General features: G+C 37.1%; 1 protein-coding gene and 2 long non-coding RNA genes across 24 annotated transcripts; 2 read left to right on the forward strand and 1 right to left on the reverse strand.

The window, feature by feature from the left end:
- Positions 1-725: 725 nt before the first annotated feature.
- SLC35B3 (solute carrier family 35 member B3) lies at positions 726-25,231 on the reverse strand. Of its 2 annotated transcripts, XM_080380731.1 has the most exons (10): positions 25,078-25,231; positions 20,284-20,562; positions 18,421-18,548; positions 16,771-16,925; positions 15,117-15,224; positions 10,348-10,445; positions 7,401-7,493; positions 6,882-6,993; positions 2,494-2,563; positions 726-1,381 (listed from the first exon to the last, which is right to left on the reverse strand). In XM_080380731.1, exons 2-10 carry the CDS (start codon positions 20,482-20,484, stop codon positions 1,231-1,233), a joined length of 1,116 nt encoding a protein of 371 aa, XP_080236857.1. In that variant the 5' UTR covers positions 20,485-20,562; positions 25,078-25,231; the 3' UTR covers positions 726-1,230. The 2 variants fall into 2 exon arrangements, with proteins under 2 accessions (XP_080236857.1, XP_080236856.1); XM_080380730.1 differs by lacking the exons at positions 18,421-18,548; positions 25,078-25,231 and adding an exon at positions 18,859-18,980.
- A 145-nt stretch (positions 25,232-25,376) lies between these two features.
- On the forward strand, positions 25,377-45,896 carry LOC308061172. Of its 21 annotated transcripts, none has more exons than XR_013927097.1 (5): positions 25,377-27,504; positions 28,597-28,738; positions 29,495-29,614; positions 30,119-30,235; positions 30,948-45,896. It is a non-coding gene; the product is annotated as an uncharacterized lncRNA (long non-coding RNA). The 21 variants fall into 21 exon arrangements; XR_013927107.1 differs by having other exon boundaries at positions 25,377-25,734; positions 26,493-26,603; positions 27,396-27,504; positions 29,495-45,896; XR_013927090.1 differs by having other exon boundaries at positions 29,495-35,572; positions 38,796-45,896.
- A 1,765-nt stretch (positions 45,897-47,661) lies between these two features.
- On the forward strand, positions 47,662-52,180 carry LOC308061174. Its single transcript, XR_013927111.1, has 2 exons — positions 47,662-47,786; positions 48,022-52,180. It is a non-coding gene; the product is annotated as an uncharacterized lncRNA (long non-coding RNA).
- The last annotated feature ends 19,909 nt before the right edge of the window (positions 52,181-72,089 follow it).

The raw sequence follows: 72,089 nt of genomic DNA on the forward strand, positions 1-72,089 counted from the left end.
CATGAGCACATGAGAATGAACTGTAAGGTGATTAGTATTTTTTTTAGTGTTCTTAAAGTGCTATTGTTAATTACATAAAACGAAAGAGATGGCAAGTGATTCAAAACTAACTTCAATATGAAAGTAAAAGAGATAAACGGACTTAGTATGAAAGTAAAAGAGATAAACGGACTTAGTCTTCCTAAATTCATGATGAAAAAGACAGACTGCTAGTACATTGTCTCCTCCTGTCATTAAATAAAGAAAATTGTAATCTGTACTCTAATCCTCTTCAGTTCATCACAGGACCACACAAAGACTGACACAATACATATACCAAATACATCAGCAGATGCTGTCATTCTTTACTCCAATATTGAAAAGATTGAAGAGCTTTGATTTTATGATATGAATTTAGAGGACTTCCATGTCTCTTTACACCACTATGATACGGAGGACCACAGGCCACTAAAAATTCTGTGTTTCACCACAGAATAAGCAAATAACAGTGTGTATTACACCACTGTTTCAGTCATGACTTTTTCATTTTGTGTTCTCACCCTGTTCAGGCCTCAAAGCCCATTCCTCCTTTGTAAAATGGGTGTTGACTGCAAAAACTCAAATCACTTTTTTGTTACTTGCAAGCACAAATCAAAAAGAGTAACACTGTGAGATTTCCATAAAAAAAACCCCAAAACAATTATCACAATAAATACCAAGTTCTGTGATGATCTAATCAATAAATTAAAAAAAAACCCAACACTTTTATTTAAAAAGAGTGACAACATACCATATTCTAAACCCTCCACCTTTAAAAGCACAATTTGGTCAACCAGTTGCTGATTAGGTTCCATTAAATGTTAATACAGTATTACATTTAAATTACCCCGCCTAAACAATTAACAAAGAACCACTATTCTCAGATCAGCCATATGGGCCATATTATTAAAATGCCCAAATTAGTCTTCTAGTGTGTCCCACTTGGAGTGCAGCTTCTCAGCAGTTTGCCAGGAGCTGCTGTCCTTCATTGCCTGGTAGGGCCATCTGACAGTGGCCTGCAACACCGTTCACGACGACTTCAAGTGCTCTGAAGAGAGGGCTCAAAAAAACTTGCATTTGTAGCAAACTGCAAGCAGACAATATGCCTTCAGCTCCTTTGGTTTTAATAACGTTTCCTTTGGAAAGTGAATCAGTTGAAGACTGTTCCAATAAAATAGTAAGTCATGGTCCAGACAAGGCATAAACCACTGTCTATACAGTTTGTGACAACGTCCTTGTTTTTCTTTCTTCCACACTTTTTTTCCAAAGACCATGCAGTGAAGGCAGTTTGATTTTATCCATATTCTTACTGTAAACATTAAGAAATATACCAAGGACAACCAGTAAGCCTGACCACACATACCTAAAGAGGAAGGAGAGGAGGGGGGGAAAAAAAAATATCATTAGCCTTTTATCTGTAGTGATTACATACCGGTATTTGTGGATTAAAAAAAATAAAGCCCCTATATTAAGGAAAGAAGAGTTTTAAGAAAAAATTCCCCAACATAAATTAGCGACTCAGAAAGAATTTGCATGAATCTTTATCTTTACTAGCCTTCCACCATTCCTTTTCTCATCCTGGCTGGAGAGCTTATTAAGGTGCATTTATAGTTGAATAATAACAGAACAGTAGCTGCTCTTTCTCACATGAATAAAGCAGTCCTGAGGGGTTTTACTGTTTTTCCTTCCTAAGGTTATGAGAGCTATACTCTCAATTACTGCTCCAAAATGTGTTCTCACTCAGTGCCTTACATCCACACTTCCCAATGTAAGCTCCTTTTCGTTTCAGCTCTCCATTAACTTAAGCCTCAAGATTTTTAGCTGGAATAAAATCCATTTGGGCATTTGCCTGTAAGTTTTATTCTTAAATCTCAGATAAATGTATACATAGCAATTTAACTGAACGTTATTTTGTTTCAAACTAGCAGCAATTAGGATCTATGTAGCTACTCAGCTGCATTTATCAATGTAAGCTCTTCCTTGAAATTAATAAAAGGGAAGAAAATCAAACTAAAAAATCTTGCAGTTGAATGTATCAGGATAATAGAAGCTTGCAGTTATTTAAAAGGGCTAGCTAAAAACTTAAACCTGAGCTCATAAAAGGGGAAACAATACCGTTGTGGAGAAAATGCCTTCCGTTAGCCAAATCTTCCACAGAGAAAGTACCCAAACAATTTATTATCACACACACTAGATATTATGTAAGATTTTCATTAAAAACACCCCAAAACCCACCAACACACAGAACAGCCTGTCTTCCAGACCTTTAGAAAAATGGAAACTATTTTCTCTGGCATGATTAGCATCAACAAGCCTGCAATATTTACAACAGATTGCCAGCATTTGTAGAAGATATGAAATGAAAAGCATTAAAGCCTGAATATGATTAATTATTGTTACTATATTTCCATGATCAGGAATATGACCTTTTTTTTAGAAAAGATATAAAAAAAATTTAAAACTATAAATACTTACTGTAATGTGAATGGCTTTGCAAAGAACAAAAAGGAAAGCACAATGGTCATTGCTTTTCTTCCTGTTGTTACTGCAGAGGAAAACAAATATTTACTTCTTTAAGAATTCAGTTACAGCAAAAGATTGTAATACAGGCTTCAATATTAGTAGATAACCTCATTCCATGATTAATTATCTGGCTAAACCAATGACCATCCTTGGTGCAAACACAGCCCGCAGATGCACTATCAGTCCAGTGCAAAATTGTGCTAGAAACAAACATTGTTTGAAACAAGTACACTGTGTCAGTACTATCAGCTCCAGTCAAAATATCTGCAGCAGAGAAACTTCCAGACTTGCTATTTAATAACTCCATGCTAATCAGTTCACAATATCTGAGAGCAACAAACAATTGCTGCATGTAGCTGATGGCATAAACTAATCTGTTAAAGCAGAAAAAAGTGGTATCACTGTTTGGATACACCAAATCTCTTGCCATTTCCACCTCATGTTGTTACACACAGTTCAGTGGTGTTTTGGGCTTTAAAGTGGAATGGGACCATCACCTTTGTCATTCTTTTGAAGTTACTGAAAATTTACCTAACAGTGCAGAGAAATACAATTTTGGTCAGAAACCGAAGAGACCAAGAACATCTGACTTCAACGACTGCATTAGGAAGTTTCCATCAAAACCATTAAGAGACCTTCTTCTGTATGTGATATCACTAGGAGGAATCAAGGTAGTAAGAAGAGGTGAGAACACAATCCTGTTACCAAAATGGAAGTAAACAATCTGTTTGGGTTACTCTCAAATTAACTGTAGCTCCAACAGTTATTTGAGCAATTTCAATGCTATCTGCTATGAACAAGAACACGGGGTTGCTAGCAAATTGTGTATTGGGAAATCTATAAAGTTTATCACTAAACCAAAAATCAATAAATGAGTAAAAGTTATAGAAAATTAAAAAATAAAAATAAAAATAACAATGTAGCCAGGCACACAAGTTTAGCTATGGAGGTTAAGGGTCTGAGAAGGTGTTATTCTACACAATAGTGCAGGCTTCTCACTTAATTGTACAATTGTCTGTACCTAAATAACCCTACGTTTTTATAGCAACAAAAATTATTTTGCTTACCACAAAGTATTTTTTACTATACAATACTGGAAAGCCTTACTTGTATAACTACATCCACATTAGTTTTCCTGTAACATACTGACAACAGGAACCAAGGACCACTGATGTATTTTCATGCTGTTACGGCTCCTAAAGCAAGTTTCATTCTCCCCAACCCTCCCCCCCCCAACAAATTTTTACTTAAAAGCATGTTTTTCAGTGGAAGAAACAGCCTCCACCATTGCTTTACCTGCCCCATCCTCAACTTTTTGGTAACAATTTTCTTTACATTTTAAGAAATTTATGTGTATCAAATAAAATGATTTTCTATTACATGAAAAATTAAATGAGAATGAAAAAGAAAATTGAGTTTTAATTAGAAAACAGTTTACAGATGAATAATTTAAAAAATGGTTAAATTACTTCAGTTTTTCTAATTACAATTATTTCTGTCCTTTCAAATCAGTTATTAATTAAAATATTTATGTAACCATTTCCTTCTAAATTAAGTGCCTTTTCTTCTTTTTCCCCAATTAAGTCTGACAATTTCTCATTCTGCTAATAGAAATACAATTTTCATTAAACTCATTCACCCCGGTCCCCCCCAAGAAGGGGGAGGGTGGATGGGGGGTGGGAGGGACAGTAATGAATGTAGCGTTCTTCCAAAGCACAATAAACATTTTCACATTGCTACAGGCAAGACAGAAAGGGCTCAAGTGTTAGGACTGTCAAGGTCAGGCATAAGAAAATCTGGGAAGGGTTTGCCATTCCACAGCATTTTTAAACATTTTTTAGCACAGCAAGACTTCTTTTTTCTTTCTAAAGAGCTATTTTAATGCATGAACCAACCCTCTCGTCTGGGCCAATTTCCAGTCAGGGGGCATACTGAATTTTGTTAAAAACAAACATGAAACAGAAGCACTATAGAGGAAATAATTAATAGGAAAGCAGAGCAAGCAATCCAATCCTCAGGTCGGAAAACGACCGTCTATATCCTCCTCTCCACTGCTGGAGATGAAGTGAGCAGCTTTTAAGGGTAGAGGGAAGAGAGGAAAGTTGCATCTAGCTACACCTTCCCCCTCTGGTCCTTGTGACTAATATTTGTAGTTTAAAAAAGGTAACCTCAGGAAGGAATGAGCCTGCTGTAACTGTTCTCGATAGGCTACTGTAAAGACTATAGAAATTATAGAAGCAGCTAAACAGGCAATGACTGATTCTTGAAAATACACTCAAGTTACATTTTAAGTTTAGAAGCAGCAATTTTCTACAAACAATTTTACGTTCTATAGCAGCTGCATATAGTGAACAATAATAATTTTAGGGAGAGCCTGAAAACAGGTGTACAGGAAGATGATGAAAAATGACCAAGTGTCAGACTTCTCCTTTAGTGTTGTTAGATACATAAAAAATGTTAAACATTAAATTAACTGCTGTTAAAATGAATGGCAGGGTCATTTCCTCTTATTCCTGCAGTTGAGGATATTGTGATATGTATACAGTTGAGTTACTTGACTGTTTTACAAACTCATAATAATACAGGTGAAAAGCATTCAGCTGTAACACAGTTCTGTCAATTGGCTGTAGCCAGCTTTGCCACACTCGGGTAATGCCGCATGCTAAAATAGGCCACGGTCTAACAAATACAGAGGCAAGCCAAAATAATTTCTGAGTTGCAATTTCTGTTGCATCTGTCTTACTATTGATACCTTTGATTTAATCAGATTCTATACCGCTTCTTCCGTTAAGGATCTTAGGCAGGTAAAGTATCTATAGGCTCTGAACACACTTCCTTCTCTGAAGCCATACGGTTCTCCTTCCACACAGAATATATTTTGTTTTAGTATTTTTCTTTGTTTCTAAGGCACACATCGGCCAATGCACTACTAAAGACCAAGCACCACTGCTCAGTGCAGTGTTGAGACTCACTGTGCTCAGTGGCTTCCTCATTCATGGAGAGCCAACCTCAGCTATTAGGATTTCAGTCTCTCCATGTGATTTTCCCAGACCGCTGAGTACTCAACATAAAGGGTATGTCCAGTTGTATATGTGATAAGAGTCAAGTCTGAATATCTATAGAGGTTAAAAATCTATAATGGTTGTGACTGCTTCTTGCTTCACATCCTCCTTTTTCCTCATCCATCTGGACACACACCTGGAACATGTCAGTGCAGATAGGTCTGACTTGCATTTATTGCTAGGTAATTATTGTATTATTAGGGGAGAACACCTTATCACCCAAACTTTCATTTGTGCGTGAACTATCACAGAAACAGACTCTTTCTTAGCCTGGAGAGGATTCCAGTAACTTCTGACATACTTTAGGGACTTACATTGTTCCACAGTCACATGTGGCTAGCAGACACACCAATGAGCAGCCCAAATCTTTTCAACCTATTACTGATCAGTGTTCTTTACATTTGTTTCTTCTGATTTTCATATGCTGTACTCTAAGCATTTAACAGAAAATACAAATGCTTCCATTTTTTGTGGGACAATTACATTAGAAGCCTAGAAGAAGATCTGAAAGCCTTGACAGTCTACTTCTGTTCTTAAGAATAGGCTTGTGTCTGTCCTGTGAATACACAAGTTGCAATTTAGAGATAATACAGCAGCTGTTACACAGCTCACCAGAAGCTTGTTTAGTTCAAACCATGACTTCCAAAACTAATACACACCCTTTACTCCCTTCAGTTTAGTAAAAAGAACTGATGAGACTATCACAGTGTCAGAATTTGTTTCACTTGAGTTCTTTCTGAACTGAGTCTGGAGTGTACATTTAACACGGCTAGAGCAGCATTCCACTGAAAGTGTATGGACATTCAGGAGCTTCGGGGGAGTTCTTTATAGTTTTTCTAGCAATACCAATTGTAGGATCTCTGGAAATTCTGTGCTTAGAGACTATGACACTGCCTACTATGCCTTACTGGAATACCCTTACTTTTTCTTCCATGCTTCAAATAATAGCTGTCTTTTCATTACACCTTGCTATACATTTCCATTGCACTCCTCTGTTTTGAACGGTGTTCTTTCTGCACTAAAATATAGCACAGGCTATATGCACAAGATTACTTAACAGGCTCTTCAAGGTTGAAACAGTGGAAAAGAAAGAACCAGGAAGCTCTCAGACACATAGTAGTAGTGAAGATTCATGCTACACAAACCATAATGAGTCAGCACAAAGAACAGAAAAAAAGCCAGAGTAAGAACAATTCTCAAAAGCTCTATCTTAAATAATAGAATATGACTACTTTGTGTTTTTAAACCAAAAGCAGTAAAGATATAATTTGTTCATACCTGTCACAGCCAGAAGGGCACCAAAGATTTTAATCAAAGCTAGAACAAAGGATATGCCAAAATACCCAGTCAGGGAGAAAAGGAATGCATAACCGTAAGTCTGAACTGGATGCTGCAACGACAACAACAAAAAAAGCCTGTTAGGAAAATGTAAAACAAACCCTGAGGTATTGCAAAATGACATAAACTACAGACTTTAATCAACTGCTTGAGCAATAATAAGCTGTTCAACAATGCATTCATGCAAAGATCTTTATTTAATTTTAGTTAAATAATGGAAAAATAATAATGCAATTATAAGCTCATAAGACTGGTCCTGTGATTTTGTTGTTTTTTAAAACATTACCGTATCTTATACATCAAGGACTGTAACAACTTGCTTAATGTATGAATTATACAAGTTAACCAGTTTACATGATGAAAACATAACTTTAGAGAAGTAGTGAGATTTTCTAAACCATACAGAGCAAAGTTTTCCAATGAGGTTCTTCATAGAAAAAAGGAAATCTTTACACCTACCTTTGAGCAAAATGTTACTGCAGGGCTTAATCCACTAGTGCATGTTAATCCAAATAAAATATACACAAACCCTATTGAATAGGAATACAAAACCTAGAATAGTTTAAGAGAAAATAGTTACCAGGTGATACTATACAAAAGGACAAAATTAAATGCTTTCAAATGCTTGGTCCTATTAATAACGTTCAACTTCTCAGAGCTGAATCTGCAGAGTTTGAAGGTATTTTTACTAGTACTTCTGTAACAGCTGATGTACAGTGAAAAGTGAGTAAGTCATCTTAAGACATTCTTCCTCCTCACGACTACATAAAAACAAGTTTTCTAAGCTAGTCAGTTAATAATATCCTGAGGTCAATGCTGACTGTGGTAAATCCTTCAAATTCAGGATTTCACAGCCTAAATAAAACTACACACAACTACATAATTTAATAGTTTGAATAATACGTTCAACATATTTCATTTTCTGCTACTTATCCTGCATAGTAAAGATCCATATTGCATTAAATGTGCAAAGGGTAGCACATAATCACCATAATCTGCCAGAATTGTCACATGAGTTTCATCTGTCACGTGTCACTTCTGTTGATGCACATGGCGCCCCTGCATTATGGCTATAGGATACAAAATTTTCAAATATGACCAGCTCTAGCCTAGTTCAGTACTCAGACTATACTCAGCAATCAGGTAAACTCTTAATTTTGTCTGTACCCTTAAATAATTCATAGCTTCATACATCAACAAAAGAGTCTTCACCCTACCCTTTCCCATGTAAGGGCAGCAACCGGAGCTGGAACTGCCCAACTGTACACCCTCCCATGCAGTGGGAGGCATTCGGGTGTTTGGGGGACATTTAGTGGCCTTTTCTTGTGAAAAAGGGAGACAGTGAACAGAGCTACTGTATCTACACATTACTAGCTAGAACACGCTGATCTACTTTCAAAACTCAGTGTCAATTACAGGCCTACTTCTTGTGACAAATTTCATCGTTTTCTTGTTATACAATCTCAATTATTTGCAAAAAAATCATGTAATAACAATTAACAATGCCATGAGACAACAGAACACTTATCTAAAGTGTTTTTTAAACTAAAAAAAATTATAAAAATATAAATTAAAATAAAATAAATAAAATAAAAATAAAAATAAAGGAGGATGACTACACATTTCAAGAGCAGAACTGCTTTCAAACTCTTAAAGAACAATGACCTGATCTTCAGAGTTCTTATTTTGCAGTGTTTATACACACACAAGTTAGTCTCTAGTTCTTCATTTGCCATCCTGCTTTTCTCCCAAACTACCCAAAAACCTCACTTTCCACAACCAGGACTGAGCATCACATTGCTACTTCCCAGTTAGGCAGTGTGATGTAAGTCACCTCCTTAGAATCACACACAAGGCAAAATTAGGTATAACCTTCCAGAGCAGGTTACTATTTCAGCTGCAAGACATCTTTTCTCTTTTCGCAACTGCTTAATCCAGGGCAAGTTCCAAATTCGGCAATGAAACAGAGATCCTGTGGATGACAGGTTCCTTTACTATTCACTTCCAGGTCATTGTTCATTAAACATCATCTCTGCTTCAGAGGACCTCTTAAGTTTTTACCCACAGTCTTCAGTCTCAGAAGAATGATTTCTGAAATTCTGCTTGTACTTCTGCACTAAATTCTCCAGATAAAATCCTGGAGTGTAATCTCTAGGCCTCAAACAAACAAAATCTTAATATCCTTAATCACACACTGATTCTCTACAAGTAGTATGAGTATGCAATATGAAGACCAACATTTATCGGACTAGCGCAGAATAAAAAGCAAAGTTCTGGAGATAACAGGAGCTTTGTAGGTAAGGCAGTTAACAGCTGCCAGATGAATGTTACCAAGATGCAAAGTGGGCAAGAAAACAGTTAAGAAATTGTATTTTGTTTTGGATTTCAGAGATTATAGCTATAGAATGCTGCACTGGGTCAGATGAGGTCCATGTAGCCAAAATCTCTGCCTCCAGCAGCACTCAACAGCGAATATTAAGGAGGAGTACAAAAATAAAAACATACAACAACACTTTACAGGCATATTTTTCTACTTCCCAGAAACTGGCAGCTCAAACTTCTTGAGACAACCTACGTTACTTTCAGTCTTAAATGAAGCCTCATTCTAATGAATTTTTTATCCATTTATGAAGCTATTCTCATGAGAAAGCAGATTTTGTAGTTAGATGTAAAAAATATGCATAATATGATAAATTTCAATATTTTTTAACATGTGGCATATTCAAATAATGACTATTATAATAAAATATTTTCTTGTATTTACTTGAATTTAGAGAAAACGATGCCAAATTCAAACTTAAGTTTTGTCTAAAAAGAAAAAAATTATCAGGCCATAGAAACAGATAATCCGCATTCCAAATAACATATAAAAAATACAAAGCCAAGACTTTTTCAAAATTATGTCATCGAGTCAAGAGCACACATTCATCCGTTGTGAAAGAGTTTTATGGACTTCAAAACCTTCAAAAAAGGCTGCTTCTAAAATACTAGCACACTTGAATTGTAAGTCTAGCAAATAAGAAAACCAGTGTGTTCCATCTAACACATTCTCATTTATACCAGAACAGTATATATTTTTCAGACATTAAGTGCATAATCATACAGAAAACACTCCATTGATTTCAGGCCTGCAGACTAGACAAACTATTGCTAGAAATGAGTGTTTCTATAGCTGCAATATACATGTGAAGTTGCACACAGAATACAGCACCCTTGAAAGGTTAAAATCCAACCAACCAAAGAAACAGCAGAAGTCCCCAAACAAACAGAAAACCCCAAGAGCAGCACAGCAAGAGCTCTTCTTTACATATGCAAGAGAAAAGCAGACTGAAGTTTCATGTCTTGTCATTGTATGCCTTGTCTACGATGGAACATGTTCTTTTAAAATTGCAAATCTGGTATTTACCATTTCTGAATTAGAACCATTGTGCAACTTCATAGCTTTTTCCTGTACATTTCCTATAACTGCATCTGCGCAGAGGGCAAGGGATATTAGGACCACACCTAATATAAGAAACAAACAAACAAAAACCTGTTCAGAATATTTATCAGCAGAGTAGTGTCGAAAACCACTCTGTACTTACCCTGAAAAAAATAAAAAAATCTCAGGAATAGAAAAATAATAATAAAACCCTCTCTGTATCGTACTCTAAATGTCAGCAAAATTATTGCATTATACCAGTATAAAGCGATGTCCACCCACACTCCCTCCACCAGTTAACCCCTGAGTACTGTGTATCTCTAAACTTGATAGGAGCATCGGGACACCGGTATAAAGAAGGCAGCTGTAGTTTTTGTAGTAACAAGAATGAAAGACTGGCAATTACATTTATTTTGGTATTTGTAATGAAGGTAAATAACCAGAGAACATACTCTTTTGAGTAGTTAATTCTAGATTATTTTTTCCCAACAAAGGCAAGTAGAAATGTTAGATGAAATGGTAAAACAAACATAAAGGATTCACAGTGGAAATCTTTCGTTACCGAAATACTAATTTTAAAAAACCTACTGTTCAGGTACAAATTCATGGGTTTAGGTTACCATATTTGCTCACAACAAAGTCTCTGCACAGTCAATAATGTAACCAGCTTTCCAATAACAAAAATTAGTGACTCTTTATCCATGCCAGTCACAATTCATTTCCCAACCTCCAAACTTCGATTCTTTCATGACTGCAGCAACTGTTGTATTTAATGAAGCACACAGGTTGAAAATACCGCTTTTCCTAAGTATAAAACATCACAGACGGTAACAGTCATCACAATCATGTTTACTGTCTGATCTAGTCTTGGCTCCTTAAAAACATTTTAAGTGTCAGGGGAGAATGAGGAGAGGAAGACTAGAAACAAGCAGTGTTATGTTTTCTTGGTATTGTGTTCTTACTATCGGAGGTCTCAAAACAGACATGCTGATGGACCAAATGGAGTATAAGCTCCTGACAGAGGAAAAAAATCCCAGCTCCCAGGATTTTCAGAATTGAAAGATTTTTAAGACCAATAAAGTTTAAGGTGGCATCTCCTTGGCAAATTTTTGGATATATGAGAACTTCCAAACCAGTGTTTTTAGTTTGGGAACCATTTCCTTTTCCAGGCTAGACTTACGCAATTGAAGCAACAGAAAAAGACCCTTCATTATTTAAAGTTATCAGGCACTGGAAAAGGTACGAGTCAATGGAAATGGTGAAAGACATAGATATATTAACTACATAGATTCAGTTCTGGTCCAAAGGTATTATAACACCTCCAGCTTAGCAACAGCCTTACTGCAGATCACTTCTGTAAAGTGACACAGACGGAATATGTCTCCATCTGTCTTCTCTATCATGCTTGTTCCATCAGTGCTTAATGGCCCAGGCATATCCCTGGGCAAACACATGAGTTCAGGACTGGATTGAGATGAAAAGGTTACCTGGAATCTGAAGTGCAAGTGCACATGGAAAGGAGAAATGCAGGGACAAGACAAATGTCAGTATTACATACATACACAGTTTGGAGCATGAAGAGAAGAATTACTCCACTCATTGTGATAGCACTGCACCTGCCGAGCAGCAGCAGCAAAACCACAAACGGGACCGGTAATGCTATGTAGTATGCCAAGCATGAAATAAAAATCATTGGAAGAAGTGGTTCTAAATTAGTTCTAAAAAATTAAACCTGGAGGTCTTGCACCAGCAGACTTCATTGAAACACCACATTACATCATGTTTTACGCTATTAATGTGACACTTGAAGTCATTAAAATATTGGATCTACCAGCGTTCCTCAATAACACATTCTCACACTTGCAATCCCCATCACACCAATGTGTTAGGACCAGCGAGTTGTTTGGAGTTTACTTGCCCATTACTCCAGGTTTTTGAAGGCTGCTACACGTAAGATTGTAAGACACAGTAGAGGCAGCTAACCAAGTAGTATCACTTAACAGTGAAGCTAAGGACTAAACACCCCAGTCTGCAGAAGACTAAACTTCAAGTGTACAAACAGTCTAGGGTGGAAGAATTTGCATGCAATTGGTATTTTTACTGTGTCTTCCCTGAAAATAGTTAATTTCCATTTACACCTGCAATGCCAGAACAGTAGAAGTTCCCACAGCAGCAATGTTTCAATACTGTCTCCTTCTGCACACCCATCTCTTCTAGTTTCTCTTTTGGATTATTCACAGCTATTTAGGCTATCTACCACTGCCTCTCCAATCTGATAACGCTATGAGATGCTTTGAGCTCTTAGCATCAACTCCATCTTGAAAAATATACCTCTTCCTTAGTTACAAATATATACCTGTTCTGTCAGAAGAGAGTTTCAATTTCTTGGCTGACTTTCATGTGTAAACAAAGTCTGTGCAGATTCCTGTTTTGGCCCAGCAATGCTGGGAGGTCAGATTTCAATAGCCAGGGACAGGGGAAGAGAGACGGGAGAGATGAGAAAAGAACTTGTGAAATTGTTCATCCAGATATTATTTTATGTCTGCTCATGCACCATTTTTAGTATTTGCATCAGAAAACAAAGAGATTATATGTTTTGTTTAACTTCACAGCATGGTTTTGCTCTCTTAGTACTGTGAAATGTAAAAAAACCTTTGTTCTTAATGAATTAGTCTAAGTTCTATGAAATCATGCTAGAATCATACTAGTTTGCGTGGAAACAGTTCTACATAAATGTGCATGAATCACTGGCACAAAGTCAGGAATTTACAGGGCAGTAAGTAGGCAGTAACATAAAATTGCAACTTTAGAAAACATCCTTAAATTTAACATTTGTTTTGCTGTTTTGTTTCTGAAAATTTTAATATCCTTAAATACTTTGTTATTTCTTTGAAGATCCTCTGTGAAGATACAAAATTAAATTCTGCGTCTCCGCTTTCAGTTCTTATTCCATGATTTACCTCAAGAAAAGTGTAATTATTCAAAAGACTGTGTCATTTTGCAGAGTGAACAAAGTTTTTAATAATTCTTATAATTAGTTTTAAACTTTGGCAGCTCTGCATTTCTGCAATACCAAACCCCAGTATATTTCTTGAAGGAAAGGAGCATCTATTTCCATAATTCACCCAAGAAATGGAAAACCTCAACCTTTCTGCTTATCATAAGTTTCTTCTGGTTAAATTAAGTGACATAGGAATAAAACAAAACAGCTCGAGAGGGAACAGAGAAGTACAGAAAGAACCTTCTCAGAAGGTGAGAATTTTGAATCATGTTCCTAAGGGGAGGTCCAGACTTTCGAATTCTAACTCTATATTCTATTTCCACAGAACTAAGTTCCTCCAAATGTTAGTGCTCTAAGTTTCAATATATACAAACTTATTTGAAGTGTTCAAAATAGATTAATAATTAAATACAACCCTGTTTATTCTCTGAAGACGGTTAAAGTTTTTTATCTTGTGCTTTGCACATCTTTGAGGGCATCAGGACTTTGGGACATTTGCTGCACTTTACCTTATCTCATTCAGTTGAAGAATCACAATTTCCAAACCTTTTCAGAATTAAATCATAGCACATATTTAAAACAATTCAAATTTTACAAAAAGAATATATTAAGATGTGAATGCATTTAGAGGACACAGTCAAAAACAGCTGTAATGGTAACATATATCTATATATCAGAAACACTAAAATATAATTACATGCTTACCAGCACCATGCTGTACTCTATATTTTTTTTCAAGTAGCCACCCAATTACACCACACAAACACCTTAAATGCACAGCAGGTTATATAATTCACATGCTTTTAAAATTTCTTCCACTATCAGTAGCACTAAAATTACATTAAAAGGCATAAGAATTAATTTATGAGCAAGGCAAAAAAGATACAGTTTAGACAACATCACAAACTGATCATTACTAACACTAGATGAACTAACTATATTGTGAGGGCAAAAAGTATTTTCCTTAAAACTGAGAACGTATTATTATTTTTAGGAACAAAACATCCAAATCAGTGCCTCCACTATTAAGAAACAAAGGTTTCACACTGAACGTCTGTCATAATGGTCGTTGCAAGTCATCTCAGAATTTCATAAGAAGAATGCACAAAAAGTTGAATATTCGAAAGTTTTTCAAGGTTCAGTATTAATCCAAACACTGGCCAAGTAAGTAATATGGATTTTATGGATAACCAATTCTTCTCCCCTGTCATTTGAGAAAATAATTAATAATTCCAGGAAGTTTTCAAACCCAAGCAGGTTAAAATATTTTCTTTGCTTCTGATTTCACACAGTTGAAGTTAGAACGTAGGCACTCCAGCTAAGAACTACAGTGAATCTGAGTGAGACCTCCAATTAATATAAAATAAATGGTTCTGAAATTGAAAAAGAATTAAAGCTTAAGACTCAAACTAGAAAAGACAACTGATGTTTGTAAGTTTAAAAATGGTCAAACTGAATTTTATTGTATTTATTTTAACATATCTACTGAGAAGAAAGTACTTCTTGAGAACAAGCATGAGATTTCAACCTAAAGCGTGGAATATGCAGAAATTCTGAGAACCTACAAACTAACACTTAAAATAAAGGCCTCTTCTGCCACAGACAGAGTTCTGCTGCTGCAAAGCTGCAATGAAACATGCATTTTCTATATGATACCTGAAGGCACTCCACCAAGAACTCTCTGAACTTCTATGGAACTGTTCTTGGGAAAACCAAGTATTTTGTTGAACTCTAAAATGTAATATATCTTTACCTGTCAAGTTGAAGTTTGGCGCAACTGTGCTGTCAGCTAAAGTAAACCATATCAACCCAAGACTCATACACAGGGCAGCGGACACATCTGCAATATTATAACGTTTTCCTAAAAAGCAATAAAACCAACATGAATGGGCTGTTAACACTCTCAGAATTTCACATTTATCCTGTTTAGCACACTAGAAGCAAAAGGAAAAAATGTTCCAGTGTCATTCTTTTACTTAAGCAGAAGACTTAATGCCCTGGCCTTTCATGACTGGAATTTGTTTCTTCTACAACAGCAGTTGCTAGATGGAGGAGGACCTTAACAGACAGTATCTGATTCTTGTGGTCAATTTTAGTTTTACTCCTACTGACATAAAGCACATTGTCCCTGACAAAGCACCATCTCAACAACTTCAGGACAGCTTAGATGTTTTCTTACAATTTTTCCCTCAGGCAAGACATTTTGGCTGCCTTTACTGATCAGAGGGAAGTAATTCCTGAACACTAACAGATGATTTGCGTACTTTCAGAACGCTACATCATCTTTTAGTTTGGGAGAAACAGGATGTAAAGGAGGGGGTGCAAAAAGAAAGAAAATTGGGAAATGGAAAGGCAGGAGTTAGTATATATGGTTTGAAATAACATGTTCCTTTCCCAGATGCTACACTTTCAATATAAGCTTCCATGGTAACTTAACTGAAGTGAAAATGTTAACTGAAATTTTTTAAAGCAATAATAAAAAGAGAATAAAATCACAGCTTCTGAGAATACAACACAATATAAAGTTTCATGAAGCTTTAAGGGAATACTAGTTGCTCTACATTAAAACTATACAGAATGACTCCTGATACAAGGTAAACAGTGTGTGTGCATGTGCATATGTAAACTTGTATCCTCCTCTGAAAGTTCAGCTTCCTATTGCAACTAGGCCAGAATTAACTACACAGAGAGAAATATACAATTCTAGATTCTGTTCTGTAACGCTTGCTCATGCAGAGATTTACTTACTTAATCAATCCTTGTGTATTGAACACATAGAAACTTTTATCACATACATGAGTCTTCTAAATCCAGAAATACTGACATACGTTTATTCACATAACTACAGACTTTATCTGTGCTACTCCAGATCCCTTTTTCTGTTCTTGGAATATGAACTATGACTTTTGGACTAGCCAAAGACATGTAAAGTCAGGTGTACTTCTGATTACATGTTCTAGCAAAATTTAGAAATTTTAATTAGGAATTTAGGAATCAAGCTTTTCAAACAAGACGAGTAGGGGATTTCTTCACAAATCGTGGCTGGATATTTTCTTTCCCATTTCAAGTTTTCTATTTCAATACTGGAAATACTTTATTTGTGACGTGATTAGGTTTAGAAAACAACATCATATTACATAAAAATTAAGAAAGCATCCACTAAAATTAAGTTTTGCAAGTGACCTGTGAAACTTTTTTCCCCACATTTTCTGTTGGTATAATTGTATTTGTACATTTTCTGAGAAGATGCTTCAGAAATACACATTTTTCCTCCACAGGAAAATGCAACCTGCCCCTCTCCATTCCAAGAGCCTCAGTGAAATTTAACAAAGTACAGGATTCCATACATGCCAGCCTCCCAAAGAAAGAGCAAAAAAAAGTCATCTAATAGCAAGTTTAACACTTACCTTGTATAAAAACCCCGCCTATCATAACTGGAATCAGTTTACAGCACTTGAAGATGACTTGAGTAGGGTAATTCAGATATCCTAAAGAGGTATTGGACAAACCCATAGTTCCCACTGTTAAAAATGCTATTATCATGTAGGTTTTGCCAGGAATTCTGCAAAATATAAGCACATGAATCTTGGTATTACAGACTCATACAGAGGAGATTTAGCATGGAAAATTTAGATAAAGGAATATGTTTTTAATACAACACTATCTTTCTCACTGAATTTCATTCTGTAACAAAAATTTAAAAACGCACATAAATCACTGATTTCAAATTTAATTTATTTTAATTACTGCTAATATACAGCATTTGAATACAAGACAATAAAAACTTAATGACTCATGAAGCATTCAAACAGTAATTCTTTAACCTCCTTCTAAGAAGTTATATTATTTACAGGAAAATCGAGACAAGGTTTCAGGTAACTTATCAAAGGAAATACAGAATGTTGGTATACCAAGATATTCTGAATGTTAGTCCTGTCATGGTCACTGTGTCAATTTTTTTGGTGAAGCTTTCACATGAACATTGACATTTTTAGAATAAGGAAAGTTGAAAAAAAGTACCATCGTTTTATAAAACTCAACAGAACTAAGAAAGAAGTGATTCAGATATCATGAACGGAGAGGCTTGCTGAACATTTACAGATGTACTGTTTGCAATTTGATGAAATTATCACCTGACAACAGATGATACAACAGTAATTTTTAGCAATCACTGTGCTCACTCTGTGATTTTTTTACAGTTATTGTGCATATGTTCAGCTATTTTTTCATGCATAATCAGAGTCACATTAAGCAACATAAGGAGATGTCTTGCTGTAACGCTGTCTTATCCATAACTCATTATATGATGTAGGCATTCTGCGAGGAATGCAAGAAAAAATTACAATTTAAGAAAGAGATTTCAGCATAAAAATTAGGATTTTTAAATCTTCTACAAGAAGATGCCTAAGTTATAGAAAATAAAATGTAAAATGTGTTTAAGATCTACGTTTCCAACATAGCTTACTTACAGGGGTCATGCTCTGTAAGCGTTAGTAACTACTTGGTATTCAAAACCTAAATACCAGTTACGGAACACTCAAAAGGTAACTAAGCAATATCATCTGATGCATCTCAAAAAGTCAGATAACTTGAAATACTAAATTGTGAGTGTTTAAAAGAAAAAAAAATAAATTAAAATTATATTGTTTGGCTATAGAAGAATTCTATTACCTAAAATCAGTATATGCAAAATCAGCTAAGGCTGACTACAGGTAAGGAAAACCAGTTATGCTCAGCTAGGCTATAATACTTTAAAGAAATTTTAAAATATATGTAGAGCATGACAGCCTCTATCCAAGCTTTCAGAGGGCCTCAATATACAGTTTTCAGAGGCTGTAGTTGCGCAGGAAGCCATAGAAAGGCTGCACTGTGTCAGATCAAACTATCCCATATCCACACAATTCAAGACAGCAAGAATCTCCTGGGTCAGCTGCAGTGAAAACCCAGAATAATTTTGTGGCAGGGTGTTACGAGTGCTATCTTAAATGAAAAATGCAAAAACTAAGCACATCCTTTGAAGCAAATCTACACAGCCATATGGCAAACAGAGAGCAGACCTCTTGACACTCTCCACGATGCACAGCATGCTAGAGGAACCTCTTGGTGAGGAGGTGCCGTGGGGTTTGAGGAAAAGGTGTTCAGTGACAGATGGCTTCAAGTGATGTGAAGTGCAGTTGGCCCTATTCTGAAAGTGATAATCACAAGCAACACATATATGAGTCAGTCTGTATCAGCTACCTCAAGGACAGAATATGCTCTGTAAGTGGAACAAAGTGACAGTAGAGTCAACAAGACTACTTACAGGTCTGAAATCTAAGCAGGTGCTTACAAAACATTTTCTATCATTGTCCAGTAAATTCACATCATTTTAACTACGGAACTGCTACTAATGCCTCACAGTATTCACATTCAAACAACAGAAGTTAAATTTACCACAAATATCAAATGCTTCTAATTTGATGGACAGTGGGTAAAATGCTTGGAAAAACACATACCTTCTTCTTTTGTCCTGAATCAACTGCAATTCTATTAGTCCAAAAATGGAATAAAATCCAAACTGCACTAAAGTGAGGTACCAACCAAAAGGTTTAAAACCTTCCACTGAAAATATCAATTCCTATAAAAACAAAAACCCACGAAGATCACATACATACACCAAAATATTACATCAAAACAAAACTAACAATTTTTTTTTTCCTTCACGTACATGCAAATCTAGCCTTCGCAGCTGATGGTTATTAATGAGAATTTACTTGCCATACATAACTTGCAAAGTATTTTAAAAGACAATTTAGGTTCTCCAAAATGCAAAGAGAAAATTTACTGCTGGTGTAAATCCACTGAAATTATGGATTGATTGATCTGGGGAATACATTTGATCCATTATTTATCTCAAATTATATGTCCTCCTGTCTGCTTTTCAGTTAATTTACTTCAGTAGACTGTTTTTATCCGGAATGTATAAATAGCTCACAATAAATCAAATACAAAGTTTCTCTTACAGATATATTTACTGGTAGTTTTCATCTCATAGGAAGGCATACCTAATGTTTTGAGCACCTACATTAAATAGCACTTATGAGCTTATAAATTTGCAGTCTGTAGGAACATTTAAAATCAGAGCAATTTGTTATGAAAAAATACATGCACTGTATAAAGAATTATGTAGATGCGTCAGTTATGGAAACAAAAGGCTACCTAATACTTTCCTTTTTGAGACTCGGCTTTCAATTACTGGTAACTGTCTAACTCTTTGGAACTTTATTTTAAAAAACTTCTCAGCTGTTTTTGAAAACTGCATTGAAAACATGGTGACTTTTAATTACCAGCTTTTTAAAGTCACTGCTTTATGGAGAAGACTCACTGAACTTAAAAAAATATTTAGAAAAGGAACAGAAATGTAGCTGCTCAAGATAAAAGGGAAAAAGTTAGCAGGAAGAGAAAAGTCTTAACGAAAACAGCATAAGAATTATGCTTCTGCTTAACAACCAACATCGTTCACATTTCAGCTTTGTCCTGAAGGGAGAGCAGAGAGCACAACAGACTGTACGGCACTCATGAACTCAAGGAGATCTAAAGGTTTCAACACCAATGAAGACTCACATGTCAGTCTGTATGGTTCTACAATTTGGTTGTTTTCAATAGACTATGAAATCACATTTAAAAAATACATATTCAAAATAATATTGAAAGGTATGTCTTACACACAGAAGTAAAAGATGAGGTTATGAAGGTCCAACTGAAGCAAACCTTGCAGGCACATAAATGGAATTTTACATTATGCAATTACTGTTCTTGAATTCTGAAAGCTTGCCTTTGCAATCAGTACCTATTTTAAATGACTATACATATTAAAATACATACTATATTACGCTATTGAAAAAGAAAACTGGGCTAAGACACAAATTCATAGGCTTTACCTGTAAATATCCATAGATCAGATAAAACATAAAAACTCCAGAAACACAGATGAAAAACTGAGTAGGTTTGTTAAATTTGCTGAGATTCATGCCAAGAACTACAACATCATCTACTGATTTGATATGAGGAGACATAGTTTGAGTTTTGGAAGGTACACTGATGGAAACGTATTTTCTTGATGAAGTGAATTTCAGATCCATGATTCCTAGCTCGCTGCCTTCGGTGCTAGTGTTATCTTCTTTTTGCTCTTCTATTTCCGTGGGTCCTCTGTCTGAAAGCTGAAAGAAATGCTAGTCAGATAAGACATAACACACAGCCTTCCAACAATAACAGTAAAGAAATGTGGCATTTCTTTATATATATGGAAAATATAAAGATTTAAAAGTTTTGTTGGAGTGTTTTTATTTACAAATTTTATTTATCTTTTCTGATGTTCAAAGTTAAGATCAGTTAACGTAAGAGGCCAACAGCACTTTATGAAAGCACTTTTGCTTCATGCGGGAGGTAGTACTCCTCCTACCCTCCACAAAACAAACCAACCAACCAAGCCCAATACACCAGCTATATGAAACCAGCTTGAGCTTCACAACAGCTCAAACTAGCCCTTTTATGCCAGTACTCACAGGAATGACTGCTTGGGTGAGAAGTGATCTCTATGATCAAATCACAATGAAAGATCCGGTACTGAAGCACTGTGGTTCTGTCTACTCTACTTCATTTCCACAGTGAAATATACCAGACTAGTCCCCTGCATGGGAAGACTTCCTAAAAACTATGAATTCAAGCCTATGATTGGTTACAAGCACCAAACTGGAAGAAGTTATCCCCTCATTCTCACATTTATTTACTATTTCTCAAACACTTCTGAGGAAAAGAACAGAAGATGGAAACAAGAAGATTAAGTAGCCAGTCTCAGAAATTAGATTAGTTATCTGATGAGGTCTATGGTATGGCAATCCCTTTAATATTAACCACATACAGCCATTTCCACATGTAATAGAAAACAAAATTAGATCACTGAAGCCTGGAGAAGGAATTTAGCAGCTTAAAAGATTGAGAGGCAAATAATTCTTTTCTCCAGCTCAGCAGAGTATGATGTTTCAGTCTTCCCACACACCCCCACCCTCAAGATAAAACACACTGGTCAGTTGTCCCACGATTTTTAAGTGTAGGTCAGCATCTAGTTCAGCAAGCAGTCAGTAATTACATTGTTTGTCTCAACTATTTCCTGGTTTGTTCTCCCCAGCTCAAAAACACTTTTCATCACACATGTACAAAAAGTGCTTTTCCCACTGTTTTTAAATGGAAGAAGTGCCAGTACACAAAAGTTTGATCATGCAATAAACGTAGCAAATGTAATCTGCATGGACATTGGTAATTTATTATACAATAAAAAAATGTCAAGTTTAGCTGAAAAATGAAGGATTCATATAAAACTTGCAATGTGGTTACGTTTCCTTTTTTGATAAAACATACTATCAGGTTCAAACAAGGTTCCTATTGAAGTCCTGAAATAATAGCTTGGGGACTATTATAGGAGTTTACGGACTATAATTATTATTTGTGTTTAAATTCAGAGCTCTTCAGTTGAAAAAACAAAAGTGAGAGGTAGTGAGTTTACCCTTGTGGACTGTTAGATAATCCCAAAATGAGGTAACCATAAAAAAAAAAAGGAAAAAGAGAAAGTTTAAGTAGACTCTTTTCAGTAAAAACAGAGAAGTGCCAGTGTCATGCAATGAAGCACTAGTGAGCCTTCACATACAGTACCATACAGAGTTCTGATCACTCTCAAAGAAAGATTCAAAGAACTGCAAAAAAGGCTATGAGGATGGAGGAACAGATTGCCCATGTTATGAACTGAAATAAGATGAAACTGTAACTTGTCTAGCCTGGCAAAACCCCGTTGAAAAGAAAATAGACTTGCTTACAATAAAAGTATCACAGGTATTACCACTAAGGAGGAAAAATAATTCTAATTTTAAGGACAGCAGAATGAGAGCAAATGGGCATGAAGTGACCACGAACAAACTTTACTAGATGCTACCTTTTCATCCGCAGACTACCCATATTCTAGAGCAGCCTAAAAATGAAAGAAGGAATAACTGAACTAGTTTTAACATTAAGTTTATGAAAGCAGTTATGTAGAGCTTTTAATATTGGGTGTGATGACTGAGCAGTCCCCTTTAATCCTGTGTTTATAGCATTGTACCACTAGGGAAAGCAGAGTAAAGGTGCCTGTCGAGATACTCAGTGATCCTTACTTAGTCACTACGCCAGGACTACTCTCCCCAGATGAACTGCATGCAAAGTTAGGACTCCCAAGTACAAGTCCAAGGAGTAAATCACCATACAGGAAAGACACTGTAATTAGAAATCTACCCATTGCTGACATCTTAGCTGAATGTGTAATTTCATGGGTACCTGCTCAAATGTTTCCTGACCAGTGTACACTTCCTCTTGACAGGCACAGAGCATTTGTTAACGTCACACTTTTCAGCAGGAACAAGAGCTGAGACTTATTTTTCACCTAAGCTGTAACATGACATATGCCCAGCACAAGACACAGCCATGTACTGTCATGGACTTCAAAATGGAGTGAATTGTGTAACGCATGGTTTTGTACATACATTTTCCACTTTGTCCACTAATTTTGATATTATTTGTGTGACAGCCATGTTAGGATCGGGAGAAGTAGAGGGAAGAAGAAACTGTAGCAAGTATATTTATCTACTGAGCCTGGCTGGGATGAAGTTAATTTTCTTCATAGCAGCTTGTATGGCGCTGTGTTTTAGATCCGTGACCAAAACAATGCCGATAACACAGTAACGTTTTAGCTATTGCTGAGCAGAGCCTGCACAGCATCAAGGCCTTTTTTGTTTCTCCCCCTGCCCCAGTGAACAGAATAGGCTGTGTGCAAGATGGTAAGAGGGGGCACAACCAGACAGATGACCCGATCAAACCTGCGATATTTCATGCTATAAAGCGTCATGCTCAGCAATAAAAAGCAAGAGGAGGGGGTTTAGGGAGGTTAGTCATCTTTTGCTCAAGAACTGGCTGGCCATCAGTCTACCTGTGGGAGAAGCGATTGACTTCATACCACCGGTTTTATTTTCTGTTTGTCTTCTTCCACTTTTCCCCCACTGCTTAAACAATTTTTATCTCAACCCATAAGTTTTCTTGGGTTTACTCCTTTTCCTCTTCCTCCATCCATATGAGCATGGGGGGGGGAAAGTGAGCAAACAGATGCGTAGTGCTAAACTGCCTGCAAGTGTTAACCCACACCACAATTAACACATTTTTTTCTGACTTTCAGGCATTTACATTCAAAATATTTCCTCAGGAACAACATTGGTTTTTACAATCTGTACATTTAACTTCTTGCAGATTACTGAGTCTACCACCAAAGTAAGAAGAAACAACACTGATAGCTCTAGTTACACCCAAGGCCATCCATAAGAAGATGATGTATAGTAATTGTTTTTTCTCTATTGTGTTCTAAAGGAAAAAAAATGTTACTGTGTTCAAGAAATCCTTCAAGGAACATTATTTAATAGCTGAAGAAACTGTAAATGTATGTATCCATTTGAAACACTATCCACCAAGTAATTTCATTACCAACAGTGACAGAACTCTTCTGAAGTCCACCATGACTTCTCAGAATTATTTCTCTAAGTATCAAAAATGCTATTCACCCTCCTTTCACCAAAATACCTCAAGCAACTGATTAACCTTCTGGATAAACACGCAGCAAAAATCTGATTTATGAAGAGTCAAGTGGCTTAAGAGCTGTCCTGATGTGAAATAGCATATTCCTCTCCTTTTTTTTACTCCTGTGTAAAAATGTATACGCCACATTCTTTAATCAGAGATTTTTTGTTCCTTCCCCTTTGAAAAAAACAACAACTATGCAGAGCAAGACTTTAACTTAACAAGTAAAATAATACAGTGATTGTATATAAAGTAATTTTACAGTAATAAAAAGAAGCAAAGGAACACGTAACTAGAAAAGCAAAATTTCTTTGTCCTCCAAAAAGTTAATGACGTGTACCAAACACAGCAAAATCATTACAAAGGAGCTAGTGTTTTTATTTAACCCTGAAGAACATCCATTAAAAATATCAGTTTGGCAGAAACTAGCATCTCTGTACTCTCAGAAAATTTGCTCGCATAAGCCATGCAAGGCAAGTTCCACGCTGGCCCTGGCCAAGAGCCATTTCCTTTGGAACCACTTCCACAAACGCCTGGTGGCAGGACAGCTGCTGGCACCTGACAGGGATGCTCCCGGTTACAGGGACACAAACATACACCGGTGAGAAACTCGAGCGGATCCTTTACTTGGTGGTCCCTGGCTCCTGCCCCGGAGGCAAAAAAAAAGAGGGAAAGGGGACAGGGACCAGCACGACCCTTGAAGCCTCCTCCGTGCCCACCCGCCCGCGCCCAGCTCTCCGCCAGCCCAGCCGCCCGGCGCTACCCCACGCCGCACCCCCAGGCCAGGCCAGACGTGGCTCTGCCCCAGCACCTGCCCCGGGCAGCGTACCCCGGAACCGCGGCAGGCCGCCATTCCTCGCCTCTCCCCCGGGGCAGGGCACGTCTCACCGCCCACGGGCCCCCAGGGCCCCCATCCCCTCGGGCCAGCCGAGCCCCCCGCCAGGCCGCGCCAGCCTCCTCCTGCTCCGGGCCCGGCCCCCGGCCCCCGCGATCCTCACCGTCGTGGCCATGGCCCCCCACTACCAGGTGACGCTCCCCAGGAAGCGACCCCGGTGCGTGGGGGAGGAGCAGCCCCGCCCCCGTACCTGTTCGGCGGGGGAGGGGCACGGCGGCCGCGGCCAACCCTTCCCCTCCGCCGGCCGCCGCGGCGCCCGTCCCGCTCGCTCCCTCCAGCCTCACGCGCCGCCGGAAGTGGCGGCGGGGGTGCCAGGGGTCCGCGCGAGCTTCGAGCGCATCGAGGGAGAGCCGCTCGCTCGGCCTTCCGCTACTCGGCCTGGGGCGAGCGGAGCCGCCCGCCCAGCTCCGGCCTCACCCCCGCTGCGGGTTCCCCAGGAACCGCCCACCGCGGCGGGTGGGGGGCGTGGGGTGGCCGAGCTGCCCGCTCCCCACCTGCGGCCGCTGGGGGGTCTCCCGAGCGGGTCCCTCGGCCGGGTGACTCCGCTCAGCCCGCCGGAAGGCAGCCGGGGAGCGGGTGTCCCGGCGTGGGAAGCGAAGGTCCCTCCGCTCGGGGGGCCGTACCTGCCAGCTCCCCCCCCCGCCGCGGGGGTGGGCGCGGCGCCTCAGGGCCAGGTGCGGGGGGCGGCCGCCGTCCGCTGAGGCGCCGCTCCGGGGCCGCCTGAATGCTCTGGAAAAGCCCCGGGAGAACGCGAGTTGTGTTTCGCACCGCGGTGAAATCGAAATAGTTTGGAATCCTTGACAAGAAGTTTTGTTCCAAGGTCTGGCTAATGCTCTGCTGTTCCAATGTGAGTAGCAAATCGCCCACCTGAAGTTGCTGCCTTCATAAAAGTCGCAAAAACGCGTTTTAATCCACAGGGAGGCCTTCTTGCCATCTTTCCATGTGAGGCTGCAGGAGGAAAATATTTAATAATGGCAAGTGGAAAAGTAAACGAGAGCAATAACAGCAAAACGCATAAAGAATGTAATGGCCCAAAGAATCGGGTAAAAAGTGTACAAGAGAGGTAGCTAAAGGCGTTTTGGGGATAATATATGAATTAGATGTAACTTGAAAATACGTAAGATCTAGTTACTAATCATATCAGGCTATAAAATGAAAGTACTGCGTTTCTGGTAACAATGTGCAGAAGTACTTAACATTGTACATAACCATATATGTATTGCCCTGTAGTGTTTGGGGAACTTGAGGTTTTTATGTTTGCAGTGTTTTAAAAGTTTACCTTTTCCAATGCTAGCATAGTAAATCACTATGTATTATGGATAGTAGCAACAAATGCAGAAGCATTTGAAATATTTTAAATTATATTTATTAAGTGACAAACACCAAAAAGAAAGCATGTGCTTGAGGTTGACTTTAAAAAAGAAAAAAAGAAATCTGAATTCCTGCAAACCCTTCAGCAAAATAGCTGTTCCTGAAAAAGGGGTTAGTGATTGTTGAAAATATGGAAGCCATCCTCTTGAGAGGTTCTGGTGCTTCTTGGTTTGGGTTTCTTCTGTCTGGGCTGAGTATTTGCACATTTAGCAAAGAATTGTGCTTTTTTTGCAGCAATATTGGGACGGTGCTTTTCACTGTCTCCATGAGAGAAGCAACTACCCCAATAACTCAAGTAAACAAATTCAATCTTGCCTGTAGTCAGCTGGGATTGTCTAGGTTCCTGTAAGTAAATTCTCTAGATATGTCTTCTGTAATGAACTTTACTATTACGGGTGTGAGTGGAGAGATAACTTGTCCACAATATTATTTTTTTCCAGCTAGTGCTAGGTGGGAAATAGGTATCAAGAGCGCAAAGCTCCCAACTTTGTGAAGTTTGGAGGCATGTTACAATCTATAGGAAGCAAGATGTGGAGTGGAGTGTGTCTGAATAACTCGGTGGAAGCAGGCAGATAGGAAGAATCAAACTGCACCGCTAAATGGGATTGACAAGCAACCTTAACTGGAATGAGGAACCTGGGAGTGTGGGGCTCTAGACTAGGAAGAGCACTGAGGAGAGACACTGCCAAATGTGATGCTGATATTCCCTAACATCTGAGATTTTGCAGTCTTGTTGCTTTTTTATTGTCACATGTTTTTATTCAGAAATGTAGAAATTAGACAGTGTAATTTCATCTTGGAAGCTCTCTTGCCTACTGGTAAAGAACATGCATTTTTCCACATGCAATGCATTTTTCTATTTCTGTTATCCATATGACATCATTCAAACTGGGGGAAGTGTAGAAAGGGGTGTATGCTGTGGAATGTTCTCTTTAAATAAAGAAGAATGAACAACGAGCAGGATGTTTATTATTGATCTCTCCGCTGTTCTTGCAGTCTGCAATATGAACACGTATGGATTACTGGTAAAGCTGGAAAGCAAATTGCATTTTCTTTTATCGTTTTTAAAAATGAAGTTAGGGCTTATGAAAGGTACTGAATTCAGACTCTGGGGAGTGAACTTCTCTGTTTATCCAGGAAATGGATATTGTACATCACAAGCAGAGGCAGTGGAAAGTATTAAAGATCTCAAAGCTCTCATGCTGCCTGTCTGTACTTCTTCTTGACCAACTCAAGGTACTAACAGGTAAGCTTACTCTGTGCAGAAACTTAATCCTATGTCTTTGTTCTGGAATACATAACTGAAGATACACAATAATGCTGTTGACTGTAGTTTTATTGACAAGAACTTTTGTTCACTATAGTCTAGCTTAGAAATGCCAACTTCTTATTAGGTTTTGTTGTCTAGCCTAGATTGTTTTCCAGTTCTTTGAATATGAGCCTTTCTACTTTTTCAACTGTAGAGTGGTGTACCTGTATCCACGCCCTATATAGTAGGTTGGGAATTATGCGTAACACCTTTGTTCTGTTTTTCTTGTTTGTGGAAGGGAACACAAATATGGAATGTTTTTAACAGGGCACATCTTGCTTTATGCTAGTGGATTATGGGAAGTGATATCTTTGTGATAACATGTTCTTATTAGGAAATATTTTTTACTCCTTCAAATTCTCATGTGTGTAAAATTTACCCAATACAGTTATGTTTCGCCATGAAACATGTACATAGGTATACCATTAGTGACAGAAGTATCCACAAACATTTTCATCTGGCTGATAAATAAAATGAATTTAATGAAGCAAAAAGATGACTTTTTTGTTATATTTCGGCATGAAAGGCGAATTAATACCACTTTCAAAAGCTTGAATCCACCTCTCAGAGCTTTGTGGTTTTTAGCTTTGTATAAATAATTTTACAATCTGCTATGCTGACTTAAACATGATGTGTACAAATGAGGATGCAGTTTATGGGTCTTGATACAGCTAAACCCGATGTAGTTTACTGGTTTATTGTCTTTACCAAAAATGGTGGGGAATTACATGCAAAGCCTCCTATTTTTCTATGAATTGTGCTTTAGGGTTTGCATTCAAGATGACTAAGTGTTACGCAAAAGTCAGTATTTTTGTTAGATGAAAGCACATTTTGGCTGTTGTAACTTATTTAGGGGAGTTAAGTGAACCTAGAAACTTGATTGACAAAAGTGAGGCCATTTACCTCTGTAGCATGGGGAAGAGGGTGGAAGAGCAATAGTTCCCTTCTTCTGTTGACAAGTACAATGGTGTTACTGATAATTTAATACTGTATGTTTCACCATAAGATTTTCATGCTGGCTTTGTACAGGTTTTTATTGCTGTTATTCTGAGATGCTCTGGAATGAGAACCAAATAAATAAGGCACGTGTAGAAGAAAGACTTGACTGGCTTTTTGCTGGGAATATTTTTTAAATTAGGAATAAGTGCTCATCCGAACTGGGGATGGCTAGGTAAGTATTGCAATATCAATACATTTAAAAAAGCATGTATTTTACCTTAAAATGTATATGTTGTTTAGGCTTCACTAGTAAATGTTTTCTGAATCCTTTCCTGTAACTTTCTGTACTGAAATTCCAGCTGCAATGATTTTTCTTAGCCTAATTTTTAAAACCTTTTCTAACGTATTCCTGGTACGAATGCATTTTGCTGCCTCAGAAACTAAATTGCAGTTTTAACAGTAACAAAAAGCTCTGTGATTATGGAATACCCAGTTTGAAATGTGTGATACATCACTTCATATTCAGGGGAAAGCTATTGTATCTGGAATTATAAAGTTAAATCAAGGTTCTGCCTCTGACATTACAAAGTACTGTAATAGTGATTTTTAAATTTTTAAATTGCACTTAAAGCGTGGAACATATGACCAGACAGATAATCTATCAAGTGTTGCTAACTGTCTGGATACAACTTCATTATTTCTGTGTTGTCACTGGTGCATATACAAGCTAGTACTTGGAAATGCAAACAGTAGGTAATTTTTTCAGAGAGACCGGACGTGCAGATATATGTTCTACCACTTGTTTGGAATAAAATCATAGAGAATTTTGCAGTCGTAACTGGTTGATAATCAGAAAAAATTGTGCTTAAGTGAGGATGTATTCAAATTATTTTGTACTTTGTGAGCTGAGGAGGTTAAAGTAACTTTACTAGTCAGTTTAAGTCACAAGCAGGCTTCTTTAGAATAACTTCTTTTTATTTGTAATCAGTTCTGAGCAGGTGTATGACCTGAAATTGACAGCATTACATTGATGACACTCCAGAGCATGTGGGTAAAGCTGTCTCACTTGTGCCTGCAGGTCTTTTGTTACACTGGAGACAATGGCAGAGTAAGTACTAGTGAGGCAGGTTGATTGATAGAATGTTTTCCATATAAAAATTTCTCACTGTCCTATCACATGATTTTTGTAATAGTTTAGGGCCTTCTAGACTGTAAATAATACGGTATGTCATGGCTGTGAAAAGTCTGAATTCAGGCCCTGCTTCTGAGAAGTGAAGAGGTGATAGATGTTCTTTCTTGAAGTGCAAGATTGGGATGGTTTGCTGAGTAAGCATGTGGTTTTTTTATACGTCCTGGAGATACATGATGTCTGCTTTGAAATGTTGAGGGATATCTGGGCTTGAGAACCAACCTAAGAACAAATGCTGGATCAGATCAAAGGTCTGTTTAGTCACTCTTTCTGATGGAGTCTGTGGAGCTGAGGACACATTAAGCAGTTCTCCTAGCGTAGCCCCCTGGCTTGTGCTAGTAACTTGTGTGGAGCTTGTGCCTAGATTGTTTAATGGCCACTAGTAGACATCTCCTCCATCACTTTGTCTATCTTGCTTTGAAGGCATTTAAGTTCTTGGCCTCTGTGATGTTCAGTTAAGGAGCTGCCGAAGGGAGGTTTAACACATTCTCAGTGTGGATATATCTGAGACTGAAGGGGACTGTAGCAGTCATGAAATGGGTAAGTGGAGACATTATATAGAATTTTGAGGTACGTGAACTTGGAAGGTAGGTGTTTGATAAGCAAGGTATGTTCCTGGAAGACAAAACAAATGGCATTTTTGGTGTCAACTGGGTACTGGAAAGGAAGGATTGATATCTCTCAAAAGAAGGAAAGGCAAATACGAAGTCCATTTTATGCTTCTGATTGGTGGCTTTGGAGAGAGAGTAGGTTTGGACAGACTTGGCTGGAGAATGATACTTTTAGTTAAGCATCAAAATACGTTATATTGTGTTGAAATATATTTGAATAAAAATTCCTGAGTTTCTGAAGTTTGTTCATCGTTACATCTTAATTCCTGTTAAAAAGGCGGTTGAAGTAATTTTTACACTTCTGTGGTTTCTTCGGCTGAATTGGTTAATGATATTAGTTAATAATTTCGAGTCAAAAACCTCTGTATAATTTGCTGATGTGCCAGGAAAATAAAGTCAGCTAGGAATTAGCCACAATTGCAGTTAAAAGCAATATACCGTATTTATTACTAAAGATTTGGTACAATAAATAAAGGATTTTATATGTATTCTCAAATTTTCTGAAGCCAAGAAAGACTGTGGAAAACCTCTGTAACATAATGTAATCTGAAGAAACTAACATGTTACGCATGGGAAGGTTTTGAAATGAATTCTCACATCACTTGTTTTGTACTCATGAGTGTTTTTATGATATTTTATAGTGTCTTATGAGTATCTTTCAAACATGAATTGATAAAACAGCACTCCTGTGAAGCAGTTTTGTCACTGCTTTATGGGCATCAGAACTGGTATGCGACGAGACAATGATATGTCCAGGTTTATATGGACTTCAGCGGCAGAGGTAAGAAGGGAATGCACATCTCCCTCTTGTGTTAACTCTTCCTCATGTTTTACAAGGATTGAGAACTTGTCATCAGTGTGCCAGAGCATTTTAATGAAAAGTTCCATTAAGCCATCCTAATCTCTACCCTGTTATCTGAGAATGGATCCGTATGACACACTATAGCAAAAAGTATCTGCTGAAAATGCTTAGCCTGCCTGTTTCTCCTTGCCTCAAATCAGCATAAAGTGATATCTTCAATGCATGAAAATGTTTTGTACTGGAGTAGTACTAGAGTAGCCGGAGAGTCATTGTCAATAAATGTTCCCTACTTGTTGTTGGGTGGAGACTTTTGAACTGACATGTGCCATGTTCAGCTTCCTCTGGTCCTGTTGGTGAGACGTGTGGTTCCATTTCTGCAACAGGCAGGTGATCAAAGCTGTCAAAGTCAGAGACTTGTTTAATTGCCAGCTTCACCACCTGACATCTTTTGTGCTACAAAGTTGCATTCTGTTTTGGTTTGTAGCATTTGGTGTCATCAGTACTGTTTTCTGTTAGAGGACTTGGGTCTTATCTCTGGTTTCCCACAGTGTAGAACTAACGAGGTAAGTGATGTGTTGAGCATATCCTTCCTTCTCTACAATCTCACCATCGTTTGCCATATGTTAAAAGGCCACAGGAGAAATCTATGTGGGCTGATGGTTATTGTGTAACGTCCAGATGTCTGGACCAGTGGTGCTTGGACCTGCAAGAGCGTGGCTTTGCTTCCAAGTATTTGTCTTACTTTGAGATCCTAGTTTTCAAGACCTTACCTACGCTGTTACACTAAAATGGCATGAAGACAATGAAAACAACTAAAACACCTTTAGAAATGTGATTTGTTCAAGTTTTGGAGCTGTACAGAAGAGGAGTAGGGCAACTGCAGAGCAGACATTTGTGTCCATGTGCCCCCCTTTCTCCCCCAAGAAAAGTAGTTTCCCTCAAGAAAGGTATGCCTAATCTTCTAAATGCTGCATTGACTTTTGGTTTTGTGTGATTTCAATGTTACTATGATGTACAGAGACAGCAAGCAGAGTTAGTTGATGCTTTTCAGTGCTACGTTGTCAGTGCACATTTACTGCCTGTTCCACTTTCCACAACAGTGAACAGAACCTCTGATTTCTTGTGCTAATGGTCTGGTCAAACCAGTTGGTGATACTTGGGTAAGGCAGCAGGGTGCTGCATGCTTTCAGACATCCACATGATTACTGTGCAGCTACTGTCTGGTGTAGACTCCTGAAGAACCATCTTTTTCCCCATCTTGCAGCAAACGGCTGCCTGTGTTGTCCAACTAGGTGAAACCCTGTGCATGGGAATAAATAATCTGCAATACTATTGGAGACTGCTACCTTAAAGTTGTGAGTGGAGAGACAGGTTTTGATTTTTTAAAAAACAACAACCCCCACCCACTGCAAACCCCAAGAGCCCCCCACCACATTTTGCAAGCTTAACAGTAGCACAGATACAAGCAGAAAATGTTTGTTATGTAGATATTTCAATGTATGAAGAAGGTATGCAGAAAAGACCTCTAAGCATTTTATTTCTGTAGTATTGTCCTTTTATAGCAGTATTTTTTTTAATTTCTGCACATTTGCATAGTAAGTATCTTTTTCCCATTAGTAAGAAAGGCTCCTAATTATGTTTCAGTCTTCTTTATTCTTACTACTATAGCATCTAGATTCTTCATGCAAGACAGGATTTAAGTTGTGTTCGAGTTTGTGTAAACTTAAATAAACCTCTCTGACCAAGGAAGGTTGTAATTTGCAATAACTTAGGGAAAAAGAGAAATAAATACTAATTCCCATGATGTATGGCCCATTTCAGCGGGGTCACTTTTTATTTGGGTATGTTCTACTGGGCATGAAGAGAGTGCAAGCATATGATACATAACTTTCGAGTACACAGCAATTATCAACTGCTAACGTGTGGTGGATAGCTAGGGCTAACATGCCATGAAGTGAAGCATTAATCTCACCACATCCAGTGCAGACGGCTGATGAGCTTTCTAGGAAAGGTATGGAAGTGGTTTCACTTCAGTTTCTGTTTCTCCTTTTCCTTTCCTGCATGGCTTTAGTTTACATAGTCTTTCACAACTTAGTAAACCTGAATAAACATTACACAGTGTGCTGCTTAAAACCTGGCCTTGACTCACAGATATCTGAGCCCCTGGACTGTGGATTACACTTGGAATTTTATTGCTTCAAGAAACACCCGGTTAAGAAGTATGGCTAGATCCTTTAGTGTGCTGACAAACATTACAGCTCTTAGCTTGTGAATCTGTGATTTTAAGTACCAACCAAACAGGAATCAACCTTTCCACACATTTTGGTAAATAACTGGAAGGACAGAATTTGTATGTATACCTTCAGGCAAAGAGCACAGTTGATTCTTTGAAGGTTGAGCTTTATCAGCACTATTGGTGTTATGTTGATTTCTTTTTATTAGGATTAAGTATATCAGTAAACTTTCTTTTCTCCTTCTAAAGCACTGTATATTGGCTTCTTGAAATACAGTAAGTTTCAATGTATCCAGAGTCTATCTAAAATGCTTGAACAGAAAAATATTTTGTGGCATAATTAATGCAGCTGGCAAAGATAAATTGATAACTAGAAAGTTATCTTCAGTGTCCTAAAAATTGTTTTGTATGTGACTTCATTGCCTTAATTAAAAATTCTTATGGATGCATCTCCAGCACCTAACTAGACAGGGACAGTGCCAAACTTTGGGCTCAACTCATTGCATAAACATTTAGGAGAGGACAGGATAAAAACTGTTTTAAGTTCTAGAAGATAGCAAGAAAGTGCAAAACCCATAGTAGAGCCATGAAAACATTTGGGTATTATTTATATTAAATTCTGAATGTTCTCTTTTATAATTTCATTTGCATCATTTTTACAGCAACTGAGTTACTCCTGTAGGCATTAAGTAATTTAAAAAGCATTACATTTCTTTGAGTGCTTATTGAGTCGTCATAGGTACTTCATCTTTTATTTCATTTTTATTAGCAACTCATGCACAAAATAGAAGGTAAAAGTTTACTGATTTTGCATGAAATTGCTAATTCCACAGTCTGTGAGTACCCATTACACCATGAAGCAAAGAATACAATTCTTTTCAACCTTCTACAAAAATGAATACATTATTTTTTGAAAAATCACCACAATTTTTGCCCCTTAATTTTTTTGCTGGGAATAGTAATTGCAATAAAATAGCGTACTGTCTCCAAGTATGCTGAAATGTTAGACTATTTACTGCCATAGTAGAGATACATAAAGAAACTAGTTTTGCTTTACTGAGTAAACAACCAGGAATATTTTGATTATGAATATGTAAGCGTCATTTATATGTGGTGTGGCTGACTTTTTCCTATGTGTCAAATCTATACAGATTAAGAGTCTGATGTAAATGTCAATATGGATCCAGGTATGACAGCTCTATTTATTTCTAAACATGATGTACAGTGCAGTGCCTGTTTCTGTAACCAAGTGTGCCTGAAAATTAAGTGTGGCATATGCATTCATTTAAAGAAATGGCCTACAGTCTGCTGAAGACATCACATAAAGAAAAATATCCTTTTCAAGAACAGAATTTGTTACTTGGCTATTTTAATGTGAATTGTTTCTTCTTTGCAGCATGTCTACTATGTCTTTGGTAGCCAACCTGATTACCCCACATCATAAAAATTTAGTACCTTTCTACTGCAGTAGTTACTGGGTTATTGTTCATTTTGAAGGTATAATCAAGTCCATAAATTGCTAACTCTGCTGCTGAACTTAGGCCAATAATCTAAAGTCTTTTGGTGTTTTTTTCCCCCCCCATGGTCCATCTTGCAAGCTGTTTTCCTTTGCTAAGCAGTTTAAACTGATACTTACAAATAAGTTAAGTAGCATTATACCATGGTCGTTATTCTCAGTTTATTACAGTTGCATTCCAATTGCTTGGTTATGTTGAAGGTAGTATATTTTTGTGGTGGTTTTGGTGTCTAGTTTGTTTCTTTTTCTGAACCTGCACGGTATTATTATTTGGGGTAATCTGACCAATTCTGCCAAGGCCTTCAGCATTTTCTTTATAGACCCAAATCACATTGTAACATGGCTAGGTTGCAGTGTAGTTGGGCTCCATTAATTATATTGTTTAGTGATACCTGGAGCAGAGACATTATTAATGGTGTGTAAGAAAGATGAAAATTATTTAGGGTACAAAAGCTGGTGGCAGAAAATCCCTCTGTGAGCAAGAACCAGCAGGGTTCACTGTAAAGGATTAAAGGTAGTGTTGAACAATTTCTGTTTAGATAGAAACTAGTGTCCTTTAGTTCCTGTGTACCCAATGCATTTAATTTTGAAGATTAACCAATTCTCTTTTTTTTCATATTTACTACAGGAGACAAAAAAGAAATAAATTTTGTTGATTTAATAAAATTAATAACTGTTCTTCTTATGGTATTGGATGTGGCAAATGCCTGGACTGGTAAGTATGGTTAGTATTACTCTATGTGAGCATCAGTTGCAGCTGACAATTCTGATTTTTTACAAATTATTGTACAATTCCAATACAATCTGGTTGTATTGGAAGAGCACCTGCTCATATGAAAATAATAATTTCATGGTCCTTTGCTTGTAAAGATATTATGCTTCAGCTATCTTAAAGGCCATTCCTTATGGGAAGTAGCTAGAACTCAGTTTGGAACCTCCCTGTTGGGAACTCTTTGGTAGTTCACTCAGCAGCACAATTGTTCCGGCCTCACTAACCAGAATCATTGCTTTTGGCTGAGGTATCTGGGCATATCTCAATAACTCTTCCAATACCAACAGATATTTTTTATTTTTTATTTTAGATTGAAATAAATTTTCTTTTTGTAACTTTTCTTGGGGTTCTTCAGTTTCTTAATGTTTAGTGTTCTACATGGTGGAGTGTCCATGTAGATATTTAAATTACATGACTACAAAACTGAACTGAATTTCAGTTTAAAGGGATAAAGTGTGGTGGTAGGTGTGACCTTAAAGCAATGAACAGTGATGTTTTGTGACTTACACCATCCATTTATAATATTTTCCATTACAAAAGACTGAAAACCGTTCTGTTTGCTTGTTTCCTGAAGTGAAAAGTCATCTGCATAGGAATGTGTTTTTTTTAGTCCAGTCATTTATCTGTACTACTTTGAACTAATATGGTGTTTGATAATTTCTGCGGATGACGTAAGCTCTCACAAATAGTCTTTCAACACCATGCTGTTTTTATTCTAGCTCCTGTTCATAGGTGAGAAAACTGAAGAAGTGAGTGAAGCATTTATAACGCAGTGGGCAGTAGTACTTATACTGTTAGGGCTCATTAATTCCTTTCCCAGCCCAGTGATCATTGTCCCAGAATGCTTCAGCTTTGAGGAGAGTTTGACTTTGTTTCACAATCTAAAACGTAGACTGATTCCTTTTTTTGTTTTGTTTTTTTGTGGTTTTTTTTTTTTTGTTGTTGTTGTGGTGTTGTTGTTGAAGACAGGCAGATTTGTCTTTGTTTTCAGAATTTTGGTGTCTCAGTGCATTTTCCACTTTTTTTACTCCTATATTTATGCTTCTGTTCTGTGAAATCAAATATATTTTTTTAGAACTCTTTAGGCACGTAGGATAGTAATGGAAAAAGTTTCATCCAACCAGATTTTAGCTGGATGAAATTAAAGAGTTAATCAGGATTAGGAAAGCTTCTCTGATCACAAATGTAAATGTGAACAGTACTATGGGTTAAGTAAATTTCCCTCCTAGTAGTTTGTGGATTGAAGTTTCAAAATGGAAGATGAAGCCTGTGGATTAAGTCACTTGTTTTAAGGAATGAAACTACTAAATAAGCTTTTCATATGGATGTCAATTTTTGTAATGCTTGCTGAGGAGCAAGGTGTTTGTTTCCCACCAAACTGAAAGAATCTGAAAAACTGATCTTTGGTCTTGCTCTTTCTTTGGCCATGTGCTCAAATGCCATCAGGCTCAGCAAATGTTGCCTGAATTTAATATTCTTTGGCAAAACTATTTTTCATTTCAAGCAACTGGATTATCGGCATGAGGTTACTAAAAATGATGAGGTGTTTTCACTTGATACTGAACTGGAAGTCTGGGAGGAGGACGAATGGTTTCTGTATCCCTGCTGCACACAATGCTTGGCAGTCTCTGCCTGGACTTCTGCTAGATTTAATTTTGCTGTACTTGAGCCTTGCTTGGCACTCACAGCTGCTCTGCAGACCTGGAGAAAGACTTTTTCATTCAGCTGTTCTGTTGCAAATACTGGTTTTATTTTATTATTTTTTTTTTTAGGTGAAAGTGCTTTTCAATCTGCTCCGTGCTACGCAATTTGATTCCATGTTTGCTTGGGTAATAGATTTGGGTATATTATTTGTTGTTCTTCAGCATCAGAAAGTGACTTAACCAGATTTCAGCTTTGAATGTATTCCCCAGTATTGCTTGTTCGCTTAGGTGCTTTGGACATTTGGCTGGTTGAACAAAAAGGACAGAAAGATTTCCGTGCCCTGGAGAGATGCTCCTAGAGGCAGCTTTTGTATATTTTTCTGGTGGCAGCTATTGCTGTATGTTTGTCATGAACATACAAGAAAGTGTGGACAATCTTGAAGGAGCAGAGAAGAGTAACTCAATGGTTATATTCCTAATGTAATCTCCTTGTTATGTAAGTATGTTGCAAGCCTTCCAAGCTCGCAACTGCTGCTATTGTTGACCTGCTGAATAGAATTTGAGGAAGAGAATACGTTCACCAGGAGTAGTAAATACTTTCTCTTTATGAAATTGTTTAATTTTATATCCCTTCCTACTGCTGGTAAATCCTCTGCGTAAATTTAAACGCGGTTTCACAAAAGCTTATCTCAGAAGTGTATTTACTGAAATGTCAGTTGCAATTTTTTTTTCTTAGTGTCTGTTAGAGGAAAGGGTGGAATGTGAGAGCTGCAATAGTACTTACTCTAGACCCTCTGAAAATCGGATACAACAGTAGTTCTTAATAAACCTTTTAAGTTAAACTAAAACTGTGTTCAGATTCTGAGTGTCAGAAGTGCTCGGGAATGGATTGGGAATATTTGCAAGCCAAGAGCCAGTGGTATCCCCAGGGTGGTGGCTGAATATGACTATTAGGAGAGATGACTTTTACCAGAAGTCCTGTGCCCTTCCTATCAGCGTGATGGCTGGCAAGGAAAAACATATTCTTTTTGGCAAATTCTGTTGGCAACAACAAAGGGACCTTGTGTCCTTGCATTTCTCAACAGATTTTGATTGCTATATGGACTAAAGTATGCTGGAATGGACGATAACTAAATTTTCCTCACTGAAGTAAGAAATCTTGGACAGCCATAGTACATTTAAAAATCTGTGTTAAACTTGCATGTAGGTTTTGTAATTCTAGTTGTTTCTAATAGTCAGCATAAGGATTTCTTAGAGCTTCTCTAAAGGATGCTTTTATTGTGCTCAGTTTATATAGTGAAGCTGCAACCAATTGCCTAGACTGTCTTTAGTTCTCATTGCACTGTTATGTTCTGCTTTGAGGCAATAGTGAATAATTTTTTAATGAGGAAGGTAGCATTAATTAATAATAGAAAAGAGTTCTAAACATACAAAACATCAAGTGTGAGCCCACCGTGCGTGTAACTTATCTCTTTATGGGTCACTTTTAAGTGTGCATGTCCATGCATGATTTTTTATACTAGGACTTGCTGATGTCACATCTGATTGTGAATTATGTATACGTAAGAGATTTGTGCCCAGCAGACGACATCTACTCCTAGTCTGTACCCATCACTTCCATAGAGAGTGGTCCAAGGAAGTTTTGACTTGTGCAAGGAGAAAAAAATAAATACTGCATGTTCCTATGTGACCGTATTATACTGTATGACTTTCACTGCCTCTTGCTTGACTAGCATGTTAATAAAGACATTTAGGTCAAAGCAACCTTGTTAGACTTGGTGTGGGTTATTTCCTCCTTGGTGTAGTCCTCCCATACGGTTGTGTCAGTTCCAGCAGTGCAAATTTTTGCAGCTTGTTATTTGCTAGAAATGCCAGCATAGCTTCATAGGGAATTGACACCAAGGAAACCAGATTAAACAGTATGGTGCGATGCAGACATAGGCACAGAAGTAACGCGGTATATAAGTCTTCCATCCCTTTTTGACTATTAATTGCCCCAGAAGACTGTCCATGTTCTATCGCAAGGATGGAAACAGAGAACATTTATAGAAATTAATGCCGTGTGGTTAGCCAGCACCAGGACCCTAAGAACTTAAAAAGTATGAATAAATGTATTCCAATTACAGACTAATGCAGGTAATGGGTTTACGGTACTTAGAGGGCTGGATCTGTTCCCTGACAGCCTGCAGACATTAGGGGCCCCTCATGACCAGCCTGCAATGTAGGCATTATGGAGTGATTTTTACTTTACTGCCTTTTCCATCAGATCATCCCCTTTCTTTCACACACAAGGTTAATTCACTTCTTGATCACATTATTTCCTCGCTGCTCTTTGACAATATAAAAATTCTGAGTGGACAGCTCAATCCCTCTTCCATCTCAGATTTGATTGTTATGGTATTGCCTGGCGTCCCTCAGAGGCCTCCAGCAGCCTTTGCTGCACTTTATGACACTTAAATGGCTGGGCTACAATTTCTCCATCTATTCACGAAATGCTGTTAATAACTCATTTCCAAAGAGGCCCTTCTTTATGTCTTGGCATTAAAGGATTTTTTATTAGGTGCCAGGATAGGTGACACACAGCCCCAGTAACCAAAGAGTTAATTAATCTGTTGAAATTTATTGCCTTTTATACTGCACTCAGTGTGACAGTCCCTAAGAGAAACAGATACTATATTTACAACCAAGCTGAAATATTCAGTAATATAGTCTGCATACTGACCCACTCCATCAGTGTATGCCTTTTACTGGAGTACCCATTAATCAACTAAGATGGATTTGTGTAATCTGTCTTCTTTCTTATTCTGAGATTCCAATAAATATTGAAATAATAATTTATTGATTACTCTGCAATATAAATGTGTAGTAAAGGCACCCAAGATATTTGCATAGTAATGTATTTCAAAGCTCTTTGGTGTTCTGTAGGTATGAGGAAGAGAGAGATTGTAAGGGTGGTTAAGAGAGATGGAATTCCGTCAGAATGCAGAACACCAGGTTCAGTTTTAGCAGGATGTGGTGGTCCTCTGAGGTCATTTTTGAGATTGGTGAAGTATAAACTGTAACAGGTTTATAGTTGTTCTCCAAAACCTCTGTATGAAGGGTAAGCCTATGTTGTGCTGTCATTTGGGTAGCAATAAATACAGGGATGTCTGACTGTTTTGTTTCGTAGACAGTGTTTCAATTTTTTTTTCAAGTAAGGTGTTTATCGGAAGGTACTGGCTTTGTTCTTTCCAAAAATAACAGTGTGGGCTGCCCACTATATTGAAGTCCTGCTGTAAAAGATGTGTATCCCTATAATGTATGTAACCCAATGGGGCAGATAATCTGATGCAACTCTCCTGAGAGGTGACGTATGGAAGGCTCTGTTAAGAGAGGGATTATGAAAGCTTCTGCCAAAATTAGAGAATTTCTGGGAACTGCTATAATTTATAGCAGCCTTTCTTTAGCCAATGGGATGCAGTATACCATGTATTTTCTATAGCATTGAGATCCAAGGTTTCCACACACTGTAACCATGCTCTGTACTGTGGCCTGGCATGGAGCACAAGGCAGTTTTTGTTGACTCTGTGCTGCCTACCCGTGGTAATTTCTCACTACCTCCTTGTGATTTACTCCTTTGTCTTGTTTATCACTTTAGCGGTGGCCGTGGTAGAAACCCGAAGCAGCTCTGCATAACTACTGAGGTGTCATGTACGAGCAGAACAGTTTGCATTCATTTACGGAGCATATCTGTTGTTTATGACCTTGTATGGTATACGGGACTAAACAGGACTAAAACAGTGATAAATTTTAATTATGTTTTAAAGAACTGCTACATCAAAAAGTTAGATGGTCAATCTACTTGGAATATTACCTGCTGAATATTGGTCCTTGTGAGGTAGTCACAATTTACCTCTTTATGCTGTCTCTTACTTTCTTCATTTCTTTCTGATGATAAGAGCTAGAAGCAGCTTTACAATAGACAGTAAGACTGGTGTTTCTGCCAGAGAAAGTTTCAAGAGAAAAGTTGAGCAAGTTTTTTGGATCACTCTTTAAGAGGTATTATTTTACTAACTCCAGTTTGAATTTTTGCCCTTACTTCATAAAGGAGGCAACGGAGCAATAGTTAGATAAGAGGATTTCCTGGCTGCTGTGTCGGAAAAACAAATCTTTGTCTTTTCTTTGAGAATGCCGACAAGAAAGAAAGCTGCTCTGGCAAATCTTCTTCCCTAAGGAATTGGAAAAACCGGTCAGTGTGGCTGATGACTTGCACTTCACTTTCTAGCATGGCTCAAATTTGTTTTAAAGTTTTAGTGGCCTGTTAAGGAGACTGTAGTGTCTCAAAAACTGAGAAGGATCAATTTGTGTAGAATTAACACAGAAATTCATCCCTCTAATAAAGTAGCTTCCTTATTAAGAGCTGAGTTACAGTTACCAGCATGACTGTCATATAGTGTATTAGATATTTAGTTTTGCTTATTTTCTATTCTGTAAATGCAAGGTTTTTCCCTCTTAATATGTATATGGATAACTATGTGAGACTTTCAAAGGACCTGGTTTTCTGTAGGGTAAACATGTCTATTTTGGCCTGAAGATTCAAATGCAAAATTTCATTGTTACTTATTTTTCCTAGATCCCAAGTAGGTTACGGAGACTGGAATATTTGGGCTTTTTTGATTACAAAAAAACTTTAATCTGCTTCTGGGTGCTCTGCTCTCCCAATACCTTGGTACCAACCAGTATTATCTATTTGTCTAGTATTTAACGTAGCATTTTCTCACTCATGAAAACCATGATCATGAGTGGAGTTTTGGGGGATGATTATTTTTTCCTTGAAAAGTGCAGGAGCCTTTAGTTGAATTCAGTCACAAGTGGCTTATGCAGCACATTTCAAGTCTCCATAACAATTTTTCATAGTTTTGGGTAACTGCTTGTGATCAGAATGACTGAAGTATAGATAAAATTGTACTGCACAGGATTTGTTTTCTAGTGTCTTGCTGATAAGGTTAACCAGACGGTGAAGTATAATCATCTAGGCAGTACCATAGATCATCACACACAAACAAAACAGACAAAAATGGAGGAAGAGGATGAATTTTCTGTTATTTTTCTTTGTACATAAATTGAAAAAGATTCAAAATCTACAGAAACCCAACATTTTAAGACTAAAGAAAACCAGTGCCACTCTTTTCTGTCTATAGCACGATATCCCAAGGAAGTCTACACCTGTTTGTTGATTGCACTTTTTTGTCTTTAATGAAATATTATCTATTTTGAATTTGATATCAATTTTTAGTAGTGCATATTCTGTTCCATAATTCATGATGTTAAGTATCTTAAGATTGGGCACGGGTTTAAAATGCAAACTACTTAATATGACTTTTTTTTTAAAAAAACCCATGTTTCTTTGAGTGATCTGAAGTCAACAATTGTATGAAGATCACAGAATTAAGCTGCTTTGCAGCACGATCTGGCTTTTTATATTTGTATAATGTTACAAATATACAATTTTTTTTGTGTGTGTGTGTGTTTTTTTTTAATTGTTTTTTCTGTGTTATCCGGAACAGGGACTTCATTGACAGAGGCTCTAGTGATAACAAAAATACCAGCATGGTCTTAGCGTATCTAGTGAGACCTCTCATTTTGAATAACTTAATAAAGTTATCAGTTGTTTCTTTAGTCAATAGCGTTCCCCAGGGCTGTCTAGTGATTACACAGGTTTGATATAAAAATGGTTGCAGCACACAGCATTGCAAGATGCACATCACTTAGTAACTGTGCTTTTTAAGTCATAAATTGTGTATCACTTCACTGTACTGATTGGATATGATAGACTTTGGGTGTTATGAGCCATGTTGCTGCTTCTGCTCAGTGTAGTGGGAATTTTGGTTCATTGAAGCACTATTTGGAATGCTAGATCAGGTCTGATAACACATATGTGTAAGTATGTTAAATATTGTGAGACTGGGGTTTGCAAGCTTTTCGGGAATACGAACTTGGTTTTGACTGTGAGTTTGTACAGGAATTAAAATCCACTGCCCGACTGCTGTTTCAGTGCAAATGATAAACAAAACGACTGGAAACAAACTACAGCAAAGTGTTGCTTGTGCGAGAAGTTATGCGAGTTGGCTGTTAGGAATGTGCTAGGATTTGACTAGAGGAGAGGAGTGCGAACAGAGGAGTGTTGCAGAGGTAGGTGTGAGAATTATGCAGCTGCAGATTGTCTTCCATTAGCATATTGATAGTCTAGATTGTCAAAGAATTTATAGAGGTTTTAAATTTGTTAATTTTTAAGCTGTTAGTGTAGATAAGGGACTACTTATGCTTCTAGCTTCTTTTTGTGTTTCGTTTGCTGTTGGGTCAGAATTGTAGCTATTAGAATGACTAAAAAGTAAGTTCTTTCAACATGGTTAGTACATTGCAGGCAAGTTGTTACCGTGAACAGAGAGATGGTCTGAGTGGAACATAAGCCTTTTTTATCACGTATGTTATGATAGTTATTTAGTTGAGTTGTCTCTGTGTTACAGATGCTCATAACTTGAATAACTATGCAAGTGTAACAAAGTACCTGTGGGAAAACATGAGGAAGTACTGTCACTACTGTCTCATGATGATTTCTGGGAGGAAACCAATTATTTAAATTTCATAGATAATATTTCTCCACTTTTATGCGGAAATTTTTTTCATTGTCTTTTCTACTCGGATTAAAAATATTATCTACTATAACTTCAGATGTTTGGATGTCTTCTAGTATTTTCAGCGGTTTCTATCTATTATTCCACTTGTAGCTGAAGAATCATGTTCTAACCAACTATTTTTGCAGAAAATTTACTATTTCTATTTCTAGATATGTGTCTATATATGACATTTTTATTTTTATTTACTTCTAGAGAAATTATAGCAAAGTAAGAGCTGTTGTGGGTAATTGAACCCATCATTTAGGCACTGAAGTAGGTATATATTCTGAGTGAAGACATTAACGAAAAAGCCATTCAGTGGCTTAAAGGTGATTTCTGCTTCACTCTACTTCAAATGTTTTCATAACCCTGAAAGAAATGAAGGTTATATATGTGTGTGTGTGTGTGTGTATGTATAAAAACACCTTTAATGTTACGCCTGTGATTAACTCAAATGTATATTTTTTTTTTCAATTGATAATCATTTGGGACCATGTACAGCTATGGTGTAAGGAAGTGTTACACCATCTGAAGTCAATGGCAGTTGTGCGCTTATATGCCAGGCCTGACTATGGCCTCTGTCTGTTTAGCCATACTATATTAAAATCATTTGGATATTCCCAGAGGTTATGTATTCTTGCAAGCTACATATTATGGTTGGCAACTTGTGACAGGTGTGTTCTGGTTCCCATATGCCTTACGCAAAACTGCAGGAAGATATATCGGCGCTTTTCACATCAATATGCCAAAATGTCAAGAGTTACCTCTCAGCATAATGACCCTCAGAAATACAAAAGAAAAGTGCTTGGCATCATCCCTTGTAAATGCAGGCCTGTCTGAGAAGCTGTCTGTAGAAATACATCTGCCAGTCACTGCAGAGTATTGCGTCTGAGGGAACACCATGCAACACTGTCACAGCTTAAACATTGCACCTTCCTTCCATGTAATGGTGCATCTGGCACGAATGCCAGTTGACAGCAAAATGGAATGACAGTCAAGGTGAGCCTATTATTTGCTGTTGGCTTTTATTAAGCCACCTTCTAAAAGCATAGCGTTAAAGCTGGGTGAATTGTAATGAATCATCTATAAGCCTATAGATGGCATCTCAACAGATCTTCACCTTGCTTAGGTTTATCTCTTAATTTTAGTAAGTTTTGATATATACATCTGAACTTCTTTTTTCTGGTCGTTGTTTGAGATACAACCTTGTAACTGGATGCTATATGGTTACATTAGATTCCCTTTGAGAACAGGAAAAAAACCTGCTGTGTGGTAGTTGATCTCTGTATCTTTCCCAGCTCTGAGTTGGTTTTGGGTTTTTTTGTTATGTTACTCTATGGTTGCTACTAATTAAAACCCCTTTATATTACCTTAAGTTTAGAAAACTGAAAGGCAATATGATAATATGTGAAACATTTAATTTACGTGTGTGTCTACAGAAATTAAACTAGTGGAATCAAATTATAGTTTACATTTGATATCACCAGGAATTAGAAATTGAATTATACCAAACTATAACATCCATGAACTTGGCAGAATGGTGAATATCTGTCATTTAAAAGTCAGGGGCAAACCTGTTAATGTTATCTGTAGATCTGGAATTAGTTTTTAAGGTTTTTTGTTTGTTGGTTTATAATTTATTTTTTTAAGGTATAGTTTATTGTTTTTTCTTGAAAACTGAGAAACTGATGCATGGAACATATAAAGGACAATCAGTGTCATGGCTGTTTAACAAAATTATTAGTAACATATTTCAGATTAAATATTAATTAATAGAGCCTTTTCTTCTTGCTTTTTTAGGTTATAGAGGTGGATCTAAATAAAAAATGTTTATCTTTTCCAGAAGTTGGCTACTCATGTGACTCAAGTTTTGAGCATTCTACTCGAGATCTGCCTCAAAAAATGTAAAAATCCTCATATATGAAGAAGTGTTACTTGTTTAAAAATAAAATTTTAAGAAATTGGAAATATTGTTTGCGAGTAGCATGTGAAAGTTTCAGATTGTTCAAGTGTGAGATTTTATCTTTTTGATTTGTTGTTCTTGTTTCAGTTATGGTAATAAAATTCTGTGTTTATTTGGGGAAATGACAATATCAGCATTTAATACATTCTGATTGACTATTTTTCCTGCACCAAGAAAATCCTAGAAACTAGGTACAGAAGGGCATAAACCACCTGATAATAATGTTCCTCATACATGTAGAAATTTAGAAATTCAGGGTTCAGTTTGCCCATACTAATTGTTGCTAACTGTCACCATTTTGCCTTTATTTTTGTCAAGTAAATGCCTCACTGTGAGGTACTGTTTATTATTGTTGAAGTTGGCAGAAATTTTCCCTTAATTCCTCTTTATTCAGCTGGACTGTGTGTGGGGAAAGATTGTATGTCATCTAGTAATATTAACATTATAAATATGAGCCATGTTGGGGAAGTTAAGATTCAGTAAGCAAATCATCGGAGACAAAGGAAATTTACAAAAGCTTGTTTTAATATTTAAAACATTTTGAATCTTTGTGCTTTGTAAAAGCTTTTAATTCCTTTATGTAACAATAACAAGTGATGAAGTCAAGCTTACAGAAAAAGTAAAGTAGCATTTTGTTTATAGGTTTATTCCAAAAAGTCGTATTTTGAAAAATTACCATTGTAAGAAAATCTTGGTGATGTATAAATAGCATATGTTTAAGGAAAATTCTAACATTAAATTCACTGTAATTCAGTGCAAGAGAAACATAAAACTAAGTATTATTTAAGTCCCATTTTGGCCTGTAACATACATTTCACCTACAAAATATGTTTTCTTTTTAATGTTTCTGAATATTTCATAACTTTTTCAATGAAAAATGATTTTGTTTTTATCAAATCAATGATTGCCTTGAACTTCCAGGACAAAATTGTTATGGAAGTCAGGTGGTGTGTAGTTTGTTGTGTGTGTTGTTTCTTTTTTTCCCCTCCTGACTTGATTCCTGCTCCCCCACCACCCCCTGAAAAAAAAAAAAAGATGTATAACCTACTGTTCATATTGAGAGTGACAGTAATTTAATATTCCAGAAACAGTTCTAACTAAGGTTCTTTTAAATAATTTGCTGATACAAATGTTAATAAATTAGCATTCACAGCACCCCTGTGAGTGCTGTGACAGAACTGGTTAGCAAAACTGCAATGGAACGCTTCTGTCAGGAAATTCAGCTTTTTTAAGATCAGTCAGTTTCATGAATTTGTTTATTTTCCTGAAAATTTATTTTGAAAAACAAGATAGTGGCAACATCCTGCTGTAGTAGGAGACATTTTGGTTTTTAAAAAATGTTATTTACTTCAAATTTTATTTTATTTGTTGTGTAGACAGACAGCCTGAACTAGAGGGGTGAGATGCAAGGCAAGGAAGTTTGTTCTTATACAAATAAAAAATCATCGTAGAAGGACAAGAGACAGTGCCTGTTGCCTCTACTCCATACCAAGGTGTACTGGTCCCATATTTCCAGTAACAGTACTCAGGACTCATTGGCTGTGTTTGTATTTGCCAGTAAAATGGAAAAAGGCCCGTTCTCGTGTTCTGGAGGTGTAACTGCATTGATAAGGAAGGCAGTATAACTTTGGCTCAGAGTCTAGAGAAAATCTGAGTTGTGAGAATGTGCCTAAACTTGAGCTGCACAAGACAGGAAAAGTAAAATTGCAGGTAGGGGTAGGATAGCTGGACTGCGTTTAGTTCAAAGTTCTCAGGGATTCAAGAGGAAAACCAGAAAGAAAAATGGAGTTGGCAGATGGTAACTCAGCATCAAGGAACAGCCATTCCAAGGAGCAACAGGGACCAACCTTTCTTTACCTGGCTGATGCTTGCCTAACTGGAAAATACTCATTGAGGTATGTTATTAAGGATGGTGACAATTTAATGCTTAATTAAATTGTAGTGGCTCATCTGTCCTAGTTGTCTTTTGCGTGTGTTAGCCAATAAATAGAGTTTTACACTTCTGAGTTGCATGTAAAAGGTGCCCAAGCAAAGTGAATCAGAGAAGGGAGAGTTACAAAGGCAAATTAATAGTTTTGTGTCCTTAAAGCTAAACTTGTTCTCATCCCTCCCTTGCTCGCCTTCTCCCAGAACAGGCTGCCCTTATCCACACTGTGTACTGAGAACCCTGTCCTGTGCTGGCCCTCAGACCAAGTCTGGGCATCATCTGGGAGAGTGCTGCTTGTTGTAGCATGAAGCCATGGTGGGCAACACAGAGCAGCTAGATATTATATTATAGATGATTGTAGGTTAGTACTCAATCCTGTGCTTTGGCTGTGCTCTGTTTGCTACTGTAGATGTAGCTCTTCATTCTAAGCAAGACTTGCTCTTTTTTACCACAATCTTTTATGGAACTGTTTCAGTGACAACTTATTTTTTTTCTTGCTGCGTGCACACAAGATTTCACTTTGTGCAAAATCTTCACTTTTCTCCATCCATGTTCTTGCCTCCCAGTTCTCTATGGGCTGCTGCAGAGCCAAAATGGTATGCTCTGTTTGCTTTCAACTGCTGGTTTTGTTATTGTTTTAACACTAAGTTTTGATAGACTTGCTACGATTTTCCCTGAACAAAAAACCTCCAGAATATGAACCAGTAGTAGTAGACTCTGTGCCTGAATAATAAATGAAGCAAGGCAAATGAAGGAATAAGGAAAGATATTAAAGGAATTCAGAGTTATTTGGCCACATCAACTTGGGAGAAGGAGAAAGGATCCTTTTATGAAGAACTTTGGTGCTGTGAGTTCATACCAAAATCTAACAAAGTCCTAAAGCACAAAATAACAGAATAAATATTTTATCATGTCTTTCCCCAAGTTGTCATCATTAACCAGGTAGTTTTTTGGCTTGAGTGAAGTGTGCTGCACAGTGAAATTATTCTCTGTTTTTTATTGTAGCAGTTAGGGCTGATACAATTTTCATTGAAGCGGCAGCTGCAAGCCTCCTAGGAGAGGCAATATAATGTCCCAGGAAAGTATTCGTTTGGAAAACATGTTGTTTCAACTCCAAGACTTAATGTTGGCTTTTGTCAGGAATGTATTACAGTCATTGGGATTGGACAAAAAAAAAAAAAAAATTAGATTTGGGGGGAATTTCTCCATGGTGCAATTCAAAAAGAGGGATGAATGTGGGAGAAATGGTTCCCAGAGACAAGTAGATGGTCTTCAAACTAGGCAAATGGCTGGGCCTAGTCTGCTTATAACAAACTAACCTGAAGCATCAAATAGTGGTTTATGTCTATTGTTACTTCTGCATGCATTTCAATAGAAGAACATGAGTTGGCATCATCCCCAAATACTTCATTATCTGTTAGAGCTTTAGAATCAGAAAAAAAAAAAAAAAAAAAAAATGTGGATCCTGTGGAAGTCCTGTCATTTCCAAGTTAACTCCCATCAAATGAAGAAAAAATCAAAGTGTTCCGTTGCAGCTTTTTGGCTCTTTCTTTGTTGTTTCTTTGTCCACTCTTTTGTTAGATGTGTGTAGGTGTCCCTGTGGATAATTGTTAACGGTTGTGCTCTAAATCATCTCTCAAGCAACTTAAATGCTGTTGTAAGATATTGTGGTGATTCTTAAGATGAGTTTCTTTCTTTGGTGTTTTATCTAACAAATCAGTATTAATAGTTCCTGCAGAGTCTCTGGTTTCTGCATTGTTTATTTTGATGATCTTATTTCCTTGGATAAGGTCCAAAATAGCCTCTGACTGTATAAAACCAGACAATTATATGTTCAACTCTAAAATTTTATTATTAAATATTTTTTACTGATTTCCCTAGGAGCTGATCTTTCAGTTCAGCTTGGTATTTCCAACTGACTTCTCAGTACAAACTCATATATTAAATAATTTCTGTATTTACCTTGTGGTAAAAAGATAATATATGGTCTTGAATGAGCACTGGCACTGTTAGTTCGTTAGGTTCTCAGGTGCAGTATGTAGAAAGGAGATATTTTGGTTTGGGGCCTTTTTTCTTCTCCTTTTTTCCACCTTATTTTTCTTCTCCCCTTGTCTTCTTTTTTTTTCTTCTTTTCTTTTTTATTATTGAGCTTGCAGTAGGTGTGATTGGAGCATTGTTGGAAATTATAAGGTTAGTCTGTGTCGACAAGGGAATGACTTTTTTCAGTTATGCTATTAAATAATCTTTCAGTGTAACTTTAACTTTTGTTTTTTACTGTTTCTTTCTTTTGAAGGATGCATATTCATTATGAGAACACTGAGTGGGACATGTTTCTGAGACCTATACTAATACTTGCTTATCAGTAAGGAACCTAAACATGAAGTTCCACAGACCAGATATATGACCTTCACTAAAGAGTTTTCTGAAAATTACTTCATCTGTGGAATAATTTCTGAAAATATATTGTAAAAATGTTTAGATGTGTTTGTTGTAAAGTCAAATTAGACTTTTTTTTTTAAATTATTTTTAATTCTACAGATTATTTCAATTAAGAAAGTAAAATCAGAGTTTAGTCTCCTCCAGCTTTGGCCAGAAGAGGGAACCATCTCACTGTATCAGCCGCTTCTGTGCTGCACTTCAAAACTTTTTTGCTTTTGTTATTTTCCTGCATTGCAACTAGTTATGAATCTAAGACTGTCTAGCCGTCTCAGGACTCCTTCAGAATCATAAACACATTTATTTACCTTAGGGTTTATTAACACCTTGTAAATCACATTGAGCTTATTGTGTTCTGCTTTACTACCAGGAGAAAAAAACCCAAAGTCACTTAATATTGGCTTGTTAACTTGATTGCTTTGTATGTTAAGGGCTTACATCTACATTGTTTATGTACCGCTAAAATAGTATCGTTTTCAGTAGTAGTATCTTTGAGAAGTGCAGTGAATGGAGAAAAAAAAAAAAGTGAATAGGATAGGTTGAGTCATCCAGGGTGTGTATTAATGCAGTTTCTGTTACACAACTAGTCCATACATCCAGAGGATTTCCAGATTGCAGAGAAAGGGAAGTACTCTGGAATGACTGATAGAGTTAGGGGCTTTAAGCATGGGAATCTTGCTGCCAGAAACAATTGCTCTTCATTGCATGGAAACCTTCTTGTACATAATTGCGGATACTGGGTTTCATTGATTGGAAAGGTACAAGAATTGTATTTTTCCTCAGCACACGGACATTATTCTTAAAATATACTGGAATCACATTTATTTTGCATGGGTTTTGGCATAAGGAACCTCCATCCTGTTCCTGAAGTTGTTATGAGATTAGCAGACAGAACCCCACCAGGTGTTCTCAGGCTTCCATCAGCTGCCTGAGATCGTTGCAGCCCCTTCTGTGCAAGTGGATGGGTGGAGGGAGAACGAATTCATAAGTCAGGTTTTCCCGTGTTGGGGGAGGATGTGGGGTGCAGATAGGCAGAGGGATACAGTGTTGTTTCCTTATTATTTTTCCTAATACCCCAAGACTCTCTGCAAAGTGGTTCTGGCACCTGGGAAGTGGAACCTGCCATGGTGGAGTATTTTGCAAACTTTCTAGCTTTAATCTGCAGTTTAAGTAATGCTAGTGCCTAAATACCAAGGTAACTAGAAAAAAACCAAAACCCATCAGCTTTGAACTGGTCTTTACTTGTTGAGTTTCATTGTGTTCCTGAGATTATTCACTTGTCAGGATGCCACTTTGGTCTGGGATGAGTTGCAGAAGCCCTTGTATGTTGTGCCCTCAGGACAGCAAGGCTTTACATTTTAGGTGACACTGGAATGCATTAGTGTGCTATGTCAAGGTGTCTTTTGTTTGTGATTTTGTTTTCAGGCTTCTGTTAACTAGTCTGCCTCATCTTTAAAACTGCTGGTATGCATAATTTGAGTGATCTACCATTTTGTAGGGTTGATATGTCTGAACTGAAAACGGATAGCACAGGTTGTTGGCTGATAAAATTCTGCCATTGCATTAATTGCATCAAAGCATCCCAGATTCCATGAATAAGTAGTCTTTGGACTGAGTTTTTGTTATTCAAAGTCATATATTATTCATAGTACCAAAATCATGAAACTTATTTTAAATAAGACATTTAATTTTTCAGTTGTACTGACTGTATCTCCCATGTACGTTTACTGGGGTCATCTCAAGCTGTAATGCCTGGCATTCAGAGGAATAAAATTACTCTTAGGTTCTTAAACATGACTGTAGATGTATAGCTTTAAGCACCTAATTGTAAAAATGTTAAACATACTGATAGACATAACATTATGAAGTGACATCGAAACACTCTTAGGAGGTCTATCCACTTTAAGAAAATGGAGTCAAGGAAAAGGTTATGACGAGTTGAAAATACTGTACTGAGCATAAGCAGGAGAAAATTTAATTGTCCGAGATGTACATTTCCTAGGGCACGCGATTAATTGTAGTGGAAATATTCAATTGCTTGTAATTTTGCAGAAAATTCCCTCCTGGGCTCTGAAATTTTACATGCTGAGTCATAGCCTAACAGAGCATTTTCTTAGAAAGTTCAGCTAATTTTTTTTGTTCTACTTATGGGAATAAAAACAGGTTTGGGGGACAACTACAAATGGCTCAAGGTGACAATGAAAACTTTAGATTTACATGAGACTAGTAGAGATCAGAATTAGTTTTTTGAGTTTAGGTGTTTGCATGTGCAGGATATTTTCAGCATCTAAATTGAAATGTTTCTAATCTTTAATGCTATATTTAATTCACATTTTTACTCTTCTATAACATTTATAGTATTCTACAGTGGGTTTGGTTTATTTATTGAAAAGCATCCACAGTAGACTTGTGGACAAGTTGTGTACTTTTAATGGTGAACTAGTCTTTTATTAGTAGGGTATTATGAAAGTAGCATGATATGATGTAGAAGTCCCTCTGTTCTTGGTGTATTATATTGGAGTTTATTATTTGCTATCATATAATTCTTCTCCTCCTTGGAGAGTTTGCCCATATGGAATAATTTTTATTATCTACTTTGTAAGTTTTCACAGTAATTTTACTACAACTTAGTTAAAAATGACCTTGGATGAAGCTGGTGGATATTTTTGGTCCTCCTGTGGTTACCTAAGGCAAGTTTCATTGTGTATCCTGCATCAAATCTTGGTGGCAAATCTCTAGTTAATGAAAGAGAGAATTTTGCTTTAAATGCCTGTAATTGTAGTTGTTAAATACACATATGTTAATATATAGTTAATTTTGTATTTCTCTGTGCTGGTTGTAGGACTCTAGTTGCAACTCTGTGATCTGATGTTTTTGCAAATGTAGGTAATGGAGGGTATAGAGTCAAGGTTGTCAGTATGTATTGGAGAAGTTAAAAGTGACTGGATTTGCACAGAGGTTAAGGATGGAGAGAGTAGCTATGTTCACGGTGGGGGTTATTTTGCCTCTATTTTTCAAGGTTTTTTTTCCTTTTTTCCTCTCAAATGGAGTGCTGTAGAGTAAATTTTGACCCGATGCGACACCGTGATTCGTGAAGCCTCTGTAACCATCACTTCCCTTCACCATCTCTTTTGCATCTTTGCAGCATGTATAGCCATAAATACTGAGTACCATACTGGCTTACAATGATATTTGCTCATGTTCTGAAAATTCAGGAAATTCACACACTTCAGCTGTGACTAAATTTGTGGAAGTAAAATATTATATAGTTTGGACTTAATTTCTTTCTAAACTTTGCTAAAGCAGTTTTGCTGGTTAGAAAGAAGGCTCAATACCTAGATGTATATAAAACTGTCTACGCTCTGCTTCATCTGGGTTTAAATGGATATTGAAGGTGTCATTAGCACAAAACAAACTTCTTTCCTCATAGAATGTTTGTTGCACACTAACCACTGCTGAGAATGGAATAAATACAGAAGAAAAAAAGAGCAAGTGAACTAGAGTATTTATGGTTGTGTGACTTGTTTTTCTGTTTAAAATAAGGAACGGTGATTAATAATGGAATCGGAAACTAACATGCATAAGTAGCTATGCAACATGAAAATATGTGATTTACATACTCAAACAGCATTTGCTTCTCTTTCTATGCTGTTAATTAATGATAGAGTGGCTAGCAGAATTTTTTTTTTAATAAGCCAGTAATTCAGGAGAACACGTTTGAAAGGCCCCACTATTTTGTGTGCTCTGCTTTTTGCATGCTTGCATTGAAAGGTCTTCAGTGTAATTTTTCACAGGAGGTGAATGATCTCAGCTCCTGTTGAGCTCAGAGCAGTGGGTACTGATTACCTTTCAAAGTTATGCTTTGGGAGTCCCAAAATGAGAATCGAGATACTGAATTACTCAAATTTAGCAAATGGTTTTAAATGCATAGACTGTGATATCTGTCTTTCAGTTCCTTCATTTACAAGGAGGCAGAACAGCAATTCCCCTGTCTCATTAGGGTGTTAAAAGGTTTAGTTGGAAGTCTCTAGGATACTTTGAAAATGTAGAACATCATCAAAGAACAATTTAATATAAGCCAGAATCAATTGTGTCCTGCTTGCTGGCACCAGAGAATAGAGAGGCTCTTCTTCCTCTTTCATGTAGGAGGTGGCAGTTTTGCAAGCTCAGAGGAGAGTGGGAGTGTGTAATAATGTTTCTCAATTCAAACGCCCAGTATAGCCACTGAGTTAAGGGAAATCCATGCAATGAGTTCTGGTTTGCTCCCCTCCTTCCTTGGAGAAACGGAGACCTTGGAGACACCACTATCTCCAATTATTCTGTACAACAAACTCATCATATAGCTTCTGTATTCTTTATTAATTCACATTAAGGTTCAATGAGAGAAAGTATTGACCAAAGTCTAAACCCTTTGTCTTAAGGGCTCAGGGTGGAATTCGTCTTGCCTTTAGCCTACAGTGTAGAATTCTGGCCCTGGCCCTGTAGTTTCTGGTCTTAGTCAATATAAAGAAATGGGCATCTCTAGGATACGATTAATCTTGGCCCTCATCTTAATATGAGATAGATTGAGCCTAGAACTGCCATTGGCTGGCTCATGAGCAGACATTTGCACTGTGAATGTTTAAAATTAAAAAAAGATGGATCCTATCCTCACTTTCTGGAAATCCCCTGAAGCTGGTAACTGGAGAACTGCCTGATTTGTGCATCTCAGCTGGGCTCAGGTAGAACATGGATGTTTCCTTGCTCAAACTGACTTGTCTATCTGCAGAAGGGGAACTGCAGTTGTCTGGGATGCTTCAGAGCCAAACAGGATGCCTTTACTGGGTGTAGCTAATTAACTGATTGAGTGGGAAGGTATTTCAACTTAATTTTATAGTGGAGTGCCTTTGTTCTGTCTGTGTTTTGTGCTAGCTGCTTACATCTTGTACTGGATTTGGAGCAGTTTGCTTTTCCTTCATGTTTATAGGCCAGTAGTTGCATATCAAAACCTAGAGTCACTTGTGCATTTTCAGGGTGGGCTCTGAGCTCTCTCATGGCCTGAGATTACCAACAGGAACAGGATTCAGTCTGTGGTAATCTTGGCAAGATGTACACTAAGAAAAATGTGGCCGTTTTTATGTCTACTAAAGAAAATTGCCCATCAAGTGTGCTTGCGCTCCATTTAATCTTTCTTTCATTGATTGACTTAAGCACAACCACTCAGTTGAATAACTAAAAACAGCAGAAAAAAGGAAAAAAAACACCGCCATAGGAAGAATTGTTTGTTGTTGGAGTCTAATATGAGTTTTTTTTCCAAGGATAGAGTCCTATTCAAAATTTCTGTGAAAATATCCTTATACTGTGAAAGTTACCTAAAATAGCCTTCTATTTAAAAGCCTTTTGTTTAGTATTCAATTAAAAACCAAACAGACAAACTAGGAACTCTTCTGAGAAAAAGAAACGTGAACATGGGAGGATATTCTGTGTAGGGCTTGTGGGTGCTGCTCCAGCATGTATGTGAGAGGATAGCTGTCATGGAATTAATAATACAAGGTCTTAAACACATGATTACTAAGTTGTGATACGAAGTGTCTGTTTTCCCCATTGTATTTTACGAGTAGTCCAGCTAACGTCAGTCAATATTGAGAGTCCTTATGCAACATTGCATGCTGCTCATCTGCTTAAGGGCTAGATCCTGCTCCGGTTGTATGCCTTGCCAGGAAATATGTAGGTAATGGAAGCTACCACTCACCACGAGGTCATAGTGGTGGCTTCTACCTCAGCAGAAGTCTGTTTCTGCGAGAGGCACTGTGCCCCATGTTAAGCCTCTTTTATTTCGAGGTGAAAATCATTGACTATGTTGTTGTTTAGTAAGAGAGAAAGACAGAATCTTGCCCTTGGAGGGTAAAACAAAAGCAATTTTGATAAATCAGATGAGAGTTGATGACAGTGAGCTGTGAAATGCAAAGATAGCAGTTAAATGTTTAAATTGAATCAAAAGAGGAGTAAAAAGTTTGAAATCGTAAAGAATTCTTTTTCGCTCCTCTGATACCTTATGTTGAATAGCCAGATCATTTTATTATTGCAAATACTGTGGCAGTAATCTTTTACTGCTTGCAGTATAGGCCTACAGCATTAAGTTAGTATAAAATTACATATAGTTTAATATATCTGTACAACACCTTTAAACAAGCTTCTCTAGGCAGGAAGGTTATCCGTCTTATAAATCTATTATTTCATTGTACATCTTGATAGCCTAGCATTGCTCCTAGCCATGTTTAAGCATTAAATAGTGCATTATTATTTCACATAAATCAACCAGAGATGTGTGAATTCATAAATTTTGCATTTGCACAGACAGTATTTTAAACGTTTTTACGGCTTCGTGGGAACTTGGTATAAGACCCTGTACACAAATCAGTGCCCAGGAAATTTCAATAAAATTTATTATCACAATTACTGCTTTTCAAAGTCATTGCTTGCATGTTTTAGAAATGTTTTAACAGGGTCTAAAAATAAAAACAAAACTTGGAAACAAGGTCTTTGGTCAGATTTTGCTGGATAGCTCCTTTGCTGCAGTGGAGTGGATTGTTTTTTTCTGATGTTCCCTCAGTTGTCATCTCTGTTGTTTCTTCTACTTTAGTTGCACTTTTTTAATGCTCTAACTTTTTGTTTCTTCCTGTTTTTTATCTCAGTTCTTCTAGACCACTAAACTGTAAAGAATCACATGCAAGCCTGATTATATTCATTCAAGAAACTCCACTGATAGGAACTTAAATATATATGCTTGAGGTTTCTCAAGTCTGAATTCTGTAGATTAAAAACCTTGAAAATACCTTCTCGAGATTTTATTTTCATACAATATGTAATGTATTTATTAAATGCAACATAAATACTTTGTTAAAATGACTATGTTAAGAAAGGGTGGGAAAAAAAAGGAAAGAACTAAGTATCATGTATTATGCCATTGTAACACATGATAAGGTAGCTTTGTATTTTACAGAGGAGAAACAAGCATGCTGGGGCAAGAGGAAAACAGCTGAATTATTGTTGCTTCTGGAGCCTGTTATGTTTTCAATGGGAAGTTTTCAAAATTTGAACATTGCTTTATTTTTCTGTATTTAAGTTGAATTTTGTGAATTCTCCATTGCAGTACAATCGAAAGGTAATTTAGGGAAACAAGGACAGGGAACTTAGCTGCATGGTCCCATGCCCATTCTGCCACAAGAATTACCTTGACTTCTTTCAGATAACCCAGAGAGCACTGGGAAGTACTTTGTAGCGAAGGATGCCCAGCCAATCTCCAAATGAATGGAGATGGGGGGAACACGGGAGAAACCACTTTTGCACTTTGCAGAGAAATATGGGCGTCTGTTTCTTCCACTATTTAGCTTCTTCCTCCTGCCTCTTGTATGTAAGTAAAGAGGGAATGCCTTACAAACCTCCACTCCAGACTGTACAGCAGCAGGCTGAATCAGACCGGGAGTGTTTTACTCAGAGATTGCACAGAAAATTTGTTGCAGAGCCAGCAGTGGAATCTGCATTTATTCAATTCTGTTTTCGTGGGTCCACCTTCTTTTTCTTCCTTAATGCTATTCCATGTTAAAGTGAATGTGAATTTTGCCATAAAATTTAATGAGAGTAGAATAAGATCCTGTTATTGTCCTTTGTGTCTATGCAGAAATTGTGTGTAATTATTTAAGTAAGGAACTAGAGCAGGTTTATTTTGTTTTTCTTTTGCACTCTTCCTTATGGCTTGGAATCTTTGTGTTCCTTTCAAATTGTTGTAATTGAGGTGGAAATACCTATGCACGTCTAAATTCTACCTTCATGCAGTTAACTTAAACATTCTCAGCTTCAGTCACTTTAGCTGTGGTCAAAAATATGGTTAGATTTTTCTCTCACCAGTTTGGAAAGCTTTTTATCTCACTTTCCCACAAATAAAAAATACCCAAAGGGAATTTGGTCAAATGGTAAAATATTTCAGGTTTCGGTAAAGGCTTAGCATGAAAACTTCTACCCCAAAAGACAGGTGAACTGTCTAGCACGGGAAAATGTTTTGTGTGTTCATTAGAGCAGACAACTGGACATATGGTAGATTGCTGGCTTGTCTTGGAGCTACACATACAGTACAGAATTAACTTTCTACAGGGTGGAGATGTGGAGCAAGTTTGGTGTAGATTCTGCTTTTGGGTAACTGGGCAACTCTTCAACGTTCTACTGATTAAATGGGCAATAAGAGTGATAAAGAGAAGACTTTGGTCCAAGGTTTTATCCAGTCTTTCTAACCTGGAAGGAGGAGTCTTCATTTAAAATATTTAGGAAAAGTCAAGTTTGACTCCTCTAAATGTTCTATCCTGAACATATTGATGTTTCCTTTTCACTTTTCCCCAGCAGGTATGAGATTGCTAGGCAAGAGAGAGAGAAAAAAAAATATTAATCATCTGCATATGTATGTTTGAATTGGATTGTTTTTATTCATAGGAAAAAGCATGTAATATCTGCGTGGATGGCACAGTGTGAGCACTTACCTGTGAAGGAGTGGATCCAACGAGGAAGTTATAGAGGGAAATTCACACTGTTTGGGGAGAGGGGTTGTGAAGGGTGTTCTGAAATTGAACAGTGGAAATGGTAGTAGTTCTCTCGACCATAAGTTTTCATAGTTTTGTTTGCTGCCATTGAAGTTTCATTACCTTTGTAACTTTTTTTTTTTTTTTTTAATCTGTGTTGTATTGGATGCACTGAAGATGATCTGTGCCTATCTGACATATAAGTTATTATATTAAGTCCTCCATTGCTTGGAACTCTTGAGGAGCTGAGATAGACTGAATAGAAGAAAAACACAGTTAATAGTACTGCCATGCCCAGCTTCAATGTATTAACACTGCATCACCAGCGGTTCTGAAGAAGAGCACTATACCAGCTCATGGAAAAAGCTTGGATTTGGAAACAATATAGTTTTTATCTGAGTGAATAGTCCCCTGCTGGACCTGGGCAAACCAGGGCAGAGCAGTATTGCTGTCTGGAGAACTGTATTTTCCACTGAATTTTTATTTTAGTGAGAAATGCTCTATATGAATTAAAAAAAATGCTTGAAAATTAAACTTTTCCATTTTTAGTAGATTTCAATCTCTGCCATTTTTTTTTCCCACCCCCTGGAAGATACAGACAAAAATTAATTGTCAGTGTTTTGTGGAGTGAGGATTTTTTTTTTTATTTCTTATTTTTAGCAAAGATTGTTTTGAAACAAGGGAAATGAAAGGGTAGGAGTGACAGACATTTCACAGAGACGTGAGTTCTGGAGTTTCTGTTGAAGGGGAAATATATGAGCAGCTGAACATTTGAGTAGTGATTATAAAAAAAAACTTACTACCCCTTGTTAGAGATTCTCTCTCTTTTGCAATATAAAGATGATGAATACATTTTTGATACGCTATTGACCTGCACAGCCATCTGTGTCATGGAGTGCATGTTGAAATCCTGACAGTGGAGTTTTCTACTCTGGCAGCATCTGTAATTGTATTAACATAAATGGAGTTGGGTTGGTATCAAAATGGGGCAGTGATGTAGAGAAGAAGGCTGTCTCACCTAGGTGGGCATTTTACATCTGTATTGTGCTGCACTGAAAAAATTCTCAAAGTGCAGAATCCCAACAAATCAGGTCCCTGTTGCTTTTGAAAACAAGGAATATTTTGTGGTACGGTTCATTACTGGGAAAGAACAACAAAGAAGTTCAAGACTAAGATTAATGGTATCAGCAGATCATTGTCTAAAGATTAATCTTTTTAAAATGATGAGAAAGAGATAGACACAGTGAGCCTCTGTCTGCCTACAGCTACAAAGAGTAATAATAAACATTACTACGGCAGGGCTGGCTCTGGAATACTAACAGAAGCATATCTAGTTATCATCAGTAAACACTAATGATGGTTTTGTGTTGTGTTTTGGCTATTGATGGCTACTGAAAATGGTGTGGCTTCCCCCCCCCCCCCCCCCCCCCCCTTTCTAAAGCAACAATTGTGCACTTTCTTGTGATAGACGTCTGACTCTTTAATATTCATTTGTTTGGGATCAATTCTCACTTTCATGGTATTGCCACTGTACTACTTTCTGTTACGAAAACTTCTGCATTATTGCCTGGGTCTAAAACTGTCGGGGATTTAAAAAAAAGGTTCATTATAGAAATTACATTTGCTCAGTAAACCCAGGAGGCATTGTCTTTCTGTTAGCTCCTTTATAACTAATCCTTAGTGCATGCATATTTTTGTGCGTGCACACTGTTTTTGTATTTAGCAGAATATGTATTTAAACTGCACAGGAGGTCCATGTAGCAACTGCTTAAATCTGTTTATTTTTCAAAGGCTATACGTCAGCAACTGATGGTGTAGGAATGGTATGTATAAGCTAAGACACACTAGTATTCTTTCTTTTTAATCTCAGCACTATTTGTCCATTTCTTATCAATATTAGAAAGTTTGTGGTTTGAAAAGGAATTGCAAATTTGTGTTCAGAATTATTGGAGCTGAAAAGTCTGAATATCTTGGAATGCATTTATACCAAATGGTTCTTACTTCTCATAAGCTTACAAAGGCAATCAATGATACAAATGGTCCACTTTGATATCCAACACTGACAATGGCAGTGAGAATCCAAATGTCAGTGAGGATCAGATTCTGCAAGCCTTGCTGAGGCTGAGCAGTATATTACTGCAGGAGCAGCTTCAATAACTTCAGTCAGGCTCCTGGGGTAGTAAAATGTTGGTATGATTTAGTAGCGGTTGCAATGGGTGTCTATATAATACTATGACATGACCAAGCATGGAGATTATTTTGGTAATTTGCTGCCATGAAAGCAGGCTTCTGTTTTTGTGTTAAGATGCAATTTTGACTCGGGTTTAAAATCTGAACTTGATGCATCCAGATGTTTATGTGTTATGAAGTTTGAGTATTATCTACATTATGTCCTGGGGGCTGAATATTGCTCGCTATCTTTCAGAATTAGGCGTAATGTTAGAATACACAAGGTTGCAGCATTATGATCAACTTGAACCCAAGTATGGGAATCTGTGAATGAGTGTGGTAGGGTGAAAGTGATTAGTGTGGTACCTGTGTACATATAATGTATATTATTTTTCAGGGTTTGCAGTGTTTCCCAGGTACAGGAGTGCTGCTGATAAGGATAACAAGGTAGGAAAATTTCAATACTTGGTCCACAGAGGCAGCGTTGCAGAACCATCTCCCTTCTTCAGGGCTGGTTGAAGGGTGGCTGTTCCCTTTGAAATAACCTAAAGGCTAATTGCTCTGTTTTTGAACAAGAAAAAATCAAACTTGAATTGTTATAGTATGCTGAATGCTTAGCTGTACATGACTAACTCAAAGGAGATATCTGATAGGAAACTTTACTTATTTCATTTTACAAGTCTGTAAGCTTATTTAGGATGGAGATTGAATTGAAAAAAATAACAATTATGTTCTTTAAGTGATTTCAGTAAAGCTGAACAATACGAAAAACAGAATGATGCAGTCCTTGGGCAGGTCTTTTTTTAAGAATCTTTTCTAACTGGAACAAAACAAACAAACAAACAAAAAAAATTACCAGAAGTACACAAGAGTGTTTGAAGAGCTCATATCAGTTTTTCTTGCCTTCTTTCAAACTTGGTTTATGACTGTTACCCTGGTTCTAATTTATATAGTCCACTACAGCTCAATGCAGAGCTCTGTTAAAATACATAATTGGCTTCTCTGCAACAGTGCAATGTTGCCATAATTTTTGTACTCTGCTGAGAATTGGACGGATTGGGTTGGACAGTCTTAAATTGTCCAACAGCATCCCTGTGGTAAAACCTTGTGAAACTTTCAGTTTAGGTGTTACCCTTTGGGTTAGAAGTTCTTTGGATGATCCCACTAGCAACTGTGAAAGCTACTTCAGTGTGTAAGTGTTCATTGCCTGAGACATTGTGTATCACTTTTAAAAAATACTGAGCATTTATATTTGGAAAATATCTCCCTAATTGTATATATTGTTCTGGGTCATTATTTTCTCATTGTTTAAATTACAGCTCATTTATTTAAAAGAATACTTGTCAAAGGAAAGCTTTAAGTACTGATTCAAGAAAGCAGTGTTAAATAATTGAAATGACTGTGATAAAATTGCCTTAGTTTAAACAGACCAGTTTTATCAGTCTGTTTAATGAATTGTGCTTTTATAGGGTGAGATAAATCTAATGTGAATTCAAGTGATTGCACTAGAAATACAGCTCTAGGTGGGATCTCTTGGTGGATTTAGCTAGCAGAATTAAAGAAAAAGGCAGTTGTACTGCGTTTCCTTTCAAAAACACTTCATGTACTATAAGCAATGCTGGTGTCTTACAGAGTGTAGTAATACCTGTGTATCTGTAATGCCTGGGTATTTACATATGGATTGAAAAAAAAGCATCTTCATCATTATTTGGAAAATATTTATGCCTCTGGATGTTGGAATAAACTTGGAGCTGCATCCAGTCCTGGAACTGTGCCTACTGATAATTTAGAAGGACCTTTTTCTCATTGCAAGAAAACCAGTATATCTGCTTTGGAGCCAGGCTGGAGACAACCATTGCTTGGTGTCTGACTCGGGGGAATCCTGGGATACTTTGGGTTCTGTTGTTTATGTTTGTCTGTATTGTTAGAAAGCAGTTTGCATACAAGGAGAGAAAGAGTCATTACATACTAAAGCTGTTGTCATTAGAATGAAGGGACATAGCGTGTCATCAGGTCTTCTCTTGGCTAATCCACTTAAATAACCTACATAGCAGGACCAGTACCTGATTTGGGGGGTTAAATAAGGGTTTCCTGTAGGACCCAGTCTCATTGCAGTTTAAGGGACGTCCTTGAGGTCTGTTCATATTGATTAGCATGCACGGTGCCATGAGTTTCAATGGAAGTTCTAGGAGGGTTGTATTCAACATGTGAGATGGGGACATGTTCTGGTCCCAAAATCATGGTAAAATTCTTGTTGTCTAGTACATGAAAGAATATGCACTTGGTGTTGTTTAATTAAGGAGATAACTGAAGCAGTGACTAGCATTTTTTTATAGCTGGGTATATGCACATTAAGTGTTTCTTAAATGCTGTCAGGCTGATTTTGGGAACAGTGTACCCCATCAGCAATCATTGTACACATAAGTGATGTCTCAGGATACAGGGTAGTGCTCTTGAGTAGGGCATATGCATGTCCCTTCAACAGCTTTCAGGCCTTTATAGTCAGTTTAAGGAAAGACGTATGAAACTTCCAGTGTGAGCAGAATTTGTCAGACAGTATGCTACTGGCATCCCAGGAAGTTTTACTCCAGGTTCAGATGAATCCATGGAATTTTTTTCTTGTTCTCAACAAAGACTTCACCACTAGTCTTCTGTAAACAGTCTGTACTGTCAGCTCTGCAAACTCATTTACAGCACTGGAAATTATAATGATTACTGAAAAAAAACCCCCAAAACGTAGTGAACTGAAGTCTCATTGGTTTATACAAAATGCTGTTTAGGGGAAAGAAGTGTCACAAGACACTTCTCAATGATGTACCTTTGCTCTAATCAGACAGGCTTATGGATGTCAAAACTGATGCTTGTCTTCATGCCTTATATTTTTAGTCTATTATCCTTATGTTAGCCATTCCTACTCAGCTTGTCTTCTGTGGCATGGCTGTGCCTACTGACTGATACCAGTGTGTTGACAAAAGCCCCAGTGCACCTGAAAGAAATTTCTTGAGATTTCAATTGTTTTGTTGATCTGGAGGGTGGGGAGATGCTCTCTCTTGCAGAAGCTGTGAAACAGGGTATTCGTAATTTAAGCTGGGTATTGATCCTTCTTTTCTTCCTCCCCAAAACAGTCTATCTCCAACATCTGTACTTTCCTGTTTTGTATCTGTTGCTGGATGAAACTTCTCTTGCAGTTTTTACTACAGACTATCAACTTGTCCTTCTCTTGTAAAACTGACAGGATTCAAGTTTCACTTAGCCAGGAGTCTAGGGAAGTAAGCCGAAGTTTTAAGTTTGTTGAAATCAAGCGGCTCTGAAGAACAGCTTGGTTCTGATGGATACAAGTAACACGAAAATATCAGGTCTACATAGCTGTCTTTCATATGGTTTTTATGACACGGGAGTGAATGAGAGAACAAGGGGAAGTGCAAGTCTGAAGAGTGAGGGAGGTGTTTGAGGTGGAAGAGGTTAATATTTTTACCATTCAGAAAGTACTTATATTTTTATTAAACAATAGACTTTTCTGTCTTTGTTTTCTAGCCATTTCATCTTTCTATACAAACTTTTAAATAGTGGAAGGATATATTAAATACCAAGGAAAATTATTTTTAAAAGCTATTTAAAAAATTAATTTAAATGTAGACAGCCATAGTATTATAGCATTAAAACACCCTAGGGTCTTTTTTATTGGTCCATTAATACTTGCCTCGAGTGGTAGAACACACCTGAGGCAAGATTTAATGAACTAATAAAACATGCCCTAGAGTGCCCTAATGCTATATTGCTAACCATTCCTATTACATAAATGCACTGTTTGCATACCTCCTTCATACATTTCAGAAAAATTCTTCAATTAAGTGAAGACAATACGACAATTCTTATCCAGAGCTTCCATCAGCATATTTTGGAGTGATTAAAATGATTATATGAGAGATTCTCAATCAACCAATACAATATATTGTGCCCCAAACTTTATGGACTGTCTAGATGGTGAATCCTCTAAGTCTGGTTATGTGTTAAATCAGTGTGTTTCCTCGCAGTTACTGAGAATTTTCTGAAATAATCCTAAATAATTTGAATGTAATGCTGTTCTAGTTCTTTTCTCTTGAAACCACCCCACTTGTTGTTTGCCTAAAATCCGCCCCAAAGCAGAAATCTGGCAGAGGAACTAGTTGTAACTTCAGTCCTGTTAAAATGATCCGGGATGTTACTACTATGATGTTGTCCAAAATCTTTGACATGGTTTAGTCAAATAATGATTTTAGTCCTTATTAAGGGGGTAGATTTTTAGAGTTTTAAATCAGTTTTAATGAAGCTAAGCTGATTAACATCAGCTGATAGTCCACCTCTTTTGCTTTCCAGCACATTCAAAAGGATCAGAAATGTCATGCTTGTATTAAATCAGACAGTTCAGATGGAAGAAAGTTTGAAGGATGCTTATTATATATTTCAGTTGTTAATTTAAAGCGTTTGACTGGAGTTAACTTTTGCACTAATGATTTAGAATGTTCATAACCATGAGCAAAAATTGATAAACATACTGAAGTTGATCTGTACTTAGTAACAGGAAAAAGAATCAGAAGATTGGTTTTGAATGTCATTACATGCAGAATAATAACCCTCCATCAGAGAAGTAGACTGAACTTTGTATATTATTTTGCTTTCCAGAGTTGTTGTAAGGCAGGATGATACTCTCTTAAAGAAAGAAGATGAAGATTTATAGACTTAAATGGTAAAACCAGCTTATGACTTTCACATATTTGAGAACCTAACATGAAAGAATTTTTGCATTAATGTGACTTTGTGATGGTCAGAGCCAAGCTAAATATGACATAAGTATATGAATTTGGCAGAATCCTTACTTGAAAGCTTAGGAGAGGAGAAACAGAAATCCCATGTTGTTCAACTGATACATAAGAATCAAAGAAATTACCTCTTGGGCTTTTTTGGAGAGGAAGATTTGTAGGCCAGGCTTGATCTTTGCAAGTATATTTGACAAGCTGAACATACATGAGGATATGAGCCACATGTACTTGTTAGGGCAAAAGTAACTTTACTTGTAAGTCTCGATCCTCAGCTATTGTGAGTTGGCGTAGTTCCACAGAAGCCAGTGAAATTATACCAGCTTGTACCAGAGGAGGATCTGGCCCCTAATTTTTCAAATAACAGGCTCATTAAATGCTTAGGGCCAAATTCTTTCCTGGCATGACTCCATTGAACTTAATGGAATTAAGCCAGTAGAGCATTCGGCCATTATTTAATACAGATAACAATCTAAGGGGAAACAGGTTTCTGTATTTGTTTTTCTTTTGATATGTAGCATTATCAAACTGTACATGATTTATCTAAGACATAATATATGAAGTACTGGCTAAAAGTCTGCACAGAGATTTCACAGGTAGAGCACCAGACCTTGATGTGCTACATTTTTTGGAACAAACAATGCTGACTTGATCACAGGTTTAAACCTTTTACTGTCTTCTGGAAAGGTACTGCCCAAACTGTCATCTTTTCCCCCTATTTCTTCTTTTCTCATAATTTCACAGCACAATCCTCTCAGAAATTTAAGCAGTGTTAAGCTTATTGTTGAAGTTAAGACTGCCTGAAGAATTATGTTCTGTTCATTCTATGACCCAAATAGCTGATGTAAGTTTTCCAAAGTCGTTACTGGAATAATTTTTTTTTTCCTTTCAAAGAGCATGGTGGGCATATTCTGTTTAAGCATTTTCATCTAGTAGCTAAAAGGCTCAAATTAGTAAGTATGGCATTGCTGTTATCAGAGATTAGTTTCCTGGAGCCATTTTCATTTTTTTAAAAGAGGAAGGTATTTGTCTTAAGTTTTGCCTTAATTTCATTTCTGCAGCCTTGATGATGTTAGCTGGGCCTTATTATTTTGGTTGTATGGATGACTTACCTGAGGTTGTTAATACCCGACATGAAACGTGGATGAGATACTGCCATGAGCACTCAAAAGTAGTCTGTTTTGGGGATTTTGGTTCTTTTTTCCAGTTACTTCAGACAAAACTTGACTCTCTTTGCCTTTATTATTATGATGTCTTTTTTCTGAGATGTTAAGTACTGCTGTTGGCAGCAGTTAGGTCTAGACTTTTGGAGGAAAAAAAGCTTTCGTTGCTGTGTTTTTGGAGCACAGGTATGGAAAGGTGAGGGTATATGGCTGCACACCCTGTTGCATAATTGATGCTTACTACAGAAACAAACATTTTTTGAAATAGATATTTACCATTGAAGGGCTTGAGGCCTTGATAGAGTGCTTTGCAGCTGAGTTCAGGCATAGCAGGAATCATGTCTCAATGAAGACGAACTTCCCATGTCAAGGTTATAAATATGGTTCAATAGTTGTTTTGTGACCCTTATGCAGTTTTATAGAAACATGAGTAACCCAAACACTAAAATCCAAAACAGAATTACCAGCCCCTTCTACAGATTTCTTATTAAAGTCGGGCCAAGAGAGATCACTGCAAACTGTCTGCAGTTGTGGGTGATGTAACACAGCTCAAGGCGATTCAGTACCTGGCAAGCAGGATTGTCTGAATGGACTTAGATGAAGGACCACCAAGGAAACACAGAATGAAAAGCAGTGGAAGGGAAATTCATTGCCAATTAGTACCCAAAACATTCAGGTGAACAAGAAGAGCTCCTTATGCAAACAAAGTGGGGGATGGAGAGTCTGGAAACCCTGTGGTGGAATGAAATGACTCATTTGAAGTTACACATGAAAAAATAACTGAATGTCAAGGAATTCTGTATAACTTCTGGCTTGCATAGGCAGAACTAATGTTTTTGCATTTCTTTTTGTTTGGACTTGACCTAGGATGTGTAAAAGCAGGTGCTTTTCCATGTAAGGGGAAGGGCACTATTCCTGTTCCGAATAATACCGAAACAGCCCGGTTTAACGGAGGTCCCTCCTTTCACTCTTTGCTCCCCTGTCCCAGTCTGGAATTCTCAAAATCAAAATGTAGCTGAATAATTCATGATGAGTAAATGTGTTAGAATCAAGCCTGCAGAGTTGTTTGTTTGTAGGAATGAGAGTTCCCCACATCTCTGAAGTGATGCAGTGGAAGCTACGGAACATAGTAGCACCAAGAATTCTTGTTGGGCTGGTGAGTGGATTAATGGCATAGTCTGAATCTGTTTTGTTGGGTTTGGTTTTTTTGTTTTTTTTGGGTTTTTTTTTTTTGTTTGTTTGTTTTTGGGTGGGATTTTTTTTGGTTGTTGTTTTTTTTTTGGGGGGTGTGTGTATGTGTGATTTGTGATTGTTGTTGGTTTTTTTGTTGGTTTTTTTTGTTTGTTTTTTTTTTTTTTTTTTCCAGAGCATGCATCTGCATGTGAGCATGTTTTCAGTTGTATTGAGCAGCTGAGATGCAATCTTGCAATAACTTTCTATGCATGTGCGGGGGTGTGGTTTTTCAATTAATTTCTTTATTTCTCTGAAATAAAGCAAGTGTAGAGTTGTGTATCAAGTTTAAATTAATGACTCTGCTCTAACACTGATTTATTTTTTTCCCTTTCCATGCTTGTGTTATGGCTACTTTTTCCATGCCTAAACATAACTTATGGGAAAAATATTTGTGTGAGATTGCCCAAGTAATTAGCCAGTTTACTCATGCAAATAAATATTTTTTAATTCAACTTGGAACATCTTTTTGGCAGCACTGCCTTTAATTACAGAAACATTTAAAAGAAGATGGGGATGTAGTGTTTACTACAAATGTTTTGTACAAATAGTGAGAGGATTTAGGTGAGCAGCAGCTCTGTAATTACCTTGCAGCCAGAAAGACCCTCACATTGTTTAAAGGCTGTTAAAAATAAGGAAAGAAAAAAAATTTCTTCTCATGGGGAAGGAATTAATTAGCAGTGTGCTGAGGGCCTTGGGATTGGTTCTCATCCAAAGTAGATAAATAAACCAAACATTGCTTCAGACTGCTCAACATGAACAAAAGATATGCTGGGAGAGCTTCTTTATAGGGTTGAATACAAATCTGGCTCATGAGGAGGAAGGTGGAAGAAAATTAAGAGAATTTTAAACCACCTTTACACGTTTCCAGCATGACATATTCCAGAGGTTGCTGAGGCTCTTTACCAAATAGAAGCAGCCCTGAAGGCCTGTTAAGTAACTCCAGCCCCTTGGTGAGGCAGTATTGCAAGGTGTGCGATGCTGCTGGTACAGTGCTGCATGGGTGGGTTTTTTGTTTTAGTCGTGGGTTTTTTTCCTCTGTTGTCTCTCAGCTTGGGCTTGCACTGAGGTCTGCAGAAGGCAGCTTAAATAGCAAGTCTGTGAGACATCTGCACTGAACGGGACAGTCCTGAGCCACACCATTAGCTCTAGAATTTTATTGTTCCAGTCTTTTCAGCTGGCTTCAGAGGTCTAGATCCTAGAATCATAGAGCTATCCCCGAACACCAGTGTAAATACTTCTCTTTTTGAATTATCTGAGGTTTATTAATAAAGGAAAACAGCAAAACCTTTGCTTACTGTAGTTTAGTATGGCTTCAGAAGAAAATAAAACTTACCACCTTTTGCTGTTCCTGCAAATACCTGTTCTCCAGTGTTAATTATTTGCCTAAGTTCAGCTATATTATTTGACAAAAAAGCTAAAGGCATCAAGGATGATAATTTTGTGCAGATTTCTACCCCAGTATATGGATAGAGTGAAAAAAACCCTTTATTAATGCCCCTGCTGGAAAGAGTTTATGGTGAAAGCATGTTTATTACCAGAAGTGAGAGAATCTGTGCAGACAGGAGACATTACAAATGCCCCAAGTATTAGAGAAACTTCAGCTGGAAGTCACACCTTGCTAGGCACTAGAAAATCTCAGTCATAAAACATAAAACCTGCAAGACCAGGCTGTCTGGAGCCTTACCTTTAGGCCTGCTTGCCTCCATGAATGTAAAGTACATTAATCAATGTCTCCTTCTTATGATTTTTCTAACAAGTTGTTTTATCTGGTGTTGGAGTTCTCAGGGGGCCAGACCACTGATAAAATTTCAGATGTAAACATCGACAGGTGTTCTCCTAAAATTTAGTGTTTTCCATTTCTTATCGTTCACTGCTGTTTGCTTCTGGTACTGTAATAGCAGCTAATAGAGGAACTTACAGTGCTGTTATTTTAGATCCTCTGAAAACACAATAGAAAAGTGTCAGATGTTATATCTTTGAAGTCTGTAACTGATCTCACAGGTTTATTTTTTGGGAAGTAACTTCTGTATTATAATTTACTAGCAAGTCTCCAACAGTCCCTTTTAGCATTAAGATTGCGAAGGCGGGCATTTGACTAAAGTCTTGTAGCTCTTTAGCGAGAAAGTTAATCTGAAAAACTCTCAGTTCTACAGAAGAAAGGGAAAGTTGGTGACAAGATTTTGGATTTATAAGACTTAAAAAAGCATTAAAGACTATTAGTTTTAAAGGAAGAACCCAATTTACAAAACCGTTCTTGATTATTTGCTTTTCTCTTTGGTTGCGATTGTATTTTTAGAAACTTTTACATAGATCTGTGCTGCTTTCATTCCTGTTTAATTTGTTTAAATTGAGTTCACTTTGTTTTCTGTTTAATGCAAAAGAAACATCCTGCATGTGTTAACACCAAACAGGAACTCATGGTTTTCAATGTCAGCTCATAGAAGAGGAGCGTCTGGAATTCTTGGAAAAACTAAGTACAGCCAACTTCCATGAAATATCAGTACTGATACCATGCTCCTTGTCATTATTGAGTCTCTATAACGTGTGTTTCTTGAGGATTTTTACTAATAGGAGTAGAAGATCCATTTAGTCTTTCCACTACTTAAATATACTGCGAACTATTTTGCAAAATCAGCGTGTGATTTCAACTTTGCTTATATATATATATATATTTCTGCTACCTTAATTTAAATTGCTTGTATGTGGAAATTTAAGTATCTGATGTCTGTGTCTAGTCAAGTTTTAAGCTTACCTTATAGTTGAGAAAGCACTGCGAAAAAGGGAAAGTGATATTTTGAGAATAACTTTTTTACTGAGAAACGATATGGTTACTTGATAATTTTGCCCAATGGGGGAGAAAAAAAAAGATATTTCTGCAGGAATATATGAAAACTTATGAAAATACTAGGTATGGAGAAGAGATTATAAACTTAAATAATAATAGCTGCAGAAGAAGAGATATGTATAAATGCATTATGTTGGATTTTAGAAGTTTTCTCAACCATTAGGACAATTTGGTTCTGGAGCAGTAGGGACAAGAAGCTTGCTTATTTCTATATAAAAACCAGAAGCAGAAGATTAGGAGAGAGCCTAGAGTGAGCCCAAAAGGGCTTGATTTTGGTGACAAAAGAGATCCCTGTCATTCATGTCTTCCTAATTAATAGTGTAAAATAAATAATATCTCCAACAGTGTTTTGGTCAAAGTGGACTGCAAATATTTGTCCAGTGCTTTTTACTGGTTTTACTCCTTTATAAGTTTGCAAGTACTCTGCTTCCTGTTAAGATGCTTAGTGTTTTAAGAGTTTAGGATGAAATATATGCCAAATGTCCTAGTTATTTTATGGGGCCAGATATTTTCAATATGCTACATGTTTTTTCTTTCATATGCTGTTCTCTAAACCTTTTAAAATGAAAATTATTTTAATTTTCTCACATGAGCATGAACACATTCCTATCCGACCTGATCCAAAGCCCACTGATGTCAGGATTCTAGTTTATTTTTAGATTGGGTGTAACAAAAAAATGGATTTTTTGCCATCTTTGCAAAGGAAGGATTAAATCCAATTTAAAAAGCCATCTCTGTAGTATAATCTTATACTGTACTGTTCTTCTCTTTGTTCATAAACTCTTGCTATTATGAACTAAATTCTTGTTTGAAAAAAAAATAATCAAGGCCCCTTTTACGAACTTGCCTAGTTTATTGTACCTTCAGGGTATAACTAGTGTGTACACTAGAACTGATACAGAACTAAGAATCCAGAAGAATCTATCACAGTGATATGATTTTGGATGCATCTTTACACAAAATTATTTGGTATACCTTTTCAGAGGCCCAGGAACCTACGATTCTCTCAGACTTCAACTTACTGGGTGAAGATTCAACATATGAAAATAAGCTATTTACTGTATGTTTTATAATAATATA

This window comes from Falco punctatus, assembly GCF_963210335.1.
Source record: "Falco punctatus genome assembly, chromosome: 3".
NCBI lineage: Eukaryota > Metazoa > Chordata > Aves > Falconiformes > Falconidae > Falco > Falco punctatus.

Coding starts and splice junctions, on each gene's coding strand:
- SLC35B3 (XM_080380731.1), bottom strand. CDS start 20,484: ATGGATCTGAAATTCACTTCATCAAGAAAATACGTTTCCATCAGTGTA. Junction 6,994..7,400: donor CAGTAACATTTTGCTCAAAG/GTAGGTGTAAAG, acceptor TTGTCGTTGCAG/CATCCAGTTCAGACTTACGG. Junction 2,564..6,881: donor TGCCCTTCTGGCTGTGACAG/GTATGAACAAAT, acceptor TTTCCTCTGCAG/TAACAACAGGAAGAAAAGCA.